Below are 72089 nucleotides of genomic sequence, written 5' to 3'. Positions count from 1 at the left end.
AAAGCCAACACCCCCCACAGAAGAAATACGCCAACTCAGCCTAGACCTCATCGCTCACCTCACACCCCCCAACTTCATCACATACTACACCGACAGATCTGTTAATCCACCCAAAGCAGGAGCCGCCTTCATCTGCGGGAACAAGACAGCAGCCTGGCGAATCACAGACGGAGCATCAACCCTCCTCATTGAACTCGTAGTTATCCGTGAAGCCCTAATAGACGCCAAAAACACCACCGTATCGCCAGCCATCATTATACACACTGACTCCCTCTCTGCAATACAAGTACTACGCCAACCAGACCGCTACGACAATATCAACATCTGCAGCACCATTGTCAACACGGCATACCAAATATCAGCAAGAAAAACTATCATCATACACTGGATCCCCAGCCACGTAGGCATAAGCGGAAATGAAAAGCAGACAACGCCGCCAAACAAGCCACAAACTGCCCCCACATCGATATCGACGTCACGCTTAGCCACTCACAAATCAAAAAGAAAATATTAAACAAAGCATCAGCCCTCAACCAAGCTGACCACGAAACTTGTGTAAAGGAAGGTTCCCCAACAGCCACCTGGTATGCAACCGCCACAAACTACACACCCCTAGCTTATCCCAACCGCCACAAACTACACACCCCTAGCATATCCCAACCGCCACCAACTACACACCCCTAGCATATCCCAACCGCCACCAACTACACACCCCTAGCATATCCCAACCGCCACCAACTACACACCCCTAGCATATCCCAACCGCCACCAACTACACACCCCTAGCATATCCCAACCGCCACCAACTACACACCCCTAGCATATCCCAACCGCCACCAACTACACACCCCTAGCATATCCCAACCGCCACCAACTACACACCCCTAGCATATCACAACCGCCACCAACTACGCACCGCTAGCATATAACAGACAAGTAAACGACTACACTCATTCACTGATGCCCTGCAACCGAACTATTCAGAGCGGCAGAATCTACCCCAACCCAGACATCCCAACCACTGAACCCTCCGCCCCCCCCTCGTCACGTCTTAGATCTATCTATCTATTGCCAGACGCCTTAATCCCATATGGGGTGGCCACAAACAAATCGCCTCCACGTCCCCCTGTCTCCCGCTATTTCACTGTCCTGCCCCCAGCTCACAAACCCCTCTCTCATATACCTCTCCACTCCATCCCTACATCTCATACTTGCCTCCCCCTCCCTCTCCCCCCCTCCACCTCATTCACATACACTCTCCTCGTCAGTCTCTCACTCTCCACAAGGCCAAACCACCTCAGTGTGTCTTAGATACTGCACCTAAATAACGTTCACCCCTTTAATACTCCAATTCTAATCTTTCTATTTTCCCTCTTCTTACTACCTCCTGTCCAACCACACACACCGACAGGGCCGTAATCAAGGCTCGGTCTCCTCTATACGCGGAGATAATCTATAAACAACAACAACAACAACAGTCAGGTCCACGCTCCTTCACCACGCCGCCAGGAATAGGTTTGGCCAGTAACTCTCTCTCTCTCTCTCTCTCTCTCTCTCTCTATATATATATATGCATCTATCTACCTATCTATCTATCTATCTATCTGTCAATCTACCTACCTATCTATATCATCATCATCATCATACCCCGTTATCCACCTCTCTCTCTCTCTCTCTCTCTCTCTCTGATTTTTGCTGTTGGCTAATGATGTGAAACCGCGGCTGGGACACGTTTGAATTACCCGGGTGTTTAGGCTTGTGCTGGTGTGGTGGTGGTGGTGGTGGTGGTGGTGCTTCTGGTAGTTGTGGTAGGGAAAGGTGGTGGTAGTGGTGGTTTGGTAGGGGTAGTAAAGAATGAAGGTAGCTGTGGCAGTGACTATGGTGGCAGATGGGGCAGAGGGAGGGGGAGGCCAAGGATGAGATGGAGGGATGGAGTGGAGAGGTATATGAGAGAGGGAGGCGTGAGCTGGGAGCAGGGCAGTGAAATGGCGCGGGACAGGATGACATGGAGGTGATTTGTTTGTGGCCACCCCTTACGGGATTTAGGCTTCTGGCAATAGATAGAGAGATAGATAGATAAGTATGAACCACCAACTGTCAGGCACACTCGAATTAATATCCAAGCTGTGCCAGGCGAGTTGCGTCAGATGTAAATAAAACACAGTGGGCGTGGTAGAAGAAGAGAAAGAGGAGGAAGAAGAAGAGGAAGAACGACATGAGGAAGAGGGAAAAGAGGAAGAGAAGGAAGAGGAAGAAGAGGGAAGAGGAAGAGAAGGGGTGGTAGGGACAAGGTTCAGTTTAATAGAATGCCCATAGACTATCGATGCCCTGTTTTTGTCTATTGCTTGTGTGTGTGTGTGTGTGTGTGTGTGTGTGTGTGTGTGTGTGTGTGTGTGTGTGTGTGTGTGTGTGTGTGTGTGTGTGTGTGTGTGTGTGTGTGTGTTCTTACCTAATTGTTCTTACCTAATTGTATCTTTACAGGAATGAGTCAAGCTCGTACTGTCCCGTGTCTTAAACCATATTTATCGTACATATCCTTAAATTTGTGAATTGTTTTGGCACACACTATTTCATTCGGTAGTGCATTCCAATGATCAATTGCTCTATTTGGGAAACTAAATTTCCTTACGTCTTTATCACCTCTCTTTTTATGCAGTTTTTTGCAGTGTCCTCTTGCTGATGCTTCCCCATATGTTAAGTAATCATTTATGTCTATTTTCTCCTTCCCTGATATGCATTTATATAGCATAATCATGTCACCTCTTTTCCTTCACTCCTGTAGTGTTGGTAGAATCAGTTTATTTAGTCTTTCTTCGTAGCTTAGATCCCTTAAGCTTGGTATCCATCTTGTAGCGGCCCTTTGAACTTTTTCAATCTTGTCTATGTGTTTTTTGAGATGAGGACTCCAGACTACTGATGCATACTCCAGGGTTGGTCTAATGAATGATGTTATTATCCTTCTTAGCATGTCTTCATTTATGTATGTGACTGCTATTCTCATATTTGCAAGCAGTGTATACATGTTCCGTACCTTCTCACTGATGTGGTCAGCCGGAGATAGTCTGTTATTGATAATCACACCTAGGTCCTTCTCTCTTTCTGATGTGTGTAGGGTTTTATTTCCTAACGTATAATCCCAATCAGGTCTTTTTCCACTTTTACCAAACTTGATTACATAACACTTGTCCACATTAAATTCCATTTGCCATGTATTACTCCATTCATGAAGTTTATTTAATTCTTCTTGTAGCTCTTTACAAGAGTCTGTGTTGGTAATTCTTTATTTTTGCATCATCTGCAAACATATTTAGATAGCTTTCATTTCCAGTGTTACTGTCTATATCATTTATATACACTGAAAACATGATTGGTGCCAGCACTGAGACCTGTGGTACTCCACTAGTCACTTCTTTCCATGATAAGTAGTTTCCCCTTAGTACTGTTCTCATTTCTCTTTTTATGAGAAAATCTTGCATCCAACAATACAGTGTGCCTCGAATTCCTCCTTGATGGTACAGTTTCCATAAAACTCTTTGGTGTGGTACTGTGTCAAATGCTTTCTTGAAATCTAAATAGATACTGTCCACCCATCCTTCTCTTTCCTGTATTGTGTCTGTTACTCTGTCATAGTAGCTCAACAGATTAGTAACATGATTTTCCTTTTCTGAAACCAAACTGTCTTTCTGATATCATATTGTGTTCTTCTAGATGATTTACCCAAGCTTTTCTTATAAGCTTTTCTAATACCTTGCTTACAACACTGGTTAGTGATACTGGTCGGTAGTTGAGTGGATTTTGTCTATGCCCTTTCTTGAATAAAGGAACAATGTTTGCTTTCTTCCAAATATCAGGTAGTTTACCTTGACTCAAGGATTTCTTGAAAATTAAAAATAATGGTTTACTTAACTCCTTTGCACATTCATGTATCACCCAACATGAAATTTCATCAGGACCATTTGTTTTTCCTTTGTCTAATTTACTTAGCTCCTCCTGTATTACTTTTTCTGATGTTTGTATATCTGGTAGTATGTGTGTACCCCCTCCACAATATGTCTACCCCCGATGTATATATGTCCCCCCCAATGCATACATGCCCCCACTAAACTTGCTAGGTCAGCACGCTTTCCCACGCCTGAAGACGGCGTTATTGCATCAGTTGATACCAGGCAGCCTAGACGGGCAGACTATTTTACTGTGAGCTTGTAATAAACTCCTTATCTAGCTGTTTGTACACGGAGTTTCTATTACCAAAGTATTGCAAGTTACATTTGGTAGCAGCGGTGTTTCGAACCATCAGATTCTGACCGCCTCCTTGGATTTTTAGTGATACAACAAGATACACGACGTCTCGCATCTGCCAGCCTCGCCCCTCCTCAGTGCCTCTAGTGGTGTAATACCTGGCTGTGCTTTCCGGGTGTACAATTTTTCTCACCAGTGCTCACCTCTCAACCAACCCCACCCATACGCCTTGTTCCTGACCACACGTGTCGCCGTCGCCGACCTACGCACCTGTTGCACCTGTTCCCAGCACCTGTTCCGAACTCATCATAGCTCCTGCCCCCACGGTGCCACTTATCACTGTCTGCCCGCTGCCTGCCCACCACCATTCTCTGCATTTGCAACTCACCAGCTCTACACCTGCCTTGCGCCAACATCTGCCCTCACCACCCACCACCGGCCTCCGCCGTCGCCCGCATCTGGTCTGCATTACGGAGCCTCCTAAGACCGCCACTCCCTGCCGGTGATTCATCGCGGCGTCTCTTCTCCTCTCCGCCCAGCTGTCTCTCCACCGCCACCGCCGCCCTGCCCCGCCCCGCCCAACCCCGCTCCGCCCCGCCCCGCCCCGCCCCAGCCCAGCTACGCCCAGCCACACCTGCACGTCATACATCTCAACACTCCCATCTCTACTGTGTAACTATAGTATATCTTTCCTTTCTATAGAGATTATCCTCGATTTTCTCTACAGATTGGTTATTGTAAATATTCCATCTCATTTCTATTACCCCGTTTTCATCTTCACCTACGTTATTTATACTCCATCTCATCCTTCGCCTTTTATTTAACCCATCCATCCCCGCACCTTCATTCATTTTCACACCTACTCGTGTATTCCATTCTCTCATTGTTATATCATACATTTCCACCTACGTATCCATCTTCATCCTTTTATTTTCCATTGCCGCATTAACTGTCATACTTTCCACGTCAACCGCTTAATACCAGCCCTCTTGACCCGGAAACATCACCTGATCCTACCCCGTCTGCCGACTCGAACACAATCACTCATTTATGAAGTGGCAAAGAGTACCACCGCCCTGTACCCGAGACTCCCGTTTCACTTCCCGCAGAATCACTTACTACCCATCCTACCCTCGTAAATCCAGATACCTCCTCCTCTACTCCTGCCTCTCCACTCCCTTCTTCTTCCTCTACTCCTTCCCCTGTCGTTCCCTCTCCTGCCTCCCTTCATACCCCTTCTTGCTCGCCTTAACTGCCACTACCTTCTCGCTCTCCCACACCTCTCCTGCCGCCACTTCTACACTTCCAGCCATAGCCAACCCTCCACAGTCTATCTATCTCGACGATGCCAATCGTCCCAAATTTACCGGCCAGGACCCAACTTGGTCTGTCTATGATTTCCTCAGAGAAGTCGACACAGAAATACACAATAGACAAATAACCGATGAATCGCTCAAAGTAGCTTACCTCCTCAGTCATTTGCACCACGGCAAATCGGACATCGGATCCGCGATCCGTGCAGGACATTTCGATAGCATTCGTACCTTTGCTGATTTTCGTACGGAACTCATCAGCCTTTGTTGCCAGCATTCAAATACCGCGTCTCTCATGGAATTCATTAATCTCCTAAACCAACTAGATGTGACTTGCGCGTCCCAGCGCAATATGCCAAGCTCCGCGAAGCTGCCGCCGCCATGAAAGCAACTAGTAGCGAGATGCTCCAATTACTGGTAGGCACGAAATGGTTAGAAGACAAGAATGGCGTTCCAATGCTCCTCAGTCTGTCACACCTCCACTACCCCAGACCAATCTCTCTCCCGTCCCACCACACGCGGCAGACCTGCCACACATCGTTCTCCTACCGCAGGTCGTGATCAATCTAGCGCCCGACGGAACAGACAATCTTCGATTCTTTGGGGGAGGCGTGGCTGAATCGGTAGAGAGGCGGCCTGCGGTCCTAATGGTCCCAGGATCGAATCCCGGCTGGGGCAGGGAACAGTTTGAGGATTTGAATTTCCTAAAAGCAGACTTTCCTGATCTACCAGATGACCCGCCGACATGTCGTAAAAATACCCCCGCTTAATACCAATACACCAATCCTGTATGAGACAGCCCTAGCATGTATTCAATATGGATGGTGGGTGTTAGCGCCGAAGTGGTGACATGTGGAGGTGTAGGAGGACTACTGGGCCTTGGGATAGTTCAGTGCCCCCAAGCAATAGGCTCTGAAGCCTTTGCCCAGAGTCGGACACATAAAAAAAAAAAAAAAAAAAAAAAAAAACTTTGCTGACTTAATTGGTTACCTCAGATTCCTTCACTGGCTTACTCCTAAACAGCGAGAGCTAGCCTTGGAAATCGGTTTCAATCCAGGGGATAAAATTATTCAGGTCACTAAAGCCATTCATGAAAGAACAGGTTCGAACTACACGCGTCAGGGCACCACCCAACCCTTGGCCTCCTCAGTCTGTCACACCTCCACTACCCCAGACCAATCTCTCTCCCGTCCCACCACACGCGGCAGACCTGCCACACATCGTTCTCCTACCGCAGGTCGTGATCAATCTAGCGCCCGACGGAACAGACAATCTTCGATTCTTTGCTGGTACTGTGGTCATCCTGGACATCGAGCATCCAGTTGTGACCGTATATACAGACGTTCTCACTCCCAAACCAGACAGCGTACGCCTTCCCGCTCACGTCGTCCACACTGCAAACACCACAAATCAAGCACGACTCACACCACTGAGGAATGTCGTTACCTCAACCGCCAACAGTCGGGGGAAGCGCCGCGCCCGTATCGGACCAATATCACGTAGAACCAGAAACCCAACTCCCCATCCGCCATGTAGGTTCCAAAACATCCTCGGGTTTAGTCATTCTCGGCAGCAGTCATGACATACCAACGTCATTCTTCTTGGACACAGGATCTATAGTAAATCTCATCTCAGAAAATTCCTTACAAATTATTCATTGCCATCACAACCACGTCAGTTTCCTAGAACCACCAGACATTCGCCTATGTGGTGTCAACGGCTCAGAGTTTAAGGTTAAGGGAAGAGTCACCCTTGAAGTCAAACTACACGGAGATTTGCCCCCTATCCCCATTGAATTTCATGTCACTAATGACTTGCAGTATCCCGCAGATGCCCTTATTGGTTTCTCCACCATGGCACAACACTCCATTGCATTATTACCTGCTTGTGGTAGTACAGACATTTCTGGATTCCCGGTTTACACTATGGACTGTCCCCGTCCTGTTCTTCCGATCAAATCAGTCCTTCAATTACCTCTGTCCCTATCTCTACCAAAAAGTCCACCCCTGCCCAAACCACCACTATCATCATCTGAGAATACAGAGATCATTCCTTTACTGACTGCGAGCAAGGACATAAATTTCTCAATGTCTCCTGATACATCATCTCAGCCCTCGAACATGGCTCTTACCTCCTCTCCCGACAACACTATCGCTGACTCAGACATGTCTCAGTTACCTACCTCACACAGTCTGAATGATCTTCTCCAACATGCAGAGACGAAACGTGCAGTAATGAATACGTGCACAATTTTGTTACCGCATGAGTTCACCAAAGTCTCTGTTTGTGTTGCCGGTGCAAAAGAAGGAGTGGATGTACTAACCCTACCTGAGACGTGTTGTGTGAATAGCTTGACTTATGAGTCAGCGTGGTGTACAGTCTTAGAGGACAGTTTATGCTACCTGTACTTGCCCAATGTCACAAATGCTCCACTAAAACTTAAGAGTGGTGCAAAGATTGGAGACTTCCTAGTATACCCAGCGGCCGTAAAGGTGTGCCAGGATTCCTCAATTCAGACTGATGATACGCCAATCGGTGTATGTACTTTTAACTCTACGGGATCTGCGCCGATGTATTCACCCGATATGCTCTCACATCTCACTTGCACAGATTTCCCAGAACATACGCCTCAACTCCTCGACCTTCTGACCTCGTACAGCAACGTGGTTGCCTTACCCGGTGAACCGATGGGTAGAACAGACCTTGTCAAACATACGATTGAACTACTCCCAGGAACTCAGCCGATTTACATACCAGCGTATCGATTGCCTCACAGCCAGAGAAAGCAAACAGATCAAATGGTACAGAACATGTTAGACCAGGACATTATTGAACCCTCCGTCAGTCCACGGAATAGCCCACTTTTCTTAGTACCAAAGAAGGACGGCAACTTTAGACCAGTAGTCGACTATCGTAAGGTCAATTCTGTCACCGTTCCAGACCGTTTCCCGTTACCCGTCCTCACTGATTTATTAGAATCCCTTGGTGAAAATAACGTAGTCTTTTCATCTTTAGACCTCCTCAACGGGTACTGGCAGGTCGAAATGGAAGAATCCTCTCGCCCAGTTACAGCCTTTAGCACCCCTTCCGGACATTTTCAGTTTAAGAGACTCTCTTTTGGTCTGAGAAATGCTCCTTCCGTGTTCATGCGACTTATCCATTCAGTCTTCAGCGGTATGATGGGACACTCTCTTTTTGCCTACCTAGATGATATCATTGTTGTGAGTAAATCCATCCCTGATCATTTTACCAAACTCCAGCAAGTCTTTGAACGCCTCCAGCTCGCAGGCCTGAAAATCAATCTCAGTAAATGTGACTTCCTGCGAAAGAAAATCAAATTCCTAGGCCATGTCGTAGATGCACAAGGCATTCATACTAATGAGGATAAAACTAATGCGATTATTAACTTCCCAGAACCTACCACTACCGAAGCTGTACGAAGTTTCCTAGGCCTCTGTGGCTATTATCGTCGCTACATACGGGATTATGCAAAGATCGCCGCTCCTCTGACCCACTTACTCAAGCAGAATGTGCCCTTTGTTTGGACTAACGATCAGTCACAGGCCTTCCAAAAGCTAAAGACAGCTCTTGTAAATGCCCCTGTTCTAGCGTTCCCTGATTATACCACACCCTTCCTTCTCTGCACAGACGCCTCAGGCACTGAACTTGGTGCCGTTTTGATGCAACTCGATGAAGCATCAAGGAAGCGCGTAAGAGCGTATGCTAGTCGCACCCTTACAACAGCTGAACGTAACTACAGTGTCACAGATCTCGAAGCCCTAGCAGTAATCTGGTCCTTGAAACATTTCAGAGATATAGTCTATGGTTATCCAGTGCATATCCAAACAGACCACCTTCCACTATGTGATTTGTTCAAGAATCGCAACCTAATAGGTAGGTTAGCTAGATGGTCTGTCATCATCCAGGACTTTAATCCCACTTTTCAATATGTACCAGGCAAGTTGAATGTAGTCGCAGACGCACTCTCACGTCACGTAGCAGCGGCTATAACATCACTGCAGCCTGAAGTAACTGCAAACACTACACTAACGTCAGAAGTTGTTCGAAACTTTCAGCGCCGAGACCCCACGTGGTCCAAAGTCATTTATTTCCTAGAATCTGGCGATGCCTCGACCTTACCTACTCTGCCAGTATCACTAGATGAGTTCATGCTAGATGATGATCTCTTGTACAGGAAAACAATGCTAACAGGCAAAGATATGCCCAATCGCGAAGTACGCCAACTTGTTGTCCCCACTGCCCTGATACCAAAGGTTCTTCATATTGTTCATAATACTCCTCAGGCTTCCCATCCAGGTAAAGACCGATGCTTGCGCCAAGCACGTCTCAAATACTATTGGCCAACCATGCGCCGTGATATCAATGCCCACTGTGACTCTTGCCTCTCCTGCCACCGCCACAAAGGATCAACCGGCTTACCAGCACCTCTCTTACAATACCCAATCCCGTCACGACCATGGGAAACTGTCTCAATCGATCTCTTAAAACTACCTCTCACAGAATCTGGCGCTGAGTACTTGTTCGTAGCAGTCAACCACTTCTCCCGCTACTGTGTCCTCGTACCCTTCTCCGACAAGACCGCGAAGAGCGTTGCACGTGCCCTTGTAGATCACGTAATTTACCCGTTCAGTACCCCCTCATACCATTCTTACTGACAACGGTACAGAGTTCAACAATAGCCTTCTCGATGAGATCTGTCGCCACTTTCATATCAGTAAGTGCAATGTCGTGCCTAACCATCCTACTTCCAATGGCCTTGTAGAACGCCACAACCATAAAATCTTAGAGTGCCTCAGACATCTAGGCTCCCATAGTTCGTCCTGGGATGACTGGATTCCCCAAGTGGCATCCTCCATCAATAGTTCCATCAATGCATCCATTGCTGAATCTCCCTTCTTCGTCCTCTTTGGCTTTGACAAGGACCTCCCATACTCTCTCTTATCCTCAAAGCCAGAACCCATCTACAACATGGATGATTATGTTAAACTAAAATTGGCCAACTTCCAGACAATCCACCAGTATGTCCAATCCACTTTGGCTTCCTCTCAGGAGGACATGCTGCAGCGCCAACATAAGTCCGCCTTTCCTATCACTATCAATGTAGGCGATCTTGTCTTTGCTCATTCCCATACGCGTTCCTCTAAGTTGGATGACAAATTTACAGGGCCCCACCGCGTCCTCACTCAACAAGGCAACAAATTTCACCTACAGGACCTGTCCACTAGGGACACCAGATGGGTCCACGTCAATGACTTAAAGCGAGCACCCCGTGGCCTCGTGTTGGAAGAGTCACTTACACAACCTCCTGCCCCCTCTTCCCCTCCTCCCATCCCTCCGTCTACCTTGTCTCCACCTATCCCTCAGTCTCCTTCCTCTCCACCTCCACCTGCTCATTCATCAACCAATCAATATCGGTCCAAACTGCACTCTGCCCATCAACCTCTTCACGACCTCCCCCATTAACTCTACCCTGATTTTCTAGGTACGATGTTAGCGATCTCCCTGCAGGCAGTGTTGACCCTCCTGGGGTCTGGGTCAGCAGGACGATGGTGGAGTACGTCCCGGGGCCTTGGTCGGCTCGGGAGGCGAGGTAATGCTTATCGAAGCCATAGCCTCTTTGCGCTACGATCTTGCGCCCCTGGCCGACGTAGCCATTGCCCTACCTGCCTACGCGCACCAGCTCCGGGGAATCAGGAACCATCTCACGGCCCTCATGGGGACACACAACCCGAATGAGTATCTCTATAACCTTTTCCTCCCACTTTCCTGGCAATTGCAATACATAAGTAACAGATTCACTGAGCTCAATGACACATTTTCCATTCAGACACCCGTGGGTCGTTCTTGTGTGAAACGAGGTCTCTTTGACTTCGGCGGTGAGATTCTGAGTGGCTTGTTTGGCGTTGCTACAGCCCGTGACATTTCTGGCTTCAAATCTGATCTCACTCATTTAGCTTCAGCCCTAGAATCACAACGCCGAGTCATTAAAATCCAACACACTATGTTACAGAAGCTCACAACCCAACTCAATGAAGTCACGTCCACTCTAAACAATTTCACCGATATCTTACAACGCCACCTTTCAGATCTCAACGTTATCTCTCAGTTCTTCTACCTCAAACTCAACATGGATAATCTCCAACTAGCCATTGACTCTCTCTTGTCTCAAGTCTCTGCCTTGGTTCGTATCCTGGTCGATGCTATCAATGGACGTGTCACTGCCGACTTAGTACCTGTCTCAGCTCTCCGTTCTGTCCTGGAATGGGCTCACTCCACCTTCGGTCTATCCCCAGTCCTCCCTTACCTCCCTTGAATATTATTCACCTGTTTTCGAAGCCACTCTTCTCCCCACATACGTCGTCGTCCATATTCCTCTCTGTTCTGCCATAACCTTTCACCTTTTCCACATCATTCCCTTCCCTTTCCGCCTCAACAACTCCTTGTTACAGGTATCTGTTCCTTCAGAATATTTCCTCCTCTCCCATGATCATCTTTCCGTTGCCTTCCTTTCTTCCACAGACCTCCAGCAATGTTCCTCCCTTACTCCGACCTCTCGTCTCTGTGCTGCCCACCTTTTCGCTATCTTCCCTAGCAGTGCTACACCCTGTGAGTCTGCTTTAGTTCGCAACCATTCCATCTACTCGGCCTGTTCTTTTGTCCCAGCTCCTGACCTCCCGGTCCACCATGCTCACCTCAACCATGTCCAGTATTTCTTCTTTGCTGTTCCCATCTCTGTCACAATCATGTGTCCTGGTTCTTCGGTTCGATCCGTCCCCGCTAGTGGTCTCTACAAAGCACCTGACTATTGTACCGTCAAATCAGAGTCCGTCATCACTTACGCCACTTGCTATCACCAAGCTGTCTGTAAACACTCCTATGACATCTTTCAACCAATTGACATACCTTCAACCCTACCATCTGCCAACATTACCATCAACTCCCCTAACTTGCGACTGCTAACCTTCCTCAATGACCGTGATTTCATTATGGATCAATTTTCTCTGGCCTTCAGCCGTTCATGGGTTCATCCAACAGTTGTGTTTCCCCCTGTGGTTATCGCTTTCATAGGTTTTCTACTCGTCATCTGTGCAGTGCATTGTTGTGTCAGAAAAATAGAACGTCGACTCCAGGAAATCAGAGTCGCTACAGGCATAGTACGCCCTACGCACGACGTAGAAACTCCCCGTACTTAGTGCCCTCACATTCAGTGACTACCAATGCCATCTGACAATTAACCAACCTGTGAACAGAACTCTGCCTACTAGAAAATGATGGTATTTCTTTAATGCATTACTGAGTGCCAGTGTATCCTACAGAAAATACAAACAAAAAAATGAAGGAAGAACAACAATCGAACTCTCATATCTACTCCTTGTTTATCATGTATCATGTATCAACCTATTATTGTATAATTCCCATTATGTCTTATTCCTTGTATATCTTATATGTATATATCCTTCTAATTCCCTCCCCTCAACATGGCCATGTCTCCCCTACTGCCCCTGTATCATACTTATCCCTTGTACACACCTCCAGGTCCTGCCTTACTACTATATTCAAACACCTTTTAACTCCCGGTGTCAGGAGACACCGTCTTAGCTACCCGGGGGAGTAGTGTACCCCCTCCACAATATGTCTACCCCCGATGTATATATGTCCCCCTCCAATGCATACATGCCCCCACTAAACTTGCTAGGTCAGCACGCTTTCCCACGCCTGAAGACGGCGTTATTGCATCAGTTGATACCAGGCAGCCTAGACGGGCAGACTATTTTACTGTGAGCTTGTAATAAACTCCTTATCTAGCTGTTTGTACACGGAGTTTCTATCACCAAAGTATTGCAAGTTACATGTGTGGGCATGCATGTTCCACATAGTCCCTCTCAAAAATTTTTTCCTATGTAAAAACTGATTGGAAATTCTTATTTAGCGCTTCACAAATATCCTTCTCTTGTGTATAGGTGATTCCCTCGTCCGTAATAGATTGTATTTTATCTTTTACTTTGGTTTTGCTTCTGATATAGCTGTAAAACAGCGTTGGTTGATCACTACTTTTATTTATTATATCCGCCTCAAACTGATTTTGGGCTTCCCTCCTTATTCTTGTATAATCGTTTCTTGCCTGTTTGTAATTATTATATGCCCTTTCACTATTGTGTCTTCTGTATCTATTCCACAAGAAATCTCTTTTTTCTTTTGATTTTTTACATTCTGTATTGAACCATTTCTTTATTTTCTTTTCTGCTTCTTTGTGCTGTGGGATGTACTTCTGGACTCCTATTTCATAAAGTTCACAGAATTTTTTATATATAGCATTTAAATTTTGTCCTCTAAGCTCCTTTTCCCAATCAACTTCTAAGAAATACTTCTTTAGGTCATGATAGTTTCCCTTTTTATAGTTTAGGCTCTTTTTGTAACTTTCATTGCTGTTAACTATGTCATATGCTATCCTGAAATTGCAATTTAGTACTGCATGGTCACTTTTGCCGAGTGGAGGGTGATATATTAAATTGTCTATATCATTTTCTTGCCTAGTAAATATGAGATCTAGCACTGAAGGTACATCGAGTCCTCTTTTTCTGGTGCTTTCCCTTACATGTTGCGTTAGGAAAAACTCTTGCACGAGATCCAGGAGCTTTTGGTCCCAACAGCTTTCTTGGCTAATTATATCTAGAGTATTCCAATTTATATTTGTATTAAAATCTCCAGTTAGTATAATTCTTTCCGATTTCTCGTCCATTTTATGTAGTAATGATCTTAAACTCTGAATTGTATTCTCTGCCAGGTCCTCATATTCGTCTCTTTCCCATGTGTTTGATTTGGGTGGCATGTACAAATTGGCTACAATTACTTTCCCTTCAGATGTGTTGAGCTCTACTGCAATCAGTTCTACTTGTGAGGGTATATCTAGTTCTATTTCTTTGACTTTTAGATTTTTCTTAGTTAATATTATAATTCCTCCTCCTTTTTTCAAGTTCCTATCTCTTCTCCATATATTATATTCCTCTAAGTTTAGGATGTGATTGGATAGCCTTGGTGTTAATTTTGTTTCAGTTAGGCATATTATATGTGGTTCATTTTCTCTGACAATCATTTATCTCTAATAATTTAGATACCATTCCATCCACATTTGAGTACATCAACTTTTATCATCTTGTTTATATACTTGTCATGACGGTTCTACTACCTTCCTCATTTTTTATTCCCTCCTGTTTATGTACCACTTTCGTACCTGCAATCCTATTACTTTGTAAAAAAATTTTATTCTTCTCCTCCTCTGTGCGTGTGTGTGTGTTTGTGTGTGTAATTCACCGGGTGGGTCAGGATCACTTGATGGTCGTGATGGTCAGCTTTTTTACCCTCCCGGAAGGGAGCTGAGAGCTCATATAGTCCGATCTAAGGGCAAGGCTGTGACCTTCACACACGCACACACCAGTCCCCTTGCTCCAGGAGGACAGTAACCACCCACTTCGTCAGTGAAACTTTTCGCAACCTGAGCGAGGCGCGAACTCCCGTCCACCAGTTGGCAAGCGGGAACGTTACCACTGCACCAGCGAGCGGTGTTGTGTGTGTGTGTTTGAGAAAATGTGGCTAAATATGGTTGGTCCTCCTGTTTTAAGGTGTCTGTAATTCATCCCTAATTAAAAAAAAATAAACGCCAATCCCCCCCCCCTTTCTCTGTCATTGCTCCTCTCCCGATTTCCTCTTCTTTCCACTTCTCTCTTTATTACCTCTCTTCCACCTCCATCCCTCTCTCGTACCCTGTCTGGTCCTAGGTCATTCTCTTCTCTCATTGCCCTACAAAGCAACCTCCCCACTGGCAAACATCATCTATCACCCTACGCTGTAGAGAAGCGACTGTCTGTCAACGCATCGTATGATCGCATCGTCAATCGTCATCGCCGCGTGAGGGCAGCACCTTACAATGTCACCTCCTTCACATTGCCTGCCTGTCATCGCCGCGCGAGGCACTAAACAGACACGTACCCTAAAAAAAATACAAACGTTGATGCCTATAGCTTCTATTTGGATCAGAAATAGACAAGATTTTCTTCTGCATTGTAGAGACTAAATTCTTATGGAAGAGGTGTTGCAAAGCCTCTGCTACTTTGTAGAAGCCTAGTAGGTGCAGGCCACGCCAATACCTACCGTTCATGCCAACACCCATCCTTCCAGAGTTCGGGAGGCGACTGAGGTCGGACGTTCCGGGCAGGGTTGCCAGCAGGGCTCTCACAACAGTTGATATGAAAATCCCTAGGTTTGGTGCAAAAAATCCCCAGATTGGACAAAAAATCCCCAAATATAAAATACCAATATAAATGTACTTACACATAGAAAAATACTATTTTATGAAATAATAAAACAATTTTTTTAATACACATGAGGTATATTTTTTTTCAGTATCAAGCATCAGTTACGTAAATGTAATCAATGAACAATGAAGAGTATAAATTATAGCTCTGCTTTGGTTACAGGAGACAGTCCGCAAATTGATAAAAATAAATTCAAAAAGCCCTCACTCAGTATTGTTTTACCAAAGTGAAACCTCTGGGTCTAGGAACTTGCAGAATAGGCCTACTAAAATGAAATTAAATCCTATTTCTGACTAGACGGCTGAAAGATAAAAATGAAGAAAAGCATGAGAGTTAAAATAAAGGCAGCAGAAGTAAAGAATGAATGGAGAGGTGAAGAAGAAAGATGGATAAAAAAAAGTAGGAAGATAGGAGTAAGAGAAGAAAAAGAGTAAGGGAACAGAGTAAAAAGAAAGACATAGATATAAATAGCTGAAGGAGATATGAAGGAAGAAAATAAATAGGCTGCATAGATATAAATTAATGAAGAGAAGAAAGGGGGGAATGAAGACGAGAAGTAAGTATACAGCCTATTATCATCATAGTGTAAGAACAGAAGAAATAAGGAAGCTGGAGAAGACCAATTGCTTCGCACAAGGCAGGAATGTAAATGAGAGGAAATTATGGCTAACTGAATGGGAGAGAAAGATAAGGGAGAGGGAATAAAGATATAAAGAAAGAGAGAGAGAGAGAGAGAGAGAGAGAGAGAGAGAGAGAGGAATGATTGAAGGAAGGGGATCAGTTATGGAGAACAAGTTGAAAAAGGCTGGTTTACTTTCACTCCATATGACTAAAAGAATCACAGTTTCTCAGATAAATCAGGTACAACCCAGGAACTGGTTGATTTAATCCAAATTAAAGCATCAGTTTAACAAAAATAATACTGTAACATGTAATATGCTCCTGGCACAAATTTTCAGCAATATATTGTATATAGTATGATATTCTGTATATGTATAAAAATATGTAATCCATATAAATAATGTATAGGCCTATAGCAAAGGTGTTAAAGAAATTATCTTTCATTTACACATCATCAATATACAGTACTTAGAACATAAATAATGGTTTTCCATTATTCCACATTTTCTTATTTTGAGGGAAGAGGCTGATAAATCTAGGCCTAGAGAGAGATACCTGAGTAACAGTTCTGGAGAACAAGTTGAAAAAGGCTGGTCAATCCAGAAGAATCACAATTAGGTGAATACAAACTAGGAATTAAGACGGTACATTACTTTTGCCTTCCTTACACTCACGTTTCCCGGTAAGAAATTAAGAATATCCTACAAAGCTTTATGTATACCAGCATATCAACTGTACTTACGATCTTCAGTTGAAGATTACTATACAAAGTTGCAGAGTGGGTAGTGGGTACAGCAGCACTACCAAGTAAAGTTTGAACTTCTAAGACCTTGACATTTATGTGGTTAATATTAGAGCTCTAATGATGTTTTGCACTTGATTCCTGATGAGGTGAAAAAATGGCCTTCTTGTCCCCTCAGCCACATCTTCTCACCTGGCAGCCAGTTGCAAACAAGCACTAGACAATTATTGTTACAAACAACTGAAACAAGCAGAATTTTTGAAGACTGCATGAAGCCATTTTTATCACCTCAGACTACATTTTAGAAGGTATGCAGATATAAATGTGTTTGCCAGGGGCCTCGTTTGGGTGGGGGACAGGGGGACGTGTCTCCCCCACTTTTTGGAGCCTGGGAGACAGAGTATCTTTTGTTCCCCCCTCCCCCCACTTTTCAAGGTAAAAATTTTTCAGGATGAATAGCTTTATGCCGTTTTTCTTGTTTTTCCTTAATGGAAAAATCCTTTCTATACAGTACAGTACAGTTCAGGTGATAGGAAAATCATTCCCTGCTGAGCGGGGCAGGTCGAGTGGTCACCTGAGTCAAGGATGCCTGAGCCAATGAGAATGAACTAAAAGAATAAGTAGTGGAAAATAGAATTTCTATTGGCTACCACCACAGCAGTAGTACAAAACAGAATACCAGACTGGGGGTAGGCGCTGCAGCAAATTTTGAAACAGAGTACCAGACTGGGGGTGGGTGCGGCAGCGAATTTTAATTTACGCATATGTCCTAAGTGGAGAGAGAGAGAGAGAGAGAGAGAGAGATAGAGAGAGAGAAATACAAAACTGCAAAGGAAAGTAGAAAGTGATAGTATCACATATGTGGGAAAGTGTGTGTGTGTTTGGGACACTCAATAAATTATCGTATTTTTTAATGTGATATCGTACATCGTACAGGCATCCCAAATTTAGTAGCACACGGCTTCCAAAAGTAGCCCAATTCGCTACTTGTAGCCCAATCTGGCTTCCGGGTTCGTAACTTCGTGGGAATATCATTTTATGAATAGAAAACATGCTAAATACAACAAACAGAAGAAATTTGCCCAATTATTTCTAAATTAAAGTGGGAAATACACAAACCTCCTTCCTAATATAAATTCTACAACCAGTCAGCGTCCTCATTTTACTAAGATTTTACGCATTGCCTATCCCATTTATATGTATAAAATGTTTCAATGTAAATTAGTCTAAAGATACTTTGTCGCAGAGCTGCAACAGTAACATGCAAGAGTTTCACAGAAAAATAAATGTGCTATTATTTCTTCAAAGAGAAAGGCAGTTACGTATCTCTTATAACATATAACATATAGTGAACAATTAATGTCCACAATAGGCCAAGGGTTTTGTGCAATATTACACTATTAAGTCTGAAAAAATTGCCTAAAAAATCAACTTGGCTTAAACGCCGATGTTAGTGAGCCCGAGAAGTAACACGACATTTCTAGTAATATAATTATTTTGGAATTATTTCGGTGCTATTCAACTGTACTGAGAGAGGAGTTCATTCCAGTTTTTCTATGCCATATTGCTTAACCACGCTAGTATACCTTTTTTTGCCCATAATTTCAAATGCACTAGCTTTTCGTGAATCAAAATGGATGTAAATATGACCATATGGCAATACGAGTTGGCGGCCGGTGTAGCGTTATATAAAATCTTTCGCTCGTGCATCATGGATAAATCTTAACGAATTAATGGTAAACATCTAACTTTACATTAATACTGCGTTAGTATACTATGTTTGTGATGTATACGAGGGAAAATAAGGTCACCTTCGTTTTCCCATTCAGTTTGAGAAAATCTTGAGATACAGGCCTTGTTTGAAGATATACTGTTTAATAAAGGCAGTGTTATTACCGATGAAATAACTGTTGACAGCCTAAGCCCTACGTAAAGTGGCTGGAATCCATGTTATTTTAATGTATCATATTTTTGCACACCAAACGATGTCAGTGGAATTTAGCATGCAAATACTACTACTACTGTATAACCATACCATAATAGCCATACATCGTTTTCTTAAAATTTCTTCATACTACCATGTATCTGAGTGAGGTGGAGGGGGGCAGAGGAAGGTGGAGGCCAAGGATGAGATGGAGGGTTGAAGTGGAGAGGTATATGAGAAAGGGGTGTGTGAGCTGGGAACAGGGCAGTGAAATGGAGGGGGACAGGACGACATGGAGGTGATTTATTTGTGGCCACCCCTTACGGGATTGAGGCATCTGGCAATAGGTAGAAAGATACATAAATAGACAGACAGATAGACTGATAGATAAAGAATGTATCAGACAAAGCATTTTCCCATCACTGAACAAACGTACGTTCTCATCAGAAGTTAGGGGTGTGGGTGGGATTGCATGTTGCTTTAAGAGGCTTGGTGTCACCTCTTCCTTGGTGGTTTGTTTTGTGTATTACACCCTGACAACCACGTCTTGATAACCACGTAGTTTGTTTTGTGTATTACACCCTGACAACCACGTCTTGATAACCACGTAGTTTGTTTTGTGTATTACACCTGACAACCACGTCTTGATAACCACGTAGTTTGCATCAAGAACACATAAGGAAACTGAGGTGTAAAGAATACGAGTAGACCACCAAGGAAGAAGTGTTATAAAGCCAACGGAAATGTACAACTAGCGATATACAGTGAAAACCCCTATCTCTACTAGGGCGTGTGTCAGATGGTTTAGTTTTTCCGCTATGTATTCGTTCAACTTGGGGAAGATGCTTGTGTGTCTGTCCTTAATTCAGGTCGGATGTGAAAAGCACAATTTCCATCAAGACTGTCTGTCTATCTATCTATCTATTGCCAGACGCCTTAATCCCGTAAAGGGTGGCCACAAACAAATCGCTTCCATGTCGCCCTGTCCCCTGCCATTTCATTGTCCTGCTCCCAGCTCACACCCTTCTCTCTCATATACCTCTCCACTCCATCCTTCCATCTCATCTTTGGCCTCCCCCTCCCTCCCCCCCCCCTCCATACTTCACGTATCCACCAAATGCATCACATCATGTAAGTCCCCCTTGCATTCTATGACTACCCAGTTCTTCCCTCCACTCCATATTTCACTAGTCCCTCCCTTCCCCTCTCTCCTCACAATGCAGCATCTGAACTAGTGCTCCAGCCACACACACACACACACACACACACACACACAATGTGCCCGCGAACTGTGGAGCTGGAAAAATAATGTGGAAGTATAGATTGATCGTTGTGTGAGTCAAGAGTGATCAACTGTGTGTGAAGTGTAGTGAAGTACAACAGGTCTTTCAATGTGTACACCAAGTGGAAGCATCTATCGATTGCGCCAGGCAAGCTTAATCGCTTGATAAATCCCATAGTAAAAGGGATCTTGCCTAAATTCAATAAAATCGTCTCTAGGAATAATGAAAGAATTATGTTATAAGGTACTTGTAAATAAGAAAGGGCTAAAGAGGGGAATAACATCGCCTGAGTCAGCATCTCTTTCATGACAAAATTATTATTATTTTTTTTTCTGGTTTCACTTTTAACGTGCGTCCACACTGGCGACATTTGGTCTCCATACAAGTTGAAAACACTGCGCTATACTGTACACCGCAGTCGACATTTGGATACATATCTACGACAATGTATGTAACAGTCCATGTAAAAATAGACAAAATGTTGGCAACAAGAGACGACTTGGTGAGGCCATCCACACTTGTCTTCGTAGACATGAAGGTCATGTCGGCATGCAAGAATGCCTTGGCAGCAGTTACTGCAGTAGTTATTTTGTGTGGGCATCGGAGGAGACGCCGACGTAGAGTCTGGGTGAGACCGTCCCTACTACATAACAGGAACAATGCGGGACAGCTGGGTCTTGTGCACAGTTTAACAGAGGATGATGCCTGTCTTTTGCCACCTACAGTACAAGAAAAAGGAGTATTCCATAATTTCCATCGTATATCCAGATCTGAGTTCGAGCATTTGTTGCGCATGATTGGCACACAGAGGTAAACATGACACAAAGTTTAGGTAGCCAATATCAGCCAAGACCGCCTTGCTGTGACATTGCTGTATGCCAGTATTTCCAACTGTGTATTGTTTTATGTAACCAAAGTAGTGTACTGCATATGGGACAAAATAAAATAACTTTAGTACAATGATATACATATTTTCCTACCTCGATTCCAGCGTTGTATGTCCTGTGTGGCTTGTGCTTGTCTGCCAGAAACCACATGCTGTTGAATGCAAACCACTGGCTCCTGTACGCCTCATTAGCTCCATTACCAGATTTTCTCTTTTTTTTTTTTTTTTCTTCAGTTCTCTTCTGAACCGAGTAATTTTTTCATTTTTTTTCGGCCTCACCTTTCTCCACCTTCAGAATTTCTGCAATCTCTCACCACGCATCTGCCCTCTTAAATTTGTGCTTGTAAAGTACATGGGTGGGATCCCAGAGTAGAGAGTGTCCCTGGTAACTATCTATTAATTGTACCGTCTGCTCTCTGGTCCACTCCATAGTTTGCTCCGTAGTTCAACCTGAGTACCTGACGCCGCCGCTGTAGGTGTGTGTGTGTGTGTGTGTCTGCTTAGAATCTCCCCCAACCACGTTGACTCGTCCGCATCAGGGTTGCCAACATATCACCTACATATTAGTACCAACGTCTGCAACACTATCATTAACAACGTGACACGTTGTTGCCTACTATGTTGTATTGTGTTGCCGACGTGTATTGTCGCAGTGTGGACGCACCCTTATAGTACACTGGCAGGGGTTCCCGGCGTTGCCCGGGCCAAAAAGGTGAACACTCTAATCCTGTTTGTTCTAGCTAGTTCATTCTTTCTTTCTACTCCAGAAAGACCATGTACACATTATGCTTTGGAAGCGAGATTATAAGAGGTCCAGGCCCGGGATTCACAAACGGCTGCTGGGCGACAGCGCCGCACGACGTCGTACGGGAGTCAACGATCACCCCTCAAGGGCGATTCACAAACGCTGTATTTGGCTCCCTTCCAAGTCTCTTCCGTAGCGAGCAGGGATTTTTCTGGGGAAAATTTACTCGACCAATCAGCAGCCACCGATCTATCACGTGACTGAATTTAAACAGACCACACCCTCCCCATTTCTCCTCCCGCCTCCTTCTCTCCCTCCTCCTTCCCACAAAACAAGTACATACTGTACACAAATACGTACATATGCATTTACGCAAGTGATTACATACGCACTTAAGGACAAATGTATTCCAAGGCGGACTAAGGTATTTACGTACATGTGAATATAAGTATTCACGTACGTACGTACGTGAAAACTTACATAAGTGCATACTTATGTACGTACGTCAACTCATGTAAGCACGTACGTGAATACTAACGTAAGTACGTACGTAAATACTTAGGGAAGTACGTACGTGAATACTTAAGTATGTACGTACTTACGTACGTGAATACTTACGCAAGTACGTACATACTTCCGTAAGCACGTACATACGTGCGTACGTACATGAATGTGTTAGTACGTACATAGGTGCGTAAGTAAATACATGCGTAGGGGTGTACATAAGTATGTATACATGTACGTACGTACGTACGTACATGGGTGCATTTGTAGGCATGTACATACGATCATACATAAACACATGCGTACGTAATTACGTACGTACATGAGTACGTACTTACGTGAATACTTACGCAAGGACTTATGTATGTATGCGCTTCCGAAAGCACGTACATACGGGCGTACGTAAGTACGTACATAGGTAAGTACATGAATGCGTTAGTACATACATAGGTGCGTATGTAAATACGTGCATGAGCGTGTACGTAGGTACGTATACAGGTGCATAGGTAGGCACGTACATACTGTACATAAACACAAATGCATGCGTACGTAATTATGTACGTGGATGTGTACGTAAGTACGTACGTAGATCCAGACGTATGTACACAGGTGCGTATGTAAGTACGGGGGTCATGTAATCGATACAATGTGGCTCTATTTCCGAATCACGATCCTGTAAGGGTGGTCTGGAGGACCCTTAGCGAAAGGGAGACGTTACGACAAAAAATGGCGGCCGACACAGTTCGTGCATGCCGGTGTAACGTCTCAAGGGAGCGGCGCGACCGGTAAGGGAGGCGCCAAGAGCGTGCGACCGTTTGTGAATCCGGGCCCATGAACTTTCTATTTCAGCGTTCACAGACTAACACAGTATTTGTGGGCACTTGCTTACTACTACCAGAGACCTCAAATGACCTCCGACTGGTGACCTTAAATGACCTCGGAGGTCAACCTCACTGAGTCTATGTCCGAACTGAAGGTTATGTGAGTCTCCATGCCAAAAAGTGGGCTGTTGGGGTACCCGGCGTTGCCTGAGCTAAGAAGGCGAACACTTTACCGGTGACCTTAAATGACCCAGATCTGAATTTTGACCCCATAAAACCATTCTTGGGTCACCCTGAATCAGAATATATATGGGTCTGGGGGTCTCTGGCCCTTGTGTAATAACCAAACTGAAACTTAACAAATTAATCACTGGTCCTACCACGATTCGATCTCAGGCCCTCGTGCTCCATATGCGTGCACATGACCACAGAGGCACACAGAGGATCCCCGCTTTGCCTCTGGCAACGGGGGCTTTTATAGACCCCATTACACTTGGATTGGGCATGATTGAAGGACAAACAAACAAACAACGTGTCTCTTTTTATATATGTAGATTATACTCCGTCTTTCTCAATAAAATTGCCATTCAGCTCCTAAACTGTGCGTGTTCCACCTCAGTTTTTCCTGTTAGTTTCAACTAAGTTTTCCTGGCAGGGGACTGCAATTTTTTTTTTTTTAATCATCATCATTGTTATGCTATGTGTTTTAAGGTAGACTTCTCGTCCCTAAAACACATGGCAATCGAGCCGGGATCCCCTATCGAGACCGGAGCTGGAGTACACAACGAGAAAAGCAGGACACAAAAACACTAGGCAACAACTTTACACGTATATTAACCAAGTCACAACCTTTATATCATACAAATTAGAATTACACACTCATATACCGGCTGTGACAATGCAGGGCGCCACCACACCCCAGGAGGAGACTACGGAGGGGTAGATGGTGCACGTGGTATGTCCGGTCAAGACGGACATAGGTCCCCCGGGGCCATGCGCCCTTATTCCCAGGAGTGCACCTGCATCCACCACCTTAGTCAGAGTGCACTGCCTTTTGGGCAAGCTGACCCTCACCATGATCGAGGTGGAGCTGAATTACCGGCTCCAAGCAGCACCCCAGCAACAGCTCATAGCCACACAACCCTAGAGACGGCCCATAGCCACTCTGGTATTAAGAAGACAGCCCATAGCTGCTCTAGTAAAAAGCAGACGGCCCATAGCCACTCCAGTAAATGGGCGATGACCGATAGCCGCGCCCTTGTGACGGCTGATAGCCACACCAAAAAGGCCACGGCCTAAAGCCGGGCCCCAAAAAAGGAGACGGCCCATAGCCGCTCCAACAGGTGCTGCTCAACCTCCCTGCAGAGCTCATGACAGCCCAAAGCCACACAAGGGGAGAGAACGGTATGCCCCCTCTCCTTCTGCAGTAGCTTTGGAGGGCACAACACTGGCTATGGCCCATAGCCACTCCCTCCATACAGGACTTCGGCGACAGCCCACTGCCGCGCTTCATCTGTGGTCCCGTCAGGGAGTCAGGCCCTGGCAACAGCCGATAGCTGCGCTGACAGTGAAGGGACGGCCCATGGCCTCCCATCGTCCGTTGCCCAAGGGAACCCGGCAACGGCCCATAGCCGTGCCAGGGAGGGACGCCAAAGCCACTCGCCCCCTGTGACTCTGTGCAATGCGAGGGTGACCTGTGGTCAGTCCTGCCTGACAGCAGGAGCGCAGGCCGCACCCCTGTCCACCCAGACCGAGGCATCCTCCAGGAGGAGGAGGACTTCTGCCCAAAGGCCTGGTGATATCCCCTGGGCTATTCTCTATCCAGTCGGTCCCCGAGGAGGACCCCCACCTGACGGACCCCTGCCAGGAGTGATGCTGCAGCCCTACCCTGACGGCGGCACAACAGGAAGGAGACCACAGCTGATGGGCCCCCAGGGATGCCCCTAGAACTCTGGGGCGAGACCTCTCCACGTCCTGACGAAGGCAACGCCCTTCCTCCACCAGGCGCCTGAGGGAGCACCTCCAGAACCTATTCGGACCCAGCCCTGAGGGCTGGACCCCAGTCCCTAGCCCCGACAATGAGGGGCTCTTCACCACGCCCAGCCCAAGCCCTCGACGAGAGACGACGCCCCTACGAGTTGTCCCGTGGTCACGGGACGAAGGGACCCCTGAAGGGACTCCAGCCACTTCAGGCCACTCATGCTGAGTGCCCGGGACCTCCTCCCTTCCCATGTGCCCATCCATTGACTAAGCATACACAGTACTACAGACAGCAAGTGAGAGATAGAAACTGAGCGGTGTATAAGTGACAGTGAACTCTAGTGAAGTGAGAGATATAAACTGTGCAGTATATAAGTAGTAGTGAACTCTCGTGTAATGATCACTGACTCCCGTGGCAGTGGATATTCCCAGTACAGAGAAAGAGAGACAAAATTTGGTGTCACCATAATAACTCTGTGAATGTATGTCTGTTCAGCATCAAACACCGTGGCTCCTAACACTCTTATCTACCCAGAAATAGAGTCCGTGCCACCCCTGAGACTTCTGAACTATCCTGTGCACAGCCGAACCCATATTCTACCCTTTCACTTTGAAATCAGCCCCACATACTGAAACTGTGCAAACTGTTTATTAACTCTTTGCCCTGACAGAGCCCATTGCCTATCTAGTATCCTGCGTGATACTTGAAATCCATTACTCAGTCTGTGCATTAACTTTGTTCAGCATATCGTGTGTATTGTCTGTCTGTTCCACATAAGAGAATGTGTCAATATACATGTAAGGTTGTTGCCCTGTGTTTTTGTGCAGTGTTCCTCTCCTATTGTGTCTAAGCTCTGGTCTAGAAAGGAAACCCAGCTGCATCCTAGGTGTTCTTAGAGCAGGAGGCCGATCTAAAAGCACCTGGCATAACACACACAATACACTACTTAAAATCATTTGGGCTGGATAGACTATCGCGTCCAGACTGGTTAGTGAGTATCACGCAGGATACTGGACGGACACTGTATAACACAAGATATTCAGTACCAGTTATTACTGGATAAAAGACACCTTACTATGATGATGCTGTGAAGAGTTGACACTAACTGAACTTATAAGACATGGAGACCAAGATTTAGTGCCAGTAAGAAAGGGAAAGAAATTGTATGTGGCCTTCATGGATTTGGAGAATCAATCTGTACATGGATGGGGTAATAAAAGCGGTACAAGATATGGTAGTGGATGTTGGAGTGGCCCTGGTGAGAGAGGGCAGTGTTTGGAAACTTCCTGTATTGTTATTTGCAGATGATACTGTGTTGTTGAGTGAAGACGAAGGGGAGCTGCAAGGCTTGGTGGATGAGTTTGGGAGAGTGTGTAAGAAACGGAATCTAAAGGTGAATGTAGGGAAGAGTAAAGTGATGGTCTTTGAGAGAGGTGAAGTCAGTGAATGTACAGCGAGTTTGGATGATGAGGAATTGGAAAATGTGAGTACGTTTAAGTACTTGGGTAGTGTGATAAGTAAGGATGGAGGTTTGGAGGGCGAAGTGCTTGAAAGGGTACAACAAGGAAGAAAGGTTGCTCGTTCCTTGAAAGCAGTGATAAGAAACAGGGAAGTGAGCGTGGAAGTGAAAAAGTTACTACATGACAGTATTGTGATACCAACTCTAACGTATGGAAGTGAAGCTTGGACGTTGTTGGAAGGACATAAGGCAAGAGTGAGAGCAGTGGAAATGAGCTATTTAAGAAGAGCGTGTGGATTCACAAGGAGAGACAGGCTGACAAATGAGGATATAAAGTAGCATTGTGGTGTGGATGTGGATGTGATAGGAAGTGTTAGAAGGAATACACTGAGGTGGTTTGGCCATGTGGAGAGGATGGAGGGTGAAAGACTGACGAAGAGAGTGAATGTGAGTGAGGTGGAGGGGGGAAGAGGGATGGGGAGGCCGAGGATGAGATGAAGGAATGGGGTGGAGAGGTATACGAGAGAGGTGGGTGTGAACTGGGAGCAGGGCAGTGAAATGGCAGGGGACAGGGCGATGTGGAGGTGATTTGTCTGTGGCCACCCTGAACGGGATTGAGGCGTCTGGCGATAGATAGATAGCAAGTGGAGTTACATGGAGAGACAGACTGACAAATCAGGAAGTGAACAAGCATTGTGGTGTTAATGTGGATGTGACAGGAAATGTTAGGAGAAATACACTGAGGTGGTTTGGACATGTGGAGAGGATGGAGAGTGAGAGAATAACGATGACAGAGTATGTGAATGACGTGGAGGGGGGAGAGGGAGGGGGAGGCCAAGGATAAGATGGAGGGATGGAGTGGAGAGGTATATGAGAGAGGTGGGTGTGAGCTGGGAGCAAGGCAGTGAAATGGCGAGGGACCAGCTGACATAGAGGTGATTTGTTTGTGGCCACTCCTTACAGGAATAAGGCATCTGGCAATAGATATATAGAAGACAAACAGACAGACATACAGATACTGTAGACTGAGCAGCTAGAGAGAGAGAGAGAGAGAGAGAGAAACAGATGGATACTGGTAGCTATGGTAGACAGACACCACAGATACGGACATACATAGACAGAAATAGATGAGGAGATGCCAGGTCCTAGGGTATGGCTGGAGGTGTGGGATAGGAGGTGTGAGAGTAATAAGGGAAGGAGAGGATGTAAAATCTCAGTTTATTCTTGCTGCTACCAAGTGGTTTTATTCAGTGTAAGAAATTAATGGAGGATATAAGTAAGTAAATGGAGAGGTGAGAGTGTGAGAGAACAGGAGTGTGGATGGGGTATATGTGCGGGAGTAGGTGAGAATGCGAGGGCAAAAGGAGGAGTGTGTATTGTTGTGAGTAACAGATGGAAGGAGAATATAAGAAAGTATGGATCAATTGGCTCAAGGATTGTATGGGTAAGATTGAAAGTTGGACTACAAATGTGGGCGACTGTGTGAATGTACACGCCAATGCAAGACTGTGCAAGTAGAGTGAGAGATGAATTCTGGACAAATGTGGAAATGTGCATGGAAAAGTTTGAAAGGAATGAGAAAGTGTTTTTGACAGGAGATATCAATGGAAAAGTAGGGAATGTGAAGGTGGATGTAGTTGGTGAGTGGGGTGTGCCTGCAGAGATGGATGAGAATGGCAGTGCTTTAGTGGACACTTGTGCCAGGAGGGGGTTGGTGATAGCCAATATCCTCTTCAGGCACAATATGATCCTCAGGTATAGGTGGCGAGTGATGAGAAGGGTGGGGGGTGAATTGAATGAATGGAAGGCAATGATTGATTATGTATGTGTAGATGACAGGATGAGGTGTGTAATGGATGCAAGAGTATATAGAGCTTGGGGAAGTGTTCTCTCTGACCATCACCAAGTGGTGGTCAGAATCAGTGTCCAAATGAAATGGAGAAACAGAAGAAGGGAAGAACAGGAGGAAGTAGCTCATACAAGGAGGGTGGAAAGGTTACAAGAGGATGGAAAAAGGGCAGGATATAAGAGGGAAGTGGAGGAGCGACTGGGTAACTATGGATTGGAGCAGATGGGGGACGTGGAAGGTGTGTGCAAGAAATTCACATAAGAAATCTGTGTAGCATGTGAGGTGGTGTGTGGGTTAAAGAGAAGTCAAAAGAGGGTGTAGGGAACAGCAAGGTGGAATGAAGAGAAGAGAAAGGATGTGGCACAAAAGAAGAAAGCATATAATGAGTGGATGAGAAACAGGGGTGGGGAAGAAGGTGAGAGACAGAAGAGAGAGTTGAATGTAGAGAGGGAGAGAGAGGTGAAAAGATTAGTAAGAAAAAGTGAGAAGAGAGTGGATGAGGAATTTGGAAGGAATTTGAGTATAAAGTGGAGGGAATGTAAGCAATATTCTGGAACGAGGTAAAGAGAGTTAGACAGGGTGCCAAAGAAGTTAGCTGGGGAGTGAAAGATAAAAATCATAGGTTACTAGTGGAGATGGGAGAAAAAGTGAGTAGATGGAGAGAACACTTTAACGAATTGTTGAACACAGAGAATGAAAGTAATGTGAGTGTAAGTGGCTGGGGAATGGCTGGGAGACGGAGAGATGTGCAAAGAGAGGAAAAAATCAGTAGGATGGAAGTTGTGGAAGCAATGAAGAAAGTTAAAATGGGGAAAGCCCCAGGAAGTGATGAAGTATGTGGTGAAATACTGAAGCATGGGGGAGAGATAATAGTGGAATGGATGTGGAAGATGTCAAGATTTGCCTGGGAGGAAGGTAGAGTCCCAGAGGATTGGAAGTCAAGTATATTTATTCCCCTGCACAAAGAAAAAGGGGAAAAAGAAGTGTGTGGTAATCATAGGGGCATTTGTCTTCTTAGTGTAATGGGAAAAGTATATGGTAGGATACTTATGACACAGGCAAATAACAGAGGAATCAGTTAGAGAAGAACAGGGAGGTTTTGGGAAGGGAAGAGGTTGTATAGATCAGATATTCATTTTACATCTTTAGTGGAAAAGTTTCTAAAGAAGGGAAAGAAATTGTATGCGGCCTTCATGGATCTGGAGAAAGCATATGACAGGGTGGATAGACAAGGATTGTGGAATGTATTAAGAATATATGAAGTAAATGGGAAGTTGTTGAAGGCCGTGAAGAGTATGTATGAGGGTGCCAAGGCTGCAGTGCGTGTGGATAGTGAACAGAGTGAATTTTTCTATTTGAAAGTTGGATTGAAACAGCGATGTGTCATGTCTCCATGGCTGTTCAATCTGTACATGGATGGGGTTATAAAAGAGATACAAGGTAGGGCAGTGGAAATTGGAGCGGCCCTAGTGAGAGAGGGCAGTGTTTGGAAACTCCCTGTACTGTTGTTTGTTGATGATACTGTGTTGTTAAGTGAAGATGAAGTTGAGCTGCAAGGCTTGGTGAATGAGTTTGGGAGAGTATGTAAGAAATGGAATCTAAAGGTAAATGTAGGGAAGAGTAAGGTATAGTCTTTGAGAGAGATGAAGTCAGTGAATGTACATTGAAGTTGGATGAGGAGGAAATGGAAAATGTGAGTGCATTTAAGTACTTGGGTAGTGTGATGAGTAAGGATGGAAGTTTAGAGGATGAAGTGCTTGAAAGGTACAACAAGGAAGAAAGGTTGCTGGTTCCTTGAAAGCAGTGATAAGAAACAGGGAAGTGAGCATGGATGTGAAAAAGTAACTACATAGTAGTATTGTGATATCAACTCCAACATATGGAAGTGAAGCTTGGACCTTGTTGGAGGGACAGAAGTCAAGAGTGAGAGCTGTGGAAATGAGTTATGTGAGAGGAGCATGTGGAGTCATATGGAGAGACTGATTGACAAATGAGGAACTGAAGGATCACTGTGGTGTGGATGTGGATGTGATAGGAAGCGTTAGGAAAAACACATTGAGGTGGTTTGGCCATGTGGAGAGAATGAAGAGTGAGAGACTGACAAGAAGAGTGTATGTGAGTGAGGTGGAGGGAGGGAGAGGGAGGGGGAGGCCAAGGATGAGATGAAGGGATGGAGTGGAGAGGTTTATTACAGAGGGTGGTGTGAGCTGGGAGCAGGGGAGTGAAATGGCGGGGAACAGGGTAACATGGAGGCGATTTGTTTGTGGCCACCCCTCACGGGATTAAGGCATCTGGCAATAGATAGACAGAACTAGCCCCTGCAGACTGGAAAGTTTCTCCTATGCTGAAAATAATTATCAGGGTGGCTTGGGTAAAGACAGTAACATCTAACTGACTGCAATAAATCGAACTACGGTATGCACGATAAGATTTAGGGCCAGTAAGATTCCACATCCTAGGGGGTGGCTGGAGTGTTGGGAGAGGAGGTGGGAGAGAAGAAGTGTCTGTGCTACCCCTGACAAGCCACATATGGGTACTGCAAGGATCACGCCTACACCACCTTCAAGCCATATGTCCACGTTATTCCAGCTCAGCCATACCTGTAAGATAATAATAATAATAATAATAATAATAATAATCAACATCAACATCATCACCATCATCATCATCATAATCATCATCCAGACCTCCTTTCTCACCCTAGGGTAGGGTGAGGAGTAGCAGCGTCCAGACAGACAAAGTTTGCCTAGTTCAATGGGCCACGCATCCATTCACTCATCATTCGAGCCCACAGAATCCTGGTTCCATCTGACAGAGTAAAAGGTTTCACCACATACTGTAGCTTCACATATACTGTACCCATCTGAGAGTCAATCCAAATGCCATCACATTAAAAAGGGGTGCCAAATCCCTTGTCATGTGCACAAGATTCATCCAGCCAGCTTGATTTCTTAGGTTCCTTAGCCTCACCAACTTCCCTAACTCTCTTCGTCACACACTCATCCACCATGTCCCTCCATCTTCTTCTTGGCTTACCTCACCTCCTCCCTCCTTCAAATTTGCTTAGATAAACCTTTTTCACCACTATATTGTCTTCCACTATCTCCACATGACCATACCATCTCAGTACACTCTGAATCTGGTGTCCACAGGCTTCCTCACTCCACATCTTTCATGAAATCACATTATTTCATATCCTATCCACTCTTCATACTCCATATACATTCGTCAACAGTACCATTTCCAATGCTCTCACTCCTGACTTTTCATTTTCATGCCACACCATAGTCTTACATCTATATGTTAAAGTTGGCACTAACACTCCTTCATGTAAGCCTCGTGCAGCTGCAACACTCAGGCCGCTGTATCTTATCAAAGCCTTCATTGCACTAGCTACTTCCCTTTCTTGTGTAACTTTAATTTCCATTTGTTTTGCAAATTTTCCGCTCTTTTCTATCACTGTACCCAGGTATTTGAATTCTCTCACTAATTTCACTCTCTTTCAATTCACTGTAACATCACACTGGGAGTCACCTGCTCTCCCAATAACCATCACTTTGCTCTTTTCTACATTTACTCTCAAAGTACGACACTAACAGACATCAGCAAAACTCTGCACTAGTCTACCCCGGTATTTGCAAGTAGTACTGCATCATCAGCGTACATCAAATTTGAGATATTCCATCCATCACCATTCATTACCAAAGCCATCCCTCTCTCCATTACTCATGTTTTTACTTCTCTCATCACCCTATCCATATACATACTGAACAACCACGGGGACATCACACAACCTTGTCGCACGTCCACACTGATTGTGAACCATTCACTTAGATGCCCATTTACCCTTACACATGCCTCACTACCATCATAAAAACTCTAATGGCACCTAGCAGCTTACCATCTACACCATACATGCGCAAAACATTCCACAATTGTTGTATGCTTTTTCCAGATCCATAACTACCATAAACACCTTATAGTTCTTCACCTATCTATCTATCTGTTGCCAGATGCCTTACAGTAATCCCGTAAAGGGTGGCCACAAACAAGTCACCTCCATGTCACCCTGTCAACTGCCATTTCACTGCCCTGCTCCCAGCTCACACCCTCCTCTCTCATATACCTCTGCACTCCATCCCTCCATCTCATCCTTGACCTCCCCTTCTCTCTCCCTTCCTCCACCTCACTCACATACACTCTCCTCATCAGTCTCTCACTCTTCATCTTCTCCACATGACCAAACCACCTTAATGTGTTTCTCCTAACGCCTCCTATTACATCCACATCCACACCACAACGCTCCTTCACTTCCCCATTTGTCAGTCTGTCTCTCCATGTGACTCCACATGCTCCTCTCAAATAACTCATTTCCACTGCTCTCACTCTTGACTTCTGTCCCTCCAACAAGGTCCAAGCTTCACTTCCATACCTCTGAGTTGGTATCACAATACTGTCATGTAGTAGCTTTTTCACTTCCATACTCACTTCCCTGTTTCTTATCACTGCTTTCAAGAAACCAACAACCTTTCTTCCCTGTTGTACCCTTTCAAGCACTTCACCCTCTAAACTTCCATCCTTACTCATCACACTACCCAAGTACTTAAATGCACTCACATTTTCCATTTCCTCCTCATCCAACCTTGCTGTACATTCACTAACTTCACTTCTCGAGGACCATCACTTTACTCTTCCCTACATTTACCTTTAGATTCCGTTTCTTACACACTCTCCCAAACTCATCCATCAAGTCTTGCAGCTCCCCTTCGTCTTCACTTAACAACACAGTATCATCTGCAAACAACAATACAGGTAGTTTCCAAACACTGCCCTCTCTCACTAGGGCCAGTCCAACATCCATTGCCCTACCTTGTATCTCTTTTATAACCCCATCCATGTACAGATTGAACAACCATGGAGACATGACACATCCCTGTTTCAATCCAACATTCAAATAGAAAAATTCACCCTGTTCACTATCCACACACACTGCAGCCTTAGCACCCTCGTATGTACTCTTAACGGCCTTCAACAACTTCCCATCTACTCCCTATATTTTTAATACTTTCCATAGTCCTTGTCTATTCACCTTGTCATATGCTTTCTCCAAATCCATGAAGGCCACATACAACTTCTTTCCCTTCTCCAGACACTTTTCCACTAAAGATCTAAGACTGAATATCTTATCTACACAGTCTCTTCCCTTCCTAAAACCTCCCTATTCTTCTCCAAACAATTCCTCTGTTATTTCCCTAACTCTGTCAATAAGTACCCTACTATATACTTTTCCTATTACACTATGAACACAAATACCCCTATGATTACCACACACTTCTTTTTCCCCTTTTCCTTTGTACAGGGGAATAATTATACCTGACTCCCAATCCTCCGGGACTCTACCTTCCTCCCAGGTGAATCTTCACATCGTCCACATCCATTCTATTACTATCTCTTCCCCATGCTTCAGCATTTCACCATACATTCCATCAATTCTTGGGGCTTTCTCCATTTTAACTTTCTTCACTGCTTCCACAACTTCCATCCTACTGATTTATTCCTGTCTTCTCACCTCTCTCCTTCTCCCAACCATTCCCCAGCCACTTATACTTGCATTAATTTCATTCTCTATGTTCAACTTTACAAAGTGTAGACAGTAACTACAGGTGTACACATAATCAAAATGTGATTGAAGAACATTTTCAAGTTGTTCGTCCATGGTTTCAAAACATAAGTTAGGAAAGTGTAAAGATCTTTTTAGATTGTGTGTACAACAGCTGCAGCCCAACTGGAACTCCCTCCCCCTCCCTCTCTCTCACCATGGTAGAGTATAGTGCAGTGAGGGTGATGGTGGTGGTGGTGAGGGCAGTGAATAGTGAAGTACACAGCAGTAGTATTGGAACTACCACCATAGGAGTCACAAGAAATCCCACTGTCACCATACCACTCATGTTACTGCTGCTCAGCATCTCTGAAATTATTATAATTATTATTATTATTATTATTATCATCATCATGATTGTTCTCATCACCAACATCATCACAGCACCTATAATCACTGTCAGTCATTTTGGAACATCACCAACATCATCACAGCACCTATAATCACTGTCAGTCATTTTGAAGAAAAAAAAAAAAAAAGGGGGGGGGAGGGGGATGGACGAGGCAATAGTTTGTAAGGAAGTAACGTATGGAAACTAATCAGCCTACGGAACTGATGGGCCTGAGATGGTTCACTCAAGTACTGTATGTATGGAAGAGCACAGGACTAGCATTTGGGGAACCTCTTTTTTTAAGCTTCACAGTCAATGGAATGACTATCTAACAAGTGTACGGCAGAACCACAATTTGCATGGGCAACGTACCTAAGAACTTACCATGCAGATCAAAACACAAAAATCATACCACTGAAACCCATGTTATATGGCGAATTGATATGGTAAAATCCAAAAGCTTTGCCAAAGTCCTCCCTTTGGCTCCCTTGAAAAATTTTAACTTGTCCTAAACATACCTAACGTTCGTTGTAATACACATAAAACCTCTGGGAACATGACTGGGCGTTAAAAAAAAAAAAAAATTAGAGTGTATTTTTTTTTTTTTTATGCGAGGAAAAAGGAACCAAAGGCTAGGAGCCTGCAAAACAGTTCCTTCCAAGAAAAACACAAAAACAATACAAAAGAGAGCCAAATTCAAGATCTGTTCATTTTGAGATGCCTGGACACATTGCATTTGAAAGACTGGAGATCATAGGAAGTAGGAAATACAGACAGAGGGAGACAGTTCCAAAGTTGACCTGTTGCATAAATGAAGGACTGGGAGTAACGGTTAGCTTTCATTAGAGAGTTGGACAGAAAAGGGATGAGAGTTTATTGCTAGACGGGTGCAACGAACCAGTCGTAAAGGTGGAGGGATGCAAGCAGACAGTTCGGAGGAGCAATGACCATGGAAGTAGCAACAGAAAAAAGATAAAGATGCAACAGTGCGGCGAAGAGACAGAGGTTGAAGGGAGTCAGCAAGAGAAGCAGAGCTAATGAGACAATATGCCTTTGACTCCACCCTATTGAGAAGAGCTGTATGTGGGGAGCCTCCCAGCACATGAGAGTTGTACCCCATACAGGGGCGAATAAATCCCGTGTATGAATTCAACAACTGTGCAGGGATCAAGAAAGTACGGAGTCAGCTCAGCACACCTAATCTCTTGGAAGCAGATTTTACAAGAGATGTAATAAGATCTTTCCAAGATAAATCCCGAGCGAATGAAACCCCAAGCATGTTCAAGGACGATGCGGGATTGAGCTGCATATTATTAAAGTTTAGTGGGTACTCCTGTGGGAGATTTTGTCAGGTTGATAGGTGTAAGAACTGAGTCTTTGATGCATTAAAAACAACAAGATTATTTTTACCCCAGTCAGAGATACGAGCCAAGTTGGATATTAGGAGTGCCATAGCCTCATCCCTTGTTTGCTGAAGTAACTGCTGGGATGGACATTGCGGGAACTAAATGGAAAGGTGAAGGGTGGAATCATCAGCGTATGAGTGGATAGGGTTAGATGTTCAGCTTAGATCATTGATGAATAAAAGGAAGAGAGTTAGTGATAGGACAAAGTCCTAAGGAACACCACTGTTGATAGAGCAAGGAGAAGAACAATGGCCGCCTACAACAGTGACTATAGAACGACCAGAAAGGAAGCTGTAGATGAAGGCACAGACTGAAGGATAGAAACCGTAAGAGGGCAGTTTGGAAATTAAAGATTTATGCCAGACTCGACTGAAAGCCTTTAAGATGTCAAGTGCAATGGCAAAGCTTTTGCCAAAGTCCCGAAAGGAGGATGACCAAGAGTCTGAAAGGTAGGTGAGAAGATTGCCAGTGGAACGTCCCTGATGGAACCCATACTGATGATCAGAAAGAAGGTTGTGATAGGAAAGATGCTTTAAAATTTTTCTGTTAAGAATAGACTCAAAAACTTTTGAGCCACAGGATGTTAAAGCAATTGTCAAGAAGAGAAGGTAAGGTTTAGTGGAGGAGAGGTGGTGTTGGACAGAGAGAAAGTTAGAGGAAAGGCCGCGAATGTTGCAGAGATGAAGAAGGGGGAGGCGGTGGCTCAATCGGTAGAGAGTTGGCTTGCAGTCCTGACGGACCCGGGTTCAAATCCCGCTGAGGCAGGGAACAGTTTAAGGATTTGAATTTCTGAAAAATCAGACTTTACTGATCTACCAGAAAGCCCGCCGACATGTCGTAAAAATACCCCCGCTAATACCAATACACCAGTCCTGTATGAGACAGCCCTAGCATGTATTCAGTATGGACGGTGGGTGTTAGCGCCGAAGTGGTGACATGTAGAGGTGTGCGGTACGTAGGAGGACTACTGGGCCTTGAAAGCAGGCTGTGAAGCCTATGCCCAGAGTCGGTCACATAAAAAAAAAAAAAAAAAAAAAAAAAAAGTTAGAGGGTTGGGAATGGTCACCCTTATTTGGGACTGGCTGAATGAGAGCAAACTTCCAGCAAGAAGGAAAGGTACAAGTTGAAAGACAAAGGCAAAAGAGTTTACCTAGGCAGGGTGTAAGCACTGAAGCACCGTTCTTGAGGACAACAGGAGGGATGCCATCAAGCCCATATGCCTTATTAGTATTGAGGCTAGTGATGGCATAAAATACATCAGCTGATGAAATATTAATGTCAGCCATGAGGAAGTCTGAGGGGGGAAGTGATGGAGGAACAGCACCGGAATTGTCTAAGGTGGAACTGGAGGAGAAAGTCTGAGCAAAGAGATCTGCTTTATCAGTAGAAGAAATAGCTACAGAGCCATCAGAATAGAAAAGAGGAGGGATGAGGTAAAATTGTTAGAAAGGTTTTTGGCAAGATGCCAGAAGGTGCGGCAAGAATTCGAGTTGGAGAGTTGAGAGCATTTCGTACGGATGAAATTATTTTTAGCAGTGCGAAGAACAGACTTACCACGATTCCAGGCAAAAATATAAACAAGATGTGATTCAGGGGTGGATTGGGCCAGGTACCTTTTATAGGCCCTCTCCTTGTTGAGGACAGCATTAGAACAAGCGTGATTAAACCAAGGCTTTCTTGCATTAGTCAATGGATATGGGAAAGGAATGTATGCTTCCATGCCCGAGAGAATAGCCTCTGTAATGTGCAAAGCACACTCAGATGGCTCCCGGTCATGGAAGCAACAATCAAACAGGTAGGGTGCTGTACAAGCTGCTCTAGGTCATTAAGGATAGAAAAGATGTAGGCTTGTTCACCAGGTGGATCCGTGAAAGGAGAGGAGAGCCAAAGGTGGTGGTGAACATTGAAATCTCCTAGAATGGAGATTTCAGAGAAAGGAGAAATGGATAGAATGTGTTCCATCATAGAAGTAAGATAGTCAAAGAATTTTTGATAGTCAGTAGAATTGGGGGATCAGTAAACAGCACAGATATATTAAGTCAGAGAATGACAAGAAAGCCAAAGCCAGAGTCGTGAATTCAGAAGAATTAAGTTCAGGAACATGAGAGCAGGATAAATCGTCACGTACATGTACACAACAGCCACCTTTGGCTTTGAAATGAGTATAGAGAAAGTAGGAGGAAACAGAAAAAGGTTTGCTGTCAGTTGCCTCTGACAGCTGAGTCTCTGTCAAGAAGAGAAGGTGAGGTTTAGTGGAGGAGAGGTGGTGTTGGACAGAGAGAAAGTTAGAGGAAAGGCCGCGAATGTTGCAGAGATGAAGAAAACAGTGGTTCCAAGCATCTCTCTGAGTCGTCACCGGGAGAGGGGCTGATGGTGGGGGAATTTATGGTCACCCCCCCTCCCCCGGGACTCTGAGGCCTGATTTTCTGATGCTGCCATTTTACTTTTACCGCCCGTGTTTACATTGGTTAGCTTGGTCAATCACAAGCATCCTAATACACACACTGTGACACTCACACCAGTCTTCCTGCCAACCCCTTGATCTAAGGAAGGAACCTCAAGACCCCGTTTATTTTACCCACTTTTAGAACCAAAAACTACATCAACATGTCATCTAGTGGAAGTTAGAGTCAGGGAGAAAGGCATGAAGTTACAAGGAAGCATCAGAAGCACTGTGATGGGTTGAAAAAAGTTGCTACAGAGAGGAAGAAAGACAGTGGTGAAGTGTATGTGGGCAGGAAAACAAACACGGAAATGCCAGCATGTAAAGTAGGGTCCCCTTGTAAGTGTCTTAATAATTGTTTTACTCACATTCGTTCGTTCACTTTTTGAGACTCCAACATACTTGCACGTGTCAGCCTTGGTTACCTATTGGCGGCTCTCCATGCTGCTCGATCTCCCGCAGCTTCCCTATTCAGTCCCTTCTGAGGTCACATTCAAAGGCCTCATCCCAAGTCTTTTTTGGTCGACCTTTTGCAACCCTACCCCTAACATTAGCATTTCTCACCTTCTGCACCCAATTATCATCCCACATCCTCTGATATATCTGATATATAATAATATCAATGAGATTATCAAGCAGTTCTGGGGCATGAAGGATTATTATGCACAGACTGCATACATTGTGGGGCAAGTGTCTGAGGCTGAGGTGAAGCATTCTCAAGTTGTAGCAAAGGGGGAGAGTAGGGTCAAGAGATTTTTATCATACAGCGTTATGGCCCAGGGGAAGGAGATCAGCGTGTCACAATGCATTTCTTTAGCATAATGACAGTCAAGATAAGCGAGTACGGGTTGCTCTATTGAAAGTGAATGAATCTGGCATTCTAGTGCCAGACAAAAGGGGCAAGCACAAACCAGCCAACAAAATGTCTGACGTGAAAGAAAACCTAGTGCATGACCATTTGAACAGTCTAGAAACCGCAAGTCACTAGTCTCATGCTATTAGCCCTCGGTGTCATTATTTGCCAACAGGACTAAACAGTCCTACCTTGTACACCCTCTACCTACATTTTCTTGCCAGTAAAGGGAAATCAGAAAAGAAGATGTCTAGGGGCAAGTATGAGTGCTTGTTTAATAGTGAATTTAATATTGGTTTTTAACCCTCAAAGTCCAACACAAGTATTAATCAATGCTCCATTTCACATCTCCACTCATGCCCTACTCTGCATTACTTTAATGTAGGTGTTGTATTCTTATTAAGTATACTATTGCACTGCTATAAACATTTAAAGTCTTCTGGTCATACAGTTAATCTCTGCTGACATAACAGTGCTTTAGGTCTGATACTTAAGTTGATATAAGTATAATTTTTTTGTACATTTGCCAAAAATCAGAGAAATGGTTTCCAGCCATGGTTTCATATAATTATGTTCATCATGTAATGAATTTTAACTGTGTTTAATAATTCAGCAAAAAAAAAAAAAAAAAAAAAAAAAAAAATTAGTTGTCATGTAGCATATTTTTCAATTTGCTTTTTTCCTGAACTTTAAAAATTTGCCAAAAATAAGATAATTTACTTACGACCAGTTTTTTGGTATCAGTGTGTTCAAAACACGTAACTTTCATCTGCAAGCAGTAACATTGTGATATTGCAATATTTTCTGCACACTGCAAATTTGAGGCATTGCTATGCAATGAATTTGGAGACAAAAATATGCATAAATATACCTTTTTTTTTATTTTTTCAGGAAATTATTCACCTTGCTCATACAAATCAAATGATACCACATATGCATACTTTTCATACACATTATAAGGCAGTGCAGAAGTATTAAATTTAAAGTGCCAGATCTCAAAACTCACTTTCAGTGTGGTCGCCCTTGTGGCCTCAGACGCTTCATCTAAGAAAGAGTACCAAAAATATATGTACACATGGTTAGGCTTGTGAAGTGAAAATAGGATTCCAAACATTTGAATACTGTGTGAATGTTTGTCTTAGTGTGGCGTGTGCTGTGTAGAACTCCATTCATACTGTATCGTCAAAAGGCTCCAACATGCTATGTGCATGCATCAGCCAAGTTGCCTAATGGCAGTTCTCCATGCAGCTCGATCTCTGGCGGCCTCCCTGTTTAGTCCTTTATCCCTGAGGTCATACTCTATGACCTTCTCCCAGATTTTTCTCGGTCTACCTTTTACAACCTTACCCCAAACATTCACACTACTCACCTTCTGCACCCAGTTGTCATCCTCCATCCTTTCCACATGCCCAAACCATCTCAATCTACCCCTCATCACAGCACCAATACACTCCGGTTCCATCCTTCCACTCAATGCTTCAATTGTAATTCTAGCCCCCCATGCCTTACACTCAAGGATGCACTACACATTTATCTAATCATTGTCATTTCTGTACATTTGAGCCTAAGAATATTCTCTTTCTTTACTGCTACGGACTACCATACAGCATTACACTCCTAACACATGCCGCATACAAATATCCCTTAGCACGTAGAGAAAGTCCTCTCAATGTCAGTACACAACAGCTCCTCCAACCACTCCTCACCCTAGCCACAGAGCTAGCTCCAACCCCACCTCCAGCACATAACATATTCCCCAAATATGAAAGCTCTTCCATACACACTCAGAGACTCACAGTAAGATCAATCCCTTCATGCCTGACAATCTCTACACGTTCTGCCCGACACACTGCACACATGAAATCAGCATTAACTCCCAGTCTCTAATACCACTACATCTCTTATGCACCCACTTATCACAAATACGGCACAAGATAGAGTTACTTTTCACACTCTTATTGTGGCAAACCACACATGGCCATTCGGCCACTCTCCCTCTGCTTTGACAGTAACACCACCAGCTCTACAAATCATCACTTTTGTTTTGTCCACATTTACTCTCAAACCCTTGTGCCCCATTCCATCTCTCCACTTCCTACATCTTTCCTCTGCTCCCTTTAATTCTCTGCAATCAACACCAAGTTATCAGCATACAATATCTCCCATGGGAGTCCATTTATGAAGTAATGTGAGAGAGTTTCAAGCACCATGACAAACAATAAGGGGCTCAAGAATGACTCCTCATGCACGCCAACATTCATGGAAAACTCATCACTCGAATTTCCACTCACTCTCATCTCAGTGTGGGCACCCATGTACATAGCCATAACCACTCTAAACAGCCACTTCTTGATCCCAAGCTTTCTCATGGTCCACTTCACCACCTCCCTAATCAAAGGCCTTCTCCAAATCAAGAAAAACAAAATACAGTTTCTTTTTCTTTCCTACATATTTTTCCTGATGCAGTCGGACAGTGAACATGGCATCAGTGGTCTCTCTCTGCCCGTTATAAAGCCAAACTGCATCTCAGCAATATTACTCTATCCCTAATCATACCTTCTATGATTCCCTCGGTTACTGTCACTACCTGGTCCTAAAGTTTTATGTCCCTATATTCTCCTCTTTCCATGGCATAACCTTTCCCTTTGTACACATTTACTGTCACACTCCTCAGCCTGTCAACTGAGACAACGCACTCATAAATAGTCGTATTTATCAAATCAGTGAGTAAACCCATTCCTGTATCTCCCAAGGCCTTCAGCATTTCAGAAGTCAATGAAGGCACACATGCCACCAGTCCCAGCTGCATCATACCTATTGCCCTGCTCACAGTAGCAGCATCAGTCAAAAGCCAAGGGCCAAACACTGGATCTATTAACTCCAAACTTTCCTTGTTCCAGCCAAACTCCTCATTCAGCAACTGGTTATAATGCTCTCTACAGATACCTTTAATATCCTCACTGTCCACCACTACCTTTCCTTCATCATTCTTCACACACTGCTCACCTATAATATTCCTGTTTTCCCTCTTCATCTGATTTGCCACCTTAAATACCATATTCTTCCTTCCAATGTTATTTAAGTTACCCAGTAAAAGTCTCTGAGACTCAGATTCTGCCTGCCTATATATCTCCTTTGTAGCCCTGTGCTTAGCAGTCAAGTATCACTCTCTGTTCCTGATCCTTTTCCATTCCCAGAAAAGCCTTCTATTCTCCTAAACTGCAGCTTTCACACCCTAGTGCTGGAATTTCTGGAGGTGGGATACTGTTGTAAAGGGTTTGATAATGTTTATGTGATGACTGTTTTATGTGCCTAGGTGCATTGTGGGTGTCTGTCATGTTATGACGGGATATGTTCTACATTGGAACAAGCTGCTGGATAGAAATGTGTGCCCCTCATATCACGATAGTCTCTAACATGGAGGACTTTAGTTTCAGAATGTAAGTGGGCTGTGGGGATGGTTCTGATGCAGCCAGTAATGATGCGTACAGCATTGTTCTGTAAGATTTGCATGAAGCTGTAGCAGGTATTAGACAGGATGAGAGCCCATTCCAGGGGGACATAGGAAATCAATGCTCTAATGTATTGTTTGCAAAGAAAGGAAAGAGTTTCTTTTTGCTGCCCAAAGTCTGGCTGTGTAGTTGCCCTGAGTGCACTGAGTCAGGCTGCACTGCCTCTTGATGTCTTTTACATGGTCTCTGAAGATGAGTCCAGTGTCATATGTCACTCCAGAGGTCTTGGCAGGTGTGTGTGGCACACATACATTGTTAAGTGTAATAAGGGGGGGTACCTGTGTTCATGCTTACTGCTGGTGATAAGTGTGGTGGTAAAGGATTTGACTGGGGTGATCTTCAGCCTGTTGTCTTCACACTATGTCTGCAGTGTACTGAGGTAGTGCTGTTGCAGTGTGCATGCTGTTTCCAACGTGATGTTTGGTTGTTATGGTGATGTCACCTGCATGTGAGGCCATATATGTGGGTGGCTGGGGTGCGGGAAAAGTGTGACTGAGAGAATGGAAGCCTGGGGAACTCCATCAGGGAAATTTTGTTTCATGATGACTTGCCTTAGAATGTACTTGCGCCTGTCTAAAAGATAAATAATTGGCAGGCCAGCATTTGGTGTTGTTCTCCATTTTTGTGTTGTATATCTTGGTGATTAGTTTGCGTTGGGAGATAGCACTGGAGGCTTTACTCAAATTTACTGCTCTAAGAAGTGCATGCTAAGTGAGTGTCATGAGATGATGCTGTTCGATGGTCATTGTGTGAGATTAGTCAGTAAGGTACTTGTGTAGTGCAGTGCTCTGAAGAAGCATAGGAGACATGGGGAGTGCCTTTCTTGAAAATGAGGCATTCAATTATATGGATGGTGTGCTAAGTAGTGTTATGGGTCTGTACAAAGAAGGGAATGTTGGGTCTTTGGTTTAAGTATAGTGATGGTTATTCCATGTTTCCAATGCTGGGAATGTTATACTGTGCAAAGGAGTAGTTGCTGATGTTTGTGAGGGCCTGGATACCTTGTGATTCAAAATTTTGCAGGCGTAGGTTGCTGATGCCATCTGGCTCTGTGCATGTCAAGTTCCTTGTTCTGGAGTGCAGGGGGTTGCACTGCAATTAACTGGAAAGAACTGTATATGTTGATAGGGTTGTTTTTCAGAGTCAGTGCATGTTGGCGTTCAGTGACTTACGTCTGTGTAGTGGTCTGCGAGTACAGTACGTTTACTTATTCTTTGTAGGAAGGGATGTGTTGGGTGTTGAAGGTGATGGCAGCCTGGGTCTTGGGAAGTGCATGTTTGTGATTTAATGATGTTAAATGTTTTGTAGTGCCAAGAGGTGTTTGTGGAGTGAATAAGTATTGTTACAAAGGTCTTCCAGTTTTCCACTTTCTATGTACAAATTTTGTCATTCTCACTGTTTTTCTTGCAGCCTAGTGATCATGTCTTGTGTGTGTGGGACAGCTGAGTTGCGTTTGTCTGTCGTGTTGTCTTATGAGGTAGACAATCTCTGGTGTAAAGTTACGATTGAATTGTCTTCTGTTGCCTTGTGGGATGTGATGTTTGTCTGCACTGTGTATGATTGGATATTGCTGAACTTTGTACAGTCAAGTCTCATCATATGAATGTTTGTTCCGTGCTAAATCATTACAATGATAATAAAAGTTATGCCTTTTTTTGGAATAATGATAAAAAATTGGTCGCGATTTTGCTAAAACAATACAGTACAGTAATCCCTCCACTATCTGACATAATGGAGCCAAAGGCATGTCCGGAAAGTGGGTCCGTCCGGATAGTGGGCCCCTGTCTGCTGGACTAGTACTTAAGGACTCTAACCCAGCCTAATTTTGAAAGCCACCTAAATAACTCCCTACTGGACATGCATAGCACCTATTTAACCCGTCACGTCCCGAGGCTTTCCGCACCTCCGACATCCCCCAGTCCCGAGGTATTTTCGAAATTTTTTTTTTTGGCTAAAACCTTCGCTTTTGGTGAGAAACATCGAAAATTCATAGAGAAATCGCTCACCTGAGGTTTAAAGTGCCCAATCCAGGTAGGAGTTCCTCCTTACCTGAGTGGGTTTTCTAACATGCTGGCACCAAAGAAAACGAGTTCTATGGGAGAGTAACTATTTTATCCACTCATAAACGGTACTTATTTATTTACTTGGTACGAATGTATATGTAGTATGACAGTATATTGGTTTTCAAGCAGTAATAAAGGCATTATAAGCATTGTTTCACTCACTAACTAATCACCATACCTGACCTAGTTTTGCCACACTACCTGATCATTATTTCTGGCTGTTTCTTCTTCTAATGCTATGTAAACATTGTCCTCCACATTGTCATCGATTGGGGAATCACTCTGGCCCTGAATAACTTTACTAGCCAGGTCACTGGTAACAGGTCCTTTGCCTAGACAATGTCGTGAGGGGGGGAGGGGGGAGGTTATGCAGTGTAAGGCATTGTCCCTGCTTGGTATCTTGTACAGGAATAGAGGAAGGTGTCCCGTGTATACATACGAAAAATCACGTGCGAAAATTGAAAATTGTGCAAATTAGCGACCTTGCAATTGCACGACGTACTGGTACGTCGCCGGGACTGGCAAATGCAAATCGTGGTGACGTACCCATACGTCGTCGGGACGGGGCGGGTTAAACCCATTTAAGACCTTATTCACACCAATAATGGACATAAAGCATGAAATAAATGAAAAGGAACCAGAGAATGAGGAATTAGAAGTGGTTATGGAAAATATTTAAAAGTGTACAGGGTACTTACAGCACATCTGTGGCTGCCTCCTCTTAGGCTTTGGTAGTTGTGAAAATGCTCTGAAGCACGTACAGTAATCCAGTGTTGTGCTACACTTAATTCTTTGCACTGTGAGTCATAACTGTTTAACACTGCACATTCTTTTCTTAATTGTGCCACGCCAGTTTCAACCGCCACTTTGCAGTCCACACTTAATCCTTTGCACTCTGAATTCTAATTTCCTAACACTGCACAACACTGTAAATTCCCATGTGGTCTAGTGACGAGGTACTGCAGTTTATTCACTGTTTATTCACAAAAACGTGCATGTGCGGCATCCACTGCAATAAACATCCACCCTCGGCGATGGTTAGGCGGTAACTGGGGACAGGGTTGCCAGATCTGAGCTCGGCCACATTACCAAACTCCTCAATTTTCATTACCAAATTTAACTTTTCATTACCAAATTCTTTAAGGAAGCATTTATTCTTCACTAATTATACGTACAAATGGAAATACTCACTCTCCTTATAATCGGTGGCACGTTTATTTTTGCGCTATGTATGCCAGCAGATTAGTCAAAGAGAGCGGACAGTCCACCATCTCCATTCTCTATATCTTCATACATGTGAAAAATCTGTTTGGTAATGGATCATGCTGATTCACTACCAAATGAACTTTTCAATACCAAATTGGCCCACATTTGGTAATGAAAAATACCAAACGGCAAACCTGACTGGGGAGGGGGGAGGGGGGGAAGGGGGAGGAAGGAAGGGGTGAAAGGGCTGTGGTGTAAACAGCTGTTCTGCGCTGCGCGGCGCTGAGTGGCAATTTTAAATTACAGGTGGGAAAAAATTCGGATTTTGGGGGGAGTTTTTCTATTTTTTGGCCATTTTTGGGTTCCGAAGGTCCAGGCCCACAATGTACAGTAAAGGGGCTATCACACGGGAGACTCGTGGACGTCCAAACTGGCCGTGGACGTCCAAACTTGCCCCTGCAGGAGGGTCATGGACGTCCACGAGTGGAAGGCCGCCTGACCCATTTGTGGACGTCCACGACTTGGTGATCTCCTTCTTCTCTATGGAGTTTACACATAGTTTGTGTCCTTTGCTATCTTGAACTCTGTAGTCAGTTGAGGTGATATATTATGATTAATTCAAAACCGTCAGTAAACTTTGTACTTTAAATATTTCTGTTTGTCATAGAAACTTTTCATATATACTGAAATGTGGTAAATATTGATGGAATGTGGACTGATTGTTTCCAAGAGAGGCCCGCGCACGTTCGAAAGACATACTCGGGAAGAAAGCACTACTGTGCAGATTTCTATACTGGCTGCTTTCTTCACTCCGTGGGAGCCATTCTCTCATCCACAATGCCCTCCTTCTCCCCCTCCTTTGTCTTCTTGCAGAGGCTTCTTGCTCATCCTGCAGGGTTAGGACTGCAGCACCCATTGCAAAAGTCACGATCTGGTTCATGTCCATTGTTGTTGCTGATAAACACGTCGTCTGCTAGGGAGTTGGAAGTGACCTCCCAGTTGCGTGGGGTGAACTCCATAAAGAAGAAGAAGGTGGCCGTCGACGTCCACCGTGTGATAGGGTATGGACGTCCAAGCTCAGTTTGGACGTCCGTTTTGTGCTGCACAAATTGTTCACGGGTCCCCGTGTGATATCCGCTTTAGTGGGGAGTCCAGAAAGTAGGAGTCTGGATAATACAGGGATTACTGCAACGGTCACCTCCGAAAAGCTCACACAAACGCAGTGATGCACAAAAATGGATGGTCAGCTGTCTGAGCCCGACATGGCTGCCCAGTGAAAGACCACTGTTACTGCCAAATAACAGTGCAAGTACTTAACATATAGTCTGGTCTCATTACACAACTATCCGCTATGTGACAAATCGCTAGAAAAATAATTAATATGTTATAGGTTTTTGCAGAATAAAGTAAATAAACTGATTACGATTTCGTCAGAATGATATTTTTGATGGCTGCCTCCGAGCATCTCGTTTGGATGCAGTGATACACACAGGCCAACAATCAGGTGTCAGAGCCAAGATGGATGCCCAGTGTTTACATTCACTGTAAATGTCTGCCTTTGGTTCCATTTTGTGTCACTGAAACACCACTGCTATCGCCGAATAACAGTGCAAGTGCTTAACAAATTATCTATCTATCTATAGCCAGATGCCATAATCCCATCAGGAGTGGCCGTCTGTCTTTCAATTTTTTACAGGGAGAGACAAAACCCCCTGCCAACCCACTTGCTGAAACGTAGGGAACACTTGTAATATTAAGTGAAGTGATAACTTTTTTGTGTGAAATACTGAAACCTGTGACTAGGAAATTGTGTCTGACAAGCATGCTATCCTTAGCAGAAAGCATGGTGCTACTGAGGGGTGCCAAAGGCAAGTCTAAGAGGGTACGGTTTTTTACACTTTAGGTATCACGGAAAGGCACCCTCCCTAACCCCAATGAACCTATGTTATATTGACCTCACTATACAATAAATCATCATGCGACAGGTTTTCACTTGACGTAACCCTATCGTATAGTGAGTTATAACTGTACTGTCATGGAAAATATGTAAGTCCCGTGGAAATAAGCTGCAAACAGATGAAAGTCTCTGCCAAGTGAAAATGGATGAACTGTTATCAAGGTGTGAGAGAAATGAGAAGAAAATGAGACAGGCATCAGTAAGGTAAGGCAAGTTAAGTAAGAGATGAATGAAGAAGAAGCAAAGCAACACTATATTACCCTAGACTATGTGGAAGTAGTACTGGTGGGAAACACATGCTTCGTTTTTTTTATTTTTTTTTATTTTTTTACTTTTTTATGCATGGAAGAGGAAACCACAGGCCAGAAGCTTGTAAGAATGTTCCCTCCAAAAAAGAGAAAACAAAAACAAGATAAAAGAGAGCCAATTCAAGATCTGCTCATTACTGGTCACAACAATGGGTGTCCAACATCATTTATGTATCATGCTGCATGTGGGGCAGAGAAAGTCAGGCAAGAGGAAGACAAGGCAGAAAAATGGTAAGGCAAGAGAGAGAGAAGAGAGGTCAGGTAAACATACATGTAGCCAGGAATGGGAGGTGTGTACTAACTACAGTATGGACACATCATGAAGCAGTGCTGAATGGATAGATATGAGGCAAGAGGGAAGCATGAAAGAAATGAAGATGGGCAGGAAGGTGACAAATTCAGACTGTACTAACCATGAAGGTGTGGCAGAAGCAGTGCTGGTGGAAAGGTGACACAAAACTTCATCACTGCCCACATCAACAGGTGTCTCACTCCACCTTTAGGTCTCACACTTGATGGTACTGCACCTTGAGGCAACATAAATTTATGTTACAACAATGAGGCTCTTACTACCCACTCTCAGCTGAATAAAATAATCTGGCATTAGCTTGAACAGAATACAATTGCAGAGTTGACCAAACCACAAGAGGGTTAACTCTTCCAATCCAATGATTTTTTTTTTTCGTCCCTTACAATAGACTTTTCAAGCAGGAGTAGCTACATAAAGCTTTCACTAATGCCTTTACTAAAAGAGATCTATCTGAAATCCTCTAGTACCAACCTGATTAAAATGAACAACATCATTGGACTGAAAGACTTAACTTTCACAAAATAATACAAAAAAATATATTCAAATATCTGCAGATGGTTAAGCCTGTGAAGTGCAGTGAGGATGATGGAAGCTTCAATGATACTGAATGGTTCTGTGAGCAAATTCATTTGGCTTACTACTGATAGTTCTTCCACTCTTAAACTTTATCTACCCTTGTTCCTAATCTTACCTCACCATATCCTCAAGTGGGAAAAGGGGCCAAAATGACTGATTATGACAATAAACTGGCAACAATGATCATGGTGATTATGATGATGATGATGAAGCTGATTATGATGACTGATGATGACAATGATGATAATGATGACAGTGACGATGATGATGATGATGACAGTGATGATGATGATGACGATCAGCGCGACGATTATGATGATGATGGAAACGACAACGATGATGACGACGAAAATGACGATGACGACAATGACGACAATGATGAACATGATGAGGCTCACTGGACAACTCTTGTAAGCAATGAAAAATGCACAGGCAGCTCTCATTATTAGTCAGGAATGTGCTAAAAAGCTTCAAAACTTTTTCTACACAACTGGGGGAATGGCAAATCATCATTCTCATCCTCAACTTATTTCCAACCAAAAAAAGGGGGTAGGATCAAGCACTTAGAAAAGGGGGGCACAAAGCACAAAAAGTTCTTGCAAAATGGGCTATACATCATCCACCCTAATAGGCTGGTGTCACTGAACCCTGAATAAATGTTTAAACTTTCTTCACATCAGCTAACAAGAAGGCATTACTTACCAGTAACTGTTTTTATGTAAGCAGCAATGCAGTAGTCTACCATGGAATACCATATTTTGCAGTGTATAAGACACACTTCATTGTCTCAAAATTACCTTGAAATATCCCCATGCATCCTGGAGGCCAGACTAGACAGGTTAGCTTGGCTCTATTTAGAAGAAACTCTTATATAGATGATCATCTCACTAGTATGGGGGATGATGTAGTATTAGGGGAGGATTTAAATGCTCATGTAGTTGAAGCAGCTCAAGAATATGAAGGAGTACATGGGGGATATGCATGCGGTACAAGAAATGGGGAAGAGGAAAGGATACTCGAGTTTGGGGAGGCAATGAACACGATTGTGTGCAACACACATTATAGGAAAAGAGACAGTAGGTTGATTATGTATGAGTCTGGAGGAAATAGCAGCCAGATAGAGTATCTACTGGTCAAGAGGGCATATAGGAGGCTAGTGAGAGATGTTAACCCCTAAAGTAGTAATAGGATCGATCGATCCGTTTCCAGAATTTCGCTAGATGCTGAATATGATCAATAGATGAGCCTTTGTTAAAAACTGCAGACACTAGGCTCTGGCCTGATTGCGACGTATATTGATGCAAACCAATGAGAACTCAGTCCTGAGTAAGGAGGGGGGAGGATCTGGTACCCATGGTGGGGGGGGTGATTCCCCCACCGCCCTCTCGCCACCTTCCTCTACCCCAATACCTTTGCTTCCTCTCCCCCTCCCTCACCTCTGACTGCCTCCTGCTCCCTTCCTCCCCCTTCCCCACTATCCTCCATCACAACATCGTGGATCCCCCCCTTTCTTCCCTTCCCTGTCTCCCTGGGGAGGGTTATATCCCCCCTACCCACCCTCCAAACCCCTGTACTCCCTCTCTACCTTTCCTCTGTCTTGTGGTGTCTGTCTCCCACCTCTATACCCCCGTAACACCCCTCTAGGCCTCTCCCCACCCCACCTCCACCCTCCACCCCCTGTAGTATGCCGTCTGCTTACCTCTTCCCCCACCCCTGCCTAGAGTATTATACGTCATTGTTACTCTTCATGTCACATGTTTTCATTCAATACCAGATTATTGTTTGTGTAACTGCATACACTGATGCACAAAACATAGAATGTGTATTTTTTCATGTTTTTTTATGAATTTCCATGTTTTTTGCATGCTTTTTTGGGGGAAAAGTGTGTTACTGGCACAATTATGCACAACCTGCCAAAGGTTTTTTGCATATGCTTATCCTTTTGATGTATTTCTTTGTACTCTTTGTTTATCAAAGAGTATGATAAGTTACACTCTCTGTGGTGTAGAGTTTCAGTCTCTCATCTATCAAAAGGGCAGGTACCACTACTCCTAATTCTGTCGGACAGTTAGGGTCGGAGGTGTGAAAACACAAGTCCCATACCTCCGTGAATATACTGTAATGTTTCATGTAAATGTTAATAATGGTTGTTTTTTATACTGTAATAATAAATTGTGTATTTGTGTGTTTGTCATTCTCTTACACCATTATCATTATTTTGCATTCTATAGATTTTTTTTTCCCCTTGAAAATCTTACAGCTACAGTAGGTATGCACAGTACGCATGTACACAGTATGTGAATCGCGTAGTACACAAGGACCTATTTTTTATCGAATTTTAGTGTATTTTTTAATAGTTTGCAAATTGAACTCGTAATAGGTGAGACGGCAGCAAAGAGTGGCCCAAATCCGGGGTTACCCCGAGCACACAATATTGCCACCCCAAGATGCACCAACGGTTGCCTATGCTCCGCCAAACATCAGTGATGGAGAGTGGAGACTTGTCGATGATGGGGATCAGCCGGGTACTGTGTGCCCTAGATAAATTCAAGGAAGAATTCAAGGACATCAAACAATGTCTGTTGCGAGTGGAGGAAGCGATGATTTCACTGGACAGAACCTTCCGCTACTACACAGACAGGAACAACCAGGAGGTTAACAGAAGGAAGCAAACCCTCATCACCCGTTACCTGCGGCCTCAAGAAAGTGAGGAATCACTCCCTTCAACATCAGAGAAGCCACTTCCTGGGGAGGATAAAGAGGATGATGCAGTATATGAGGTGTCAGAAATAGACTTTGAAGGGTTTATGAACGAAGTGCTGGTGACGAGAGTGGTGAGGAAGGTGGTGTGTCAGGTGGTGTGGTGGGTGGTGTACGAGGTGTAAGCTAGGTGCCTCACCCTGCCTCGGATCCCTTTCTTACGTCCATCAAGCCTGTTGTCCTCTTGGGTTAAGGCAGTGATTTCCAACCTTTGGGGTGCGCCCCCCTAGGGGGACACAAATGACTGCCTGGACGGGTGCGAAGGCTTGATAAAGAGGGTAATTATATTTGAAAACTATGAATTATGATGGAATTCAGTAATTTCTAAATATGGAGAAAATATTTCAGTTATGAATGAGAAATCTAGTTATGTGAATATACAGTATAAACAATTTCAAAGATTAAGAATCTATGATATTTATTGACATGTGCCAACTATGCCAGTAAAATACAGTATTTGAGGAAGGGGGGCACAGGGAACGTGTCATTCAGTGAGGGGGGGCGAGAATTAGAAAAGGTTGGAAACCACTGGGTTAAGGTGAGCAGCCACATTCTTGTTGGTTTAGTTAAGCCATATCCTTATTGATTTAGTAAAGCCATAATCTTGTTGGTTTACTTCATCTTAGGTAATATGTCTTAGATAGTTTCCTTGTATAAGTTTATGTATTCACATTAGGCGAATTCCTAGTACGCGACCTCTTCTGCTGCCCATAAACTCACATACATTGCGTACCTACTGTACTTGATCTGACAGCTCTGAGGGGAGGGGATGGGTGGGGAAGGGGTGAGGGGAGAGGGGATGGTGGACTGTGTGAGTAACACCAAGAAAAAGGTTTTGCATGCTTTGGCTCAATTTCTTTTTTATTTTGACAGCTACACAGCTATGAGGGAAGGGGAAGGAGGGAGGGAAGGTGGAGAGGGAAGAAGTGTCGGGGGGGGGGGGCGCGGGGTGTTGGGAGTGAGTAAGGAACACTGATATAATTATTTTGCATGCTGTTGTTGGGGGGGAAAAAAAATAAAAATAAAACTGGAAAATTCTGAAGGGTGGGGTATGGGGGGAGGGGAGGAAGAGAAGGGGGGGTGATGGTAGTGGGTGAGGAAGGTAATGGAAGGGGAGGAATGAGGGTGGGATAGGGTGGGAATGCATAGAAAACAGGAGTTGCCCCGCCTGGATGGGTAACTTTGTTCAACTTTGACGGCTTGTAGCTCATGAACCAGTTGGTCTAAAATGTTCTGGTTTGCGGCATAAGGTGTGTAATTCAAGCTCTAAACCTTGGGCATAAAACTTTTTACTTCTGTAAGAGCTGAAAAACTGGCTCCAAATACAGGTCTCAAGGAAGTTCGTTCGAATGAAATGCATATCCTAGAGGTTAAAGTTATACAGAGCGAGAAACATAGGCAGCAACACAAGTTATTGATGTGTGACACGGTGCTTAAAGAGCAAGTAAAGAAAGGGAGGCCCTATGCACCTAGGAGGAAAATATGAAAGTTGACAAACCATGCAGTACGGGATGCCTTCTACAGCGAGATGGGAAGAGTGGTGGCTGAACAGGGAGACATGGACAGAAACGTTAACAAACAGTACAGAGCCCTCAAGACAAATATCTTGAGAGTTACTGATGTAACATGCAGTTGGACAAGATGCCCATCAAAACATATAGTGAGTTGGTGGTGGGATGGTGTAGAAGCTGCAGTTAAGGAGAAAAGAAGGGTTTTCCGGGAATGGAAGAAAGGTGGTAACAAAGAGGAATACTTGGCTGCCATCGTAAGGCTAGAAAAAAGGTTTACAGGACGAAGTCTAAGTCACAGACACTTTTATGTGATAACCTAAATCGTGTGGAAGGGAAGACTATGATTTTTAAAGTGGCAAATCAGATGAAGAGGGAGAATAGGGATATCATAGGTGAGCAGTGTGTGAAGAATGATGAAGGAAGGGTTGTGGTGAATTGTGGGGATATTAACGACACATGGAGGGAGCATTATAGTCGGCTGTTGAATGAGGAGTTTGACTGGGACGGGGAAGGTTTGGAGCCAGCAGATCCAGTGTTTGGCTCTTGGCCTTTGCGTGACACAGCTACTGTGAGCGAGGCAAGAGGCAGGATGCAGGTGAGGAAGGCAGCAGGTGTGTCTAGGTTGACTACTGAAATGTTGGAAGCCTCAGGTGATATAGGAGTGAGGATAGTCACTGACCTGATAAATACGATTATGTATGAGTGTGTTGTCTCAGATGATTGGCTGAAGAGTGTAACTACATGTGTTGAAGGGGAAGGGTGATGCCCTGGAAAGATGAAATTATGGAGGTATAAAGCTTTCAGATCAGATAATGAAGGTAATGGAGAGAGTTTTAGAAGGTATGATTAGAGAAAGTGTGAATATTGATGAGATGCAGTTTGGGTTTATGCCAGGTAGGGGGACCACTGATGCCATATTCATTGTTCGACAGCTTCAGGAAAAATATATTGGTAGGAGAAGCGCAAAGGATTAAGTGTGGAGTGCCAGCTGACGGTTGAAACTAGCGTGGAGCAATTAAAAACAGAATGTGCAGTGTTAAACAATTGTAACTCACAGTGCAAGGAATTATGCGCAGCACAACCCTGGATTACTGTACGTACTTCAAGAGCATTTTCACCACCACCAGAGCCTTAGAGGCAGTGGCCACGGATGTGCTGTAAGTACGGTACCCTGTACACTGCTAAATATTTTCCATATTCACTTCTAATTCCTCATTCTCTGGTTCCTTTTAATTTATTTCATGCTTTATGTCCCTTATTTGTGTGAATAGGATCTTAAATAGGTGCTCTGCATGTCTTAGGGAGTTTACGTGGCTTTCAAAGTTAGGCTGGATTAGGGTCCATAAGTACCAGTCCAGGAGGCAGGGTCAAAGCATCCGGACAAACCCACTTTCCAGACATGCCTTTGGCTTTATTACATCGGATATTGGAGGGATTACTGTATTTCTTACAGAATGCAGGAACAGTCATTATGGCTGGGGTTGTAGGTGGGCCAGGTGAAGCAGGTGAGTCAGGTGGGGCTGTGGAGGGGGAGGTGCCTGGTGAGTCAGGTGGGGCAGTGGAGGTGGAGGGAACGGCAGCGGGCAAGACAGAGGAGGCGGTGAGGGGAGGATCCTCCATCTCCTCCTCGCTACTGCTCACATTTTCAGCAATTTCCTTCATCTCTCCTTGTTTGTCTGTTTCATTCCTCATCTTCTTATGGACGTATTTGCAGTATAAGAGCTTGGCATTCACAAAAGAACCATTATTCAGGTGAATCCAAACATTATTATAGAAACTGGGTATCTACTCTAACTTACCGTTACTGCCGAAAACGTTATTGTCCAAATCATTATTGGTGAGATATTACTGTAGACTCCTCTTGAGCACCTTCCCCATGAGCCTTTAAGTCACAATGGGCATGTCGTGATGGGGGGGGGGGTCGCGTAGTCTGGGAAAATAGTGGTTTTGGGCCACTTCTTTCCTCTGCCTCGCATATTGTGGGCTAAACTCGCAATCAACTTTTTTTGTTATTATTTTTGGTCACTCGCATACTATGCGATTCACGTACTGTGAACTCGCGTACTATGCGATCCCACTGTAATCAGTTTTAAGCTACAAAGAATATTAGTTCCAAAGTTTAGATGGTTAGCTTTTAGTTTAGTGATTCCCTTCAACTTTATCATAATGAAGCTTCTTTTCCTCATTTTACTGAGCAGATATGTTAATAAAACTGTACTTATGAACAAAGTGATAAAGGAACCTCTTAAAGAACAGTAGTTTAGTTGACTGTATTTTTAATTTTCAAATCAAGTTATCAGGTGAAGCTTGGCAACTTTTGGGAGTTTGTGAATGCTCCAATTAATTAGGGCCAATTTTGGTGCAACCACTGACAGGAAGCCAAAGATGAAAAAATTCTGTTTTGAGAACAGTTGCTCAGAGGTAACAGTTATAGGAAAAGGTTAACTCAAACAGTTTTGATCTGATTTTGGTCAAATTCAGTGGAAGGGTTAAAGATAAGGTAATGCTAATTCAAGTAGATTTTGAAAAAATCTGTTGAAGGTCAAGATTATAGAGCAAATTCAAAGGCCATTTGCAGGGAGCAGGCATTGCAGTCTCTGAACGCACCTTATTAGATTCTTTCTCTATCCCTTATTACTACATTTACATCAGGAGACTTTTCAAGCTATCTATCTATCTATTGCCAGACGCCTCAATCCCGTTTGGGGTGGCCAAAAACAAATCGCCTCCACGTCCTCCTGTCCCGCGCCATTTCACTGCCCTGCTCCCAACTCACACCTCCCTCTCTCATATACCTCTCCACCCCATCCCTCCATCTCATCCTCGGCCTCCCCCTCTCTCTTCCCCCCTCCACCTCACTCACACTCTCTTCGTCAGTCTTTCACCCTCCATCCTCTCCACAAGGCCAAACCATCTCAGTGTGTTCCTCATAACACTTCCTATCACATCCACATCCACACCACAACGCTCCTTTATGTCTTCATTCGTCAGCCTGTCTCTCCATGTGACTCCACAAGCTCTTCTTAAATAACTCATTTCCGCTGCTCTCACTCTTGACTTGTGTCCTTCCAACAACGTCCAAGCTTCACTTCCATACATTAGAGTTGGTATCACAATAGTGTCATGTAGTAACTTTTTCACTTCCATGCTCACTTCCCTGTTTCTCATCACTGCTTTCAAAGAACCAGCAACCTTTCTTCCCTGCTGTACTCTTTCAAGCACTTCACCCTCCAAACCTCCATCCTTACTCATCACACTACCCAGGTATTTAAACATACTCACATTTTCCAATTCCTCACCATCCAACCTCGTTGTACATTCACTGACTTCACCTCTCTCAAAGACCATCACTTTACTCTTCCCTACATTCACCTTTAGATTCCGTTTCTTGCACACTCTCCCAAACTCATCCACCATGTCTTGCAGCTCCCCTTCGTCTTCACTCAACAACACAGTACTGTATCACCTGCAAACAACAGTACAGGGAGTTTCCAAACACTATCCTCTCTCACCAGAGCCACTCCAACATCCACTACCCTACCTTGTACCTCTTTTATTACCCCATCCATATACAGATTGAACAACCATGGAGACATGACACATCCCTGTTTCAACCCAACCTTCAAAGAGAAAGGCTGGAGAGGTTAAATACAGCCTACCGTAACTCCTTCACTTTACGGGGACTTTACAAGGCTAAATAAAATCTTCTGAAGAATGTAGAAATATACCTGTCTAACTATTGCCAGATGCCTTAATCCCATAAGGAGTGGCCACAAACAAATCGCCTCCATGCCACCGGGTCTCCCGCCATTTCATTGCCCTGCTCCCAGCTCACACACCCCTCTCTCATATATCTCTCCACTCCATCCATCTCATCCATAGCCTCCCTCTCCCTCTTCCCCCTTCCACCTCACTCCCATAAAGTTTCCTCACTAGTCACTTACTCTCCATCCTCTCCACATAGCCAAACCTCCTCAATGTATATCTCTTACTGCTTTCTATCACATCCACATCCACACCACAACGCTCTTTCACTTCCTCATTTGTCAGTCTGTCTTTCCATGTAACTCCACATGCACCCATCATATAACCCATTTCCACTGCTCTCAATCTTGACTTGCACCCTTACAACAAGGTCCAAGCTTCACTTCCTTATGTTAGAGTTGGTATCATGATACTGTCATGCAGAGACTTTATTTCCATGTTAACTTCCCTGTTTCTTATCACTGCTTTCAAAGAACCTGCAACCTTTCTTACTTGTTGTACCCTTTCAAGAACTTCATCCTCCAAATTTCCATCCTTACTCACACTACCCAAGTATTTAAATGCATTCACATTTTCCATTCCCTCATCATTTAACGTCACTGTACATCCAGTGACTTCATTTCTCTCCTCCCTACATTCACCTTTTGATATCATTTCGTACACACTCTTCCAAACTCATACACCATGCATTGCAGTTCCCTTTCGTCTTCACTTAACAATACAGTATCATCTGCAAACAACAGTGCAGGGAGTCTCCAAACGTTGCCTTCTCTCATTAAAGCCGCTCCAATACAGTATCATCTGCAAACAACAGTGCAGGGAGTCTCCAAACGTTGCCTTCTCTCATTAAAGCCGCTCCAGCATTCATCGCCCTACTTTGTACCTCTTTTATAACCCCACCCATATACAGACTGAACAACCATGGAAGCATGACACATCCCTGTTTCAATCCAACATCCAAATACAAAAATTCACTTAATTCATTAACCACACACACTACAGCCTTAGCCCACTCATACATACTCTGCACGGCATGCAACAACTTCCCATTTACTATATATGTTCTTAATATTTTCCATATTCCTTGTCAGTCCATCATGTCATATGCTTTCTTCAAATCTATGAATGCCACTTACAACTTCTTACCCTTCTCTAGAAACTTTTCCACTAAAAACCTAAGAATGAACATCTGATCTACATAACCTTTTCCCTTCCTAAAATCTCCCTGTTCTTCACCAACTAATTCCTCAGTTATTTACATAACTCTGACAATATGTACCCTACCATACACTCTTCCTATTACACTAAAAAGACAAATGCACGTATGATTATCACACACTTCTTTTTCCCCTTTTCCTTTGTAAAGGGGAATAATTATGTCTAATTTCCAATCCTCCAGGACTCTACCTTCCTCCCAGGCCAATCTGCACATCTTCCATATCCATTCTACTACTATCTCACCCCCATGCTTCAGCATTTCACCACACACTCCATCAATTCCTGGGGCTTTCCCCATTCTGACTTTCTTCATTGCTTCCACTACTTCACTCCTACTATTTCTTCCTCTCTTCTCACCTTCCTCCTTCTCCCAGCCATTCCCAAGTCACTTATCCTCATGTAACTTTCATTCTTTATGTTTAACAGTCCTTGAAAGTGTTCTCTGCATCTGCTCATTTTTCCTCCCTTCTCCATTGGCAATCTACCATTTTTATTTTTCACTCCCCAACTGACTTCTTTATCAGCCTGTTTTACTCTCTTTACCTCATTCCACAACTTTTTTTTTTACATTCCCTTCTCTTTACACTCAAATTCCTTTCAAATTCCTTATCCACTCTCTTCTTACTCTCTCTTCCTAATCTTTTCACCTCTCTCTTCCTCTCAACATACAGTATAACGCTCTCTTCCATCTCTCAACTTCCTCCATACCCCTGCTGTAGTGTCACAATTTTAAGTATTAGTATAAGCTTGTATTGTGAGGGTAATCTTAGGCATTATTATAAATGTAATCTGTACAGTTCATTTAACCATTAAATCTTATATTTAAGTCTAGTCTTAGTTGATAATCATAATGTGAGCATGATTCTGATATTGTTAGTACTAAGTAGAGTGTTGATGTGAATGTTTATACAGAATGGACCAGCGCTTGCCAACAAAGAAGTATAACCGTGGAAGTTTCGTAGATATTAAAAATTGCGAATGTCTTTCTTCGTATTCTAATCTAGAGATTTACCTGCCGAAGTTAATAGAGTTCCCCTTTTGTACCATGCAAAGGTGAATTGAAAATATCAGAAGTAAGACTGTTGAAGGTAATCATTGGTGAAGCGCGAAATTCATGTCATCAAAGTCGTCATCAGTCATGCAGGCCATAAACTGACGCAGGTAATAAAACTGATCTGATTCCTAATTGCTTTGGCTTTGTTATGATTAAAGTTCCTTTATGCTTAGTACAAAAATTTTAAACATCGTAAGTCATTTTGCTGCATATGACAAGTGCAAAAGTATCTCTCACATTCTTTAAAGATCTTAGAGAGTTGAAAATATTTCAAAGTACAGTACTTAGTTAAAGTTTTCGCTGATTCCAGGACACTGTCTTGGTTTACTATAAAAAGGCACGAGGCAGCAACAACCGCCAGACCGCCACTTCTCTTTGACACTGCAGGTGAGTGCCGAACTCTCATCCCCCCCCCCCCATTCTCCATCGAGTAATGAGTCCTCATAAATGTGAGTTAAATTGGTGATATTTCCCCTCATCCCACTTGTACTGAATACTGAGATCGCCACTTCTCTTCATTCTCTTCAACATTGCTTATCATCGTGCATTCAAGCCACTGCTTTGCCAGCGTCTCACACACTAAATCACCCCCCCTCCCTTAGTTCATGTAGCCTAATTATGAATCTATCAGCTGGTCCATTCGATAATTGTCCATTTGATTACTGATCTATTTGAAAATTATAATCAGTTGTACATGATTCTTGTGTTATAATGTGCTAAATCGTAGGAATATCTTGGTGGTAATCTTTACTTCTTCCCAGTGAGTCCAACTGTGACCACGGAATCAATATATCCAGGTGTATCAGTATTCTTCGAGAATTAATTTAGGTTTGTAAAAATTCATAACACGAGTTACAGACCGTGATTTTATTTCATCTGCTTTGATCGTTCTCAGTTCTTAATGTCTCAGTTCTTAATGCTTTGTAAATCTTAGGTTAAGTAATTTTGAAATTCGAGTTTTGTTATCCTCCAAGGTATAGTGCACACGAGATTGAGTGGCCCGCAAAGTGTGCTTAATATCTATCGGTTCATGCACTCTCTTCAAAAGTGCACGTTACCACGTTTCCCATACACCCTCAAGTAAGATCACACTACCCTATTTTTCTATCATCTCTAAAATTCTCGGCATTACACTGGAAGTATCTAAATTATTGATCATTACACTGGTGAAAAATCCTCAGCATCATATTGACGGTGGCTACATCCTATAATTTTCTGTTATTACACTGGTGGCATTAGTGGTGGTATCAAAAGTTCCTTGCATTACACTGCTTCCCATCCACTCACTATATTCTTTCTTCTTTTGCACCACAGACTGTCTCACCTCTTCATTCCACCATGCTGTTCCTCGCATTCTCTTTCATCTTCTCTTCACCCTACACACCACGTTGTGCTGTTCCTCGCACCCCCTTTCATTTTCTCTTCACCCTACACACCACCTCACATGCTGCACAGATTTCTTCTGTGAATACCTTGTGCACACCTTCCACCTCCCCCACCTGCTCCAAATCATATTTACCCAATCACTCCTCCACTTCTCTCATATATAGTGCCAATTTTCCATCCTCTTACAACCTTTCTACCCTCCTTGTATGGACTACTTCTTCCTGTCCTTCTCTCCTGCTATTCCTCCACTTCACTTGAACCTTGACTTTCACCACCACCACATGGTGGTCAAAAACTAAACTCCCCCAACCTCTGTATGCTCTTGCATCCATTACACACCTTCTCTTCCTGTCATCTACACACAAACAATCAATCATTGCTTCAGTTCGTTAAGTTCACCACCCACTGTTCTCATCACTCACCTCATGTACCTGTGGATCATTTTGTGTCTGAAGTGGGTATTGGCTATCACCAACCCCCTCCCCGCACAAATGTCCAGAACAGCACTGCTATTCTCATCCACTTTTGCAGGCACACCCCACTCACCACCTAACCTTCAACCTTCACATTCCCTACTTTTCCATTCATATCTCCAATCAAAAACACTTTCTCATTCCTTTCAAACTTATTCATGCATGCTTCCATATTTTCCCAGAACCCTTCTTTCACTCAACTTGCACAATCTTGCATTGGTGCACACACACACAATCACCCACATTTGTAACGTAGTCCTACTTTCAATCTTACCCATACGATCCTTGAGCCAGCTTATCCATCTTCTTTTATATTCACCTTCCATCTCTTGCACACAATACATATCCCCTTCTTTTGCCCTCTCACTCTCACCTACTCCTACGCATATACCCAATCTATATTCCCACTCTCTCACACTCTCATCTCACCATTTAGTCTCAGTTATTCCACATATGTTCACTTTTGCACTCTCAAGCCCCTGGACAATCTCTCTCTCTCTTTCACCTCGTCATTCACACCCCTTACATTCCATTTCACAATCCATACCATGTTCTTTGTTCCGACCTCAGTCGCCACCTATTGGTCAGTCCTGGTCCAAGGCTTCTTGTTTGTATTTTTTTTAGTTGTTTTCCAGGAAGGTGTACTAACCCTCTGCCATCCAACATGCTGTCACATTGGGAACACATGTTGGTTGGTTATCAGGTTGCTGGCCAGTACTGGAAATGATTTCCTGGTTTACAAGAAATCATTTGGCTTGCCACTCAATGTGGAGCTACTCGAAAATAGAGTACAGCTACACTGTGTGTGGATGATAAAAAATATATTAACATATTCCTGGGGGCTCCCACTGCCCACTTCAAAATATGCATGCTAGCAAATATGCAGACCATGCTTTCAGATATTAAAACAGGCTGATCTTGTCTTTATCTTTTCCATTAATCTACTACCTCATGGAAACTCCCCTCAGGAAATGGTTACCAGCCACAGGCTCCACAAATGTGGATAAAGTAACAGGCAACTGCAACTAGCATGAAAGCATATGTGAGTCTACAACAAGGTTGTACCAACAACCCACACCAACATATGAGTAAAAGCTAATTAAGGCAAGCACAGTAATTACTAGAGACAGTAATATTTTAAGGAATCAAAATATACCACTCTAATCTTCCAACATGCCATGCTAACAAAGAGATGAAGCAATCTGGATACAAGTGCATTATCCATTAGAGGCCAACTAATACTTCAATGATCTATACTTTATAAGTAAAACTAAAGCAACATCATTCAAACATGCATTAGCAACAAAAACTCTTAGTAGTCTGAGATGTAATCACGTTACTTACTAGTAACTGACTGAGAGTGCGAGTCAATACTCTTAGCTGCAGCAGTGAATCCCAGGAGATTTAATAAAGTAACTACCAGGAGAGTAATGGGCTGCCTGCAGGAGACACCCAGTGGGTTAGTGGGGTTAGTTAGTTAATACACCCGTCTGTTACCTAGTAATATGCTACATAAAAACCCTGCTAATGCCGAACCTCTGTCAGTGCCATTACATTAGTCATGAATGAATAAGAAAAAGCTCAAGCTTACAGGTACTTCAGTAAGCTACACTAAAACCTTGATTAATGCAGGAATAAGTACAGTAACTAGGTTTAGAAGTTATGCAGTCACCTACTCTACAACAAAACTCAAGCAACATGGGGCTTGTTTCAAAGATACACAGCTCATTCCTGCACAGCGACGTCATGTGCCCAGCTCACTGTGACTAGCTACTCCACTCAGCTCCTGTTGTATAAAAGTCAGCTCGACCCAACTCCCACAGTCACAGTCCCAGTTCACCTATCATGTCCCACCAAGGTCTAGCTGTGTTATTCTGGTGTGGTTTTTGTGTTTGAAAGTACCGACAAAGGTCAATGACCCTTAGCTATGCCATGATGAAAACAGTGGTGGGGGGTGAGGGGAAAGCACCATGGAGATACACAACATCATCATACAGTATGCGGCCTAACTTTTGTTACTGTTATGTTAATGCTAATGCTCTTTAGCTGTGATACGTTGTGCTGTTAATGTGATTACATGATGGTGTGTGTCAGTTAAGGTCATTTATGTGGGGTAGGGTGGGCAAGAGTAGAAGTGGGACTTCTGAAAAGTGGCCAGACTGAGGTGTACAAATATATATATATTTTTTATTTTTTTTAAGCAAGGAAGAAGGAAGCAAAGGCCAGGAGCCCATGAGATTGATTCTCTCTCTCTCAAAAAAAAAAAAAAAAAAAAAAAAAAAAAAAAAGTGCCAAATTCAAGATCAGTTCACTTCAAGATGCCTGGACACAGTGCATTTGAAAGACCGGATATCATAGGCAGTAGGAATTACAGACACAGGGAGAAAGTTCCTGTTGCATACCTGAAGGACTGGGAGTAAAAGTTAACTCTTGCATTAAATGAGCTAGGCAGAGAAGGGATGAGAGTTTGTTGCTAGAAAGGTGCTATGCACCCATTGTAGTGGTGGGGCGATGCAAGGAGACAATTCAGAGGAGCAGTGATCAGTGAAGCTGCGATAAATGAGATAACAATGCAACAGTGAGTCAAAGAGACAGAGGTTGAAGGATGCCAGTAAAATAAGGAAAGTTAATGAGATGAAAAGCCTTTGACTCCATCTCGTTGAGAAGAGCCGTATGTGGGGAGCCTCCCCACACAGGAGGGTTGTACTCTACAAAGGGATGAAGAAAACCCATGAATAAAGTCAACAACTGCACTGGGGTAAAAATGGCATTGAGTCTGCTTAGCACACCTGATCTCTTGGATGCAGATTTTATAAGTGAGGGAATATGATCCTTCCAAGATAAATACTGAGAGAATGAAACTCGACGTTTGTTTAAAGATGATGCAGGGCTGAGTTGGATACTGTTAAAAATTTGAAGATACTCCTGCAGAAGATTTTGTCAGGTTGAAAGATGTAAGACCTGAGTTTCTGATGCATTAAAACAAGATTACTTTTACCTAAACCAGAGATATGAGTCAAGTCAGACATTAGGTGTGCTACAGCCTCATCCCTTGTTTGTTGAAGTAAATGCTGAGGTGGGCACTGTTGGAGGTGAATGGAAAGGTGAAGGGTGGAGTCATCAGCATATGAGTGGCTAGAGTTAGATGCAAAGCTTAGAAGGTCATTGATGAATAGAAGGAAGAGAGTTGGTAATAGGACAGAGCCCTAAGGAACACCACTACTGACGGATCTAAGAGAAGAACGGTGGCAATCTACAAATGTACCTATAGAACGACCAGAGAGGAAGCAAGAGATGAAAACAGACAGAAGGATAGAAACTGTAAGAGGGCAGTTTGGAAATTAAAGATTTATGCCAGACTCGACTGAAAGCCTTTGAGATGCAATGGCAAAGCTTTCACCAAAGTCCCGAAAGGAGGATGATCAGGAATCTGAAAGGTAAATGAGAAGATCGCCAGTGGGGATCCCTGGCAGAACCCACACTGATGATCTGAAAGAATGTTGTGACAGAAAAGGTGTTTCAGAATTTCTTTGTTAAGAGCAGACTCAAAAGCTTTTGAAATACAGGATGTAAAAGCAGTTGGGCAATAGTTAGAGCCTTAGGGGGATGGGAATGGTCGCCCATCACCCTTATTTGGAACAAGCTGAATGAAAGCAAACTTCCAGCAAGAAGGAAAGGTACAAGTTGATAGACGAAGGCAAAAGAGTTTACCTTGGCAGGGTGTAAGCACAGAAGCACAGTTCTTGAAGACAACAGGAGGGTCCCCATCATGCCCATATGCCTTGTTAGTATTAAGGTCAGAGATGGCATAAAATAAATCAATTGAAGAAATTTTAATACCAAACATAAGAAAGTCAGAGTTGGGAAATGATGGAGGAACAGCACCAAAATTGTCTAAGGCAGAACTGGAGGAGAAAGTCTGAGCGAAGACGAAGACTTCTCCTTTATCTGTATTGTAGAAGAAATAACTACAGGGCCATCCGAGTGGAAAAGAGAAGGGAAAGATGATAGGGTAAAGTTGTTAGAATGGTTTTTAGCAAGGTGCCAGAAGAAGCAGGAAGAATTTGAGTTGAAGAGTTCAGAGTATTAGTACGAATGAAAATATTTTTAGCAGAGCAAATAATAGACTTTGAACGACTTTCATTAATGGGAAAATTTGGACTTGCACTTGGGAAACCTGGTATCTATTAGGGTAAATTCCACTGGTTCTGTGTACTCATCATCATGCAATTCTGTTATCACGCACCAAGTTCGGTACCAATTATGTGCAATAACCAAGGGATCAGTGAATAATGAGCAGCCATGAGGAAATCACAGAACCTTGTCTCACAACAACAATTATCTTGAACCATTCAATTAGAAGCCCATCTACCTTTGTGCAGGCTCCACTGCCTTCATAATTGCTCTCAACAGCTTACCATCTACACCATTCATATGCAAATCTTCCCATTATCATTCTCTTTATTTCCTTGTATGCTTTTTCCAGATTCATAAATGCCATCGATACCTTAAAGTCCTTCACACGAGCCTTCTCCACTACCAATCTCATTGCAAATATTTGATCCACACATTCTCTACCATTCCTCATGCCATCCTGTTTAATACTCACCTGGCCTGCTCATTTATCACTTATTTCCTTTATGGAAAGTCACTACTCTACACAGTACTCATATAACCATCCTCTATCACGTTTTTATTGGTGAAACATGATGAAATTTCACATGATTTAATTAACCAAACAGGATTACCAGAACAAATGTCATAACAATCATCATAATCATATTCATCATCACCATCATCCAATATTTTCACAATTTTATGAAGTGAATATCAACCTTGTTAAGCATACTACTGTACATTAGTTCATGTTTTCCTTACACCACACTCAGTAAGTTCCAATGATACTTCAGAAATGAGAGGTCACTTCAAAATGAATGACACAAACAAATCTGTCATATTTTAACAGTACTGTATGCACAACCACAAACACAGAGTAGAGTAACAAACTGTAACCACCAATCCCTTATTTATCCCATTTATAATGTAGTGACCCAACGCTAAGCATTACATGATGGACAACTTACAGTCACCTTGAAGACTGATCCTATGCACAGCCATCACTACGACTGGGACACTAACTATTTAAGTCCTTTCATCTTTACCTGACCTAAATCTCTTTCCTTATGAAGCTTGTTTCACATGGGTCTGAAGCAGAAAAAGACACTACTGTGGCTCTACATCCTTTACAAAACACTTCTTTGAGACTAGTACAGTTTTATATTCCAGTGTTGATCTAATCTATTATTACAGCTCAGCACTCTACTGAAAGATGACAATTCTGCCAAGTTAAAGTGAAAAGGTATAGATGATCAGGCAGATGACAAAAATACTTACCCCAAAAGACTGAACAGGTGTTTGATGAGAGATGGTACTGTAAAGGAGGCAACACCATATGCCAATCCAACTTGCGCAAACACTACACTCATATCCTGAAGTCTGCTTGTGCGCACTGCTAATATCTGACAACCTGTTGAGACAAAGATATTAAAAAGGTAATAACCAATCCTTTATTATCACTTTCTTGGGTCCCTCTTCTCCTTCTCTATTTCCCAACAGGAGGATGGTGGACTGAAGAAAGGAGGTTTCAGACTGCAGTCCACCAAGTTCACATTCCAATAAGTCTGGGGCCACAACAACAACAACAACAAGGCCCAGAAAGGTCCTCGAGGGAGCTGAGGTGTAGGAGGGCCCAAGGGCTGGTTATATTAACCCATACATTTCAAGCTGTAGGAGACCAGCATTTACATATCAGATAATAATCTAGCCTCCTGTTGGATTTGAACCATGGTGTGTTAGGCATGGCTTTCTGTGGCCTGAGAGTTCTACTAACCACGGCACTGAGGCACCAAGAAGAAGAGGAGACAGTTCTCACTAAAAGTAGTCTTATATTTGTACATTCTTTTCTACTATAAAGTCCTCAGTACTGTAAAGAAAGAAATAACTACAATATTAACATTACTGCTGCACATGAATCTGATTTGCCAGTTTCCCTAAACGGACATTAACAATTATACAAGAAATGATACTGTGGTCCACCCAATAGTGCGGTTAACTGACACTGGCAGGCTGCCATGTTATAAAAAGTAAACGCTGTAAGATACAGGAAAACCATTACAAAGGCTAAACTATTTCTGGCCACTCAGCTGGTCACCATTTTTTTTCCTCACAGTCATGCCCCAGTATGAGATGGATGAATATGCTATCACTCTAAAAAAAAAAAAAAAAAAAAAAAAAAAAAAAAAAAATACCCAGTTTCAGGTTAATGAACGTAAAATTTGCTTACTCGATAATTGTGGTGGAAAGATACGAAATTCCAGGCATATGTGGTGCCACCCACACAAGCTGACAGTCAGATGTTTGAACCAGGATGGCCACCCAGTGTTTACATGCGCATAACCCCAATCTGATGTCTCTGCACACACAGCCTGCTTTGCAACACACCTTCAAACACAGCCTGCTTTGCACCACCCCTTTAAAAACCCTGTCTCGCTCGTCCACTTCCGTGTCCAGAGCTGTGACTGTCTCCCTTGCGTTCCATGTGTTACATAACAGTCTCAAGCTTGCAATGCCATCAAAACACCATTACTACCATCACACAACAGTGTAAGTACACAACAAACAGTGCAGTGAGCAATATTAAATGGAGTGATAATATTTTTTTTTGGGGGGGGAGGGGGGTAAAATACAGTAATCCCTTGGTTACTGCACGCATGGTTACAATAGTTTTTTTTATCACAGCTAATGTATATGAAAATCCACACTCCTGCCAATATAACTTATTTGGGTTAAAAGAATTCATTATCGTGTACCTGAGCTGGATTCTGGTGACAATGATGGTGTAAAATCCATGGCTTCTGATGGCTCTGAGGAATTAAAAAATGAAGGCCTACTCAAGGATTTAATCCCAGGTAGTGGAGACCGCTAACTCTCCACCCCTTGGCCTCAAGATCCCTTACCTCAACCCCATCTCTGGTCTCTAAATAGTAGTGTTCCTTCTTTACTGGGTCCTTTCCATAATTTTCTATTACCATAACCATGCCTTTTTTGTGTTTCTCACACTTACCATAACACTATGAATTTATTTAGTGGGCCTAAATTGTTGTAAAAGGGAAAATTTGGGTTTACAAGTGGGTGCCTAGCATCACTTAGGATAAATCCCACAGGTTTTGTGTTTTCATTATCATGCACTAGGTGTGGTACCAATAACCAAGGGATTACTGTACTTATCTCCTCCTGAGGACCTGTACTGATCTGGAACTGTCTTCCTCTGTCCATATTTCCTACTGCCTGAGCTCCAGGCTTTCAAACACAGCATGTCCAGGTATCTCGAAGTGAACGGATCTTGAATTTGGCTCTCTGTTATCTTGGTTTTGTTTTTTCCTGATGGGAACTATCTTGTGGGATCCTGGCATTTGGTCCCTTCTTCCTTGCATCATCATCATCATCATCACCACCACAATCATCATCATCCAGACCTCTGGTCCCACCCTACAGCAGGGTGAGCAGTAGCAAGATCCTGGCAGCCCAAGTTTAGCCAGTCCAACGGGCCACACTTCCATTCACTCACCATTCATGCCCCCGAAATTCTCGCTCAATCTGATACGCCAAAAACTTTCACCACATTCTGGAGCATCACATAATTGTATCCCAATGGCCATACCATGTTGAGTGCATCATTTCTCATCCGAATAATAATGATATTATAAAAAAAATTAAAAATAAAGTCCTACAACTCCAAACACTAAACAAACACAATACCCATTCAATAAAACAGCTACCAACCGGTCTATCTATTTATCCATTGCCTGACGCCTTAATCCCATATGGGGTTGCCACGAACAAATCACCTCCATGTCATCCTGTCCCCCGCCATTTCACTGCCCTGCTCCCAGTCCACACACCCTTCCATCATATACCTTTCCACTCCATCCCTCCATCCCATCCTTGGCCTCTCCCTCCCTCTCCACCTCACTCACATACACTCTCCATGTTAGTCTCTCACTCTCCATCCTCTCAATATGGCCAAACCAACTCAGTGTGTCTTTCCTGATGCTTCCTATCATATCCACATGCACACCACAACGATCCTTCACCTTCTCATTTGTCAATCTGTCTCTCCATGTGACTCCATATGCTCCTCGTAAATAACTCATTTCCACAGCTCTCACTCTTGACTTTTGTCCCTCCAACAAGGTCCAAGTTTCACTTCCATAAGTTAGGGTTGGTATCACCATACTCATGTAGTAACTTTTTCACTTTCATGCTCACTTCCCTGTTTCTTATCACTGCTTTCATGGAACCAGCAACCTTTCTTCCTTGCTGCACCCTATCAAGCACTTCACACCCTCTAAACTTCTATCCTAACTCACCACATTACCCAAGTGCTTAAATATGCTCACATTTTCCATTTCCTCCTCATCCAACCTCACTGTACATTCACTGACTTCATCTCTCTCGAAGACCATAACTTCACTCTTCCCTACATTCGCCTTTAGATCATGTTTCTTACACACACTCCCAAACTCATCCACCAAGCCTTGCAGCTCTCCTTCATCTTCACTTGACAACACAGTATCATCTGCAAACAACAGTACAGAGAGTTTCCAAACACTGCCCTCTCTCACTAGGGCTGCTCCAACATCCACTGCCCTACCTTGTATCTCTTTTATAACCCCATCCATATACAGACTGAACAACCATTGAGACATGACACATCCCTGTTTCAATCCAACCTTCAAATAGGAAAATTCACTCAGTTCAATATCTACATGCACTGCAGCCTTAGCACCCTCATACATACTCTTCACGGCATTCAACAACTTCCCATCCATATATTCTTAATACCTTCCACAATCCTTGTCTATCCACCCTGTCAAATGCTTTCTTCAAATCCATGAAGGCCACATACAACTTCTTTCCCTTCTCTGGAAACTTTTCCACTAAGGGTCTAAGAATGAATAACTGATTTACACCTCTTCCCTTCCTTAAACTTCCCTGTTCTTCGCCAACTAATTCCTCTGTTATTTCCCTAACTCTGTCATTAAGTATACTACCATATACTTTTCCTATTACACTATCTATCTATCTATTGCCAGACGCCTCAATCCCGTTTGGGGTGGCCACAAACAAATCGCCTCCAAGTCGCCCTGTTCCCCGCCATCTCACTGCCCTGCTCCCAACTCACACCCCCCTCTCTCATATACCTCTCCACCCCATCCCTCCATCTCATCCTCGGCCTCCCCCTCCCTCTTCCCCCCTCCACCTCACTCATATACATTCTCTTCGTCAGTCTTTCACCCTCCATCCTCTCCACATGGCCAAACCACCTCAGTGTGTTCCTCATAACGCTTCCTATCACATCCACATCCACACCACAACGCTCCTTTATATCCTCATTTGTCAGCCTGTCTCTCCATGTGACTCCACAGGCTCCTCTTAAATAACTCATTTCCACTTCTCTCACTCTTGACTTGTGTCCTTCCAACAACGTCCAAGCTTCACTTCCATACGTTAGAGTTGATATCACAATACTGTCATGTAGTAACTTTTTCACTTCCATGCTCACTTCCCTGTTTCTTATTACTGCTTTCAAAGAACCAGCAACCTTTCTTCCCTGCTGTACCCTTTCAAGCACTTCACCCTCCAAACCTCCATCCTTACTCATCACACTACCCAAGTACTTAAACGTACTCACATTTTCCAATTCCTCACCATCCAACCTGGCTGTACATTCACTGACTTCACCTCTCTCAAAGACCATCACTTTACTCTTCCCTACATTCACCTTTAGATTCCGTTTCTTACACACTCTCTCAAACTCATCCACCAAGCCTTGCAGCTCCCCTTCGTCTTCACTCAACAACACAGTATCATCTGCAAGCAACAGTACAGGGAGTTTCCAAACACTATCCTCTCTCACCAGGGCCACTCCAACATCCACTACCCTATCTTTTACCTCTTTTATTACCCCATCCATGTACAGATTGAACAACCATGAAGACATGACACATCCCTGTTTCAACCCAACTTTCAAAGAGAAAAATTCACTTAGTTCACCATCCACACGCACTGCAGCCTTCGCACCATCGTACAGACTTTTCACAGCATTCAACAACTTCCCATCTACTCCATATATTCTTAACACTTTCCACAATCCTTGTCTATCCACCCTGTCATATGCTTTCTCCAAATCCATGAAAGCCGCATGCAACTTCTTTCCCTTCTCTAGAAACTTTTCCACTAAAAATCTAAGAATGAATATCTGATCTACACAACTTCTTCCCTTCCTAAAGCCTCCCTGTTCTTCTCCAACTAATTTCTCTGTTCTTTCTCTAACTCTGTCAATAAGTATCCTACCATACACTTTTCCTATTATACTAAGAAGACAAATGCCCCTATGATTACCACACACTTCTTTTTCCCCTTTTCCTTTGTACAAGGGAATAATTATACCTGACTTCCACAAAGAAGACAAATGCCCCTACAATTACCACATACTTCTTTTTCCCCTTTTCCTTTGTACAAGGGAATAATCATA

At 43.6% G+C, this 72089-nt stretch overlaps 1 protein-coding gene across 1 annotated transcript; it reads right to left on the bottom strand.

Annotated features, from left to right (window-relative positions):
• Window positions 1-25222: 25222 nt before the first annotated feature.
• On the bottom strand, window positions 25223-66903 carry LOC145390887 (uncharacterized). Its single transcript, XM_080265627.1, has 5 exons — window positions 66887-66903; window positions 48853-48966; window positions 34518-34669; window positions 31215-31301; window positions 25223-25420 (listed from the first exon to the last, which is right to left on the bottom strand). The coding sequence occupies exons 2-5, from the start codon at window positions 48914-48916 to the stop codon at window positions 25223-25225; spliced, it is 501 nt and encodes a 166-aa protein (XP_080121753.1). The 5' UTR covers window positions 48917-48966; window positions 66887-66903.
• Window positions 66904-72089: the final 5186 nt, after the last annotated feature.

The sequence above is a fragment of the Coenobita brevimanus genome, chromosome 16 (genome assembly GCF_032717465.1).
Source record: "Coenobita brevimanus isolate Jiangsu-jjx chromosome 16, ASM3271746v2, whole genome shotgun sequence".
NCBI classification, from domain to species: Eukaryota; Metazoa; Arthropoda; class Malacostraca; order Decapoda; family Coenobitidae; genus Coenobita; species Coenobita brevimanus.
Note: the sequence above shows the minus strand (reverse complement) of the source record. Positions and strands in the feature narration are given on the sequence as shown.

Coding starts and splice junctions, on each gene's coding strand:
- LOC145390887 (XM_080265627.1), bottom strand. CDS start 48,916: ATGTGGGCAGTGATGAAGTTTTGTGTCACCTTTCCACCAGCACTGCTT. Junction 34,670..48,852: donor GCTTCTGCCACACCTTCATG/GTTAGTACAGTC, acceptor TAATAATTTCAG/AGATGCTGAGCAGCAGTAAC. Junction 31,302..34,517: donor CTGCACTATACTCTACCATG/GTGAGAGAGAGG, acceptor ATTATCTTACAG/GTATGGCTGAGCTGGAATAA.